Source organism: Apus apus, chromosome 1 (assembly GCF_020740795.1).
Source record: "Apus apus isolate bApuApu2 chromosome 1, bApuApu2.pri.cur, whole genome shotgun sequence".
NCBI lineage: Eukaryota > Metazoa > Chordata > Aves > Apodiformes > Apodidae > Apus > Apus apus.
The window spans coordinates 199250201-199319780 of NC_067282.1; the positions used below are offsets into that span (position 1 = coordinate 199250201).

General features: G+C 44.8%; 3 protein-coding genes and 1 long non-coding RNA gene across 9 annotated transcripts in view; 2 read left to right on the forward strand and 2 right to left on the reverse strand.

The window, feature by feature from the left end:
- Positions 1-1301: 1301 nt before the first annotated feature.
- On the reverse strand, positions 1302-4352 carry LOC127388983 (uncharacterized). Its single transcript, XR_007890533.1, has 3 exons — positions 4147-4352; positions 2678-2756; positions 1302-1901 (listed from the first exon to the last, which is right to left on the reverse strand). It is a non-coding gene; the product is annotated as an uncharacterized LOC127388983 (long non-coding RNA).
- SEPHS1 (selenophosphate synthetase 1) lies at positions 3501-28442 on the forward strand. Of its 5 annotated transcripts, XR_007890525.1 has the most exons (10): positions 4338-4509; positions 6775-7036; positions 10115-10218; positions 15116-15223; positions 16105-16259; positions 17064-17154; positions 20435-20534; positions 22016-22228; positions 27093-27432; positions 27860-28442. XR_007890525.1 is itself a non-coding variant. In XM_051628993.1 (9 exons), the coding sequence occupies exons 2-9, from the start codon at positions 6844-6846 to the stop codon at positions 27305-27307; spliced, it is 1179 nt and encodes a 392-aa protein (XP_051484953.1). In that variant the 5' UTR covers positions 3501-3578; positions 6775-6843; the 3' UTR covers positions 27308-28442. The 5 variants fall into 5 exon arrangements, 4 of the variants coding, with proteins under 4 accessions (XP_051484953.1, XP_051484963.1, XP_051484986.1 ...); XM_051628993.1 differs by lacking the exon at positions 4338-4509 and adding an exon at positions 3501-3578 and having other exon boundaries at positions 27093-28442; XM_051629003.1 differs by having other exon boundaries at positions 27093-28442.
- An 8065-nt stretch (positions 28443-36507) lies between these two features.
- On the forward strand, positions 36508-48867 carry PHYH (phytanoyl-CoA 2-hydroxylase). Its single transcript, XM_051629041.1, has 9 exons — positions 36508-36640; positions 39137-39192; positions 39740-39850; positions 39970-40135; positions 40762-40843; positions 42680-42861; positions 43625-43774; positions 45190-45321; positions 47830-48867. The coding sequence occupies exons 1-9, from the start codon at positions 36548-36550 to the stop codon at positions 47881-47883; spliced, it is 1026 nt and encodes a 341-aa protein (XP_051485001.1). The 5' UTR covers positions 36508-36547; the 3' UTR covers positions 47884-48867.
- A 10298-nt stretch (positions 48868-59165) lies between these two features.
- The window catches only part of MCM10 (minichromosome maintenance 10 replication initiation factor), a 19288-nt gene continuing 8873 nt past the window's right edge, over positions 59166-69580 (reverse strand). Inside the window, exons 10-19 of one of the 2 annotated variants that reach the window (XM_051628912.1) lie at positions 68756-68856; positions 67628-67729; positions 67387-67504; positions 66374-66602; positions 64816-64975; positions 64040-64158; positions 63066-63179; positions 62197-62342; positions 61943-61985; positions 60785-60945 (exon numbers count right to left, since the gene is read on the reverse strand). In XM_051628912.1, coding sequence (XP_051484872.1) covers positions 60862-60945; positions 61943-61985; positions 62197-62342; positions 63066-63179; positions 64040-64158; positions 64816-64975; positions 66374-66602; positions 67387-67504; positions 67628-67729; positions 68756-68856 — 1216 coding nt within the window. In that variant the 3' untranslated portion in view covers positions 60785-60861. Of the gene's footprint in view, positions 60946-61942; positions 61986-62196; positions 62343-63065; positions 63180-64039; positions 64159-64815; positions 64976-66373; positions 66603-67386; positions 67505-67627; positions 67730-68755; positions 68857-69580 lie in introns of both variants that reach the window. The other variant, XM_051628907.1, reaches the window with a different exon arrangement.

The following is a 69580-nucleotide window of genomic DNA, read 5'->3' on the forward strand; positions in this document are numbered from 1 at the left end:
ATCAGAAACGTTGCTTAGATTACCCTGGGTGTATATGCAACAAAGCACTTTGGCCAAAGAAATCTGAGCTGCTAATAATCCATGCCCTGACTCATCCAAGGAAAAAAGACTGAAGAAATGCAGGCCCTGCACCTGCTAAGGTAAAGGATCTGTCATGTCTTCGTGTCAGCACAGGAGGCAGGTGGCTTTGATGTGACTGAGAGGTGAGGCAGCACCCAGGAGCCACGGCACAGAGGGCTCTCCTTTTCTTTCTCCTTTTTGCACTTCCTAAGGCGTCCAGAACAGACCATTCTCATGGCATCAGATCAAATCACTCCAGATCATGGAATTTCTGCTGGAGATTTGGCACACAGATGGTGAAAAAGCCTGGGGTGGGGGGAGAGTTGGAGAGGGAACCTATTAGGTAATTCTTTAACTCTTGAAAACCATTATTTAACTCTAGGAAAATGTCACATGAAGCAGGTGGTTCCAGCAGTGCGGGCTCTCCTCAGGGCTGCTGGATCTTATCACTACTCTTTTAGGGATTTGCTTACGATCCTGCACTAAAAGGACATTCCTCTGGATCCACAGGATTTGCTTTCCTATCCCACATCCTCCAGCAGCTGTTTCAGGCCTGTGTCCCCAGCAGAATCTGGGGATACGTGAGTGCTGGGTGGAGCAACACCCACCTGAAGCTGCAGCAGAGACGCTGCTCACTGCTCCCTTCTGGCTCGTTTTGCTGGCAAAGCCACTTTTCCTGCCCACTGCTGGCCCACAGAAAGACTCATTCCAGCACAGGCAGGAGGGATTGGATCTGATCCTCAGATCCAGCTGAGGATGCTCCACCATCATCCATGCCAAGAAATGAGCTTAATTATCAGTGCAGTCAATTGCGCGCAGTGCCCACCTCCATACCCTGCTCCTCTTTAGCTCCAGAGAGTCCCACCCATACTGGTACTAATGGGCTGCACGGATACCCTGTGTGTGTTTTCTTTCCTGGAGGCCGTTTCCCACATCACTGTCTTCAGATGTGGCCAGGAAACCACGGGAAGGGACAGGGGCAGCCCCTGGCACGGCACCTTGAGGCAGGTACCTCCCTGCCACTCCTGCATGTAACACAAGGCAGCAGCACCAGGCCACCCTGGCACGAATTTCTATGGGTTTGGGTTTTCTTTTGATCATGTTACCACTTGGAAATCTAAATAGATTTTTTTTTTCCCCCACTGTATTAAAAAAAAACACCCAATTGTCTAGCCCTCACAGATGTAGGAAAAAAAAAGATGAAAATGTGGTTCAGTGCCCCCGTCCATCCAAAGACAAATGGAAAAAAAACCCCTAAGTCAGGGCTAAAAATCAGCAGTGTTCGTTTGTTTTTTTTTCTTTATCTCACAGTTCTCTTTATGTTTCATGATTTTATTGTTATCTTTTTAAACGAGGTGCTGGTAACAGAGGCAATGGCTAAAAAGCTGAAGAAATGTTAGATCTGAGCATCCGGTTATCACCCCTCCAGACACTTAAGGGTTGTTTTTTTTTTTCCTGATTGGAATCCTCTCACGGAGCAGCACACGGGCACGGTACGAAGCCACTGCTCAGCAAACCATCTCAGATCAATGGCAATCAGAAGATCCTGAGATTTTTCCACCCCTCTCTGAAAGAAGGGAGGGAACTGAGTTCAAATTCCAGGTCAGGCCTGCGGGTGCCAAGCCCTCGATTCATCTCTACTGTCAAAACCATCGGTCAAACACGCCTCAGCGGCTCCTGGAGAAACAGCTTCTGTGTCTTGAGCTTGAAATGCTCCAGGAGAGCAACACGGAGGAACCCGAAAATCAATTAATTATACAAATAAATATGAATGACTTCCTAAAGGTGCTTGGTGCTGGGATCTCCTGTGCCCCTCAGGTCACTATGGGGCACTATGTTCTCTTGGAGGAAAAAAAAAGGAGTAATTAAAATCAGGCAAGAAAAGCAACATCTTAATTTCTTCTCTTCCTGCTTGCTTTTTAGGCAGGACTTTTGGTTGCACAGAAGGCAGTCTTCGAATTAACAGGCAATTACTGAAGTACTTAATTGCAAATTGCAAGCAACGATCTGCTTTTTTTATCTATTTGGCAACGTAAAACTGGGGCCCACACTATCCATAACACCAAAGTCCCCTCCATTCTGGGGGGAACTTGTCTCACACGTAAAGCAAGATAACTTTAAAGTCAGAATTATTTGATTTTCAGCTTTTATAGGCTGGGAAAACGCACTGTGGAAGCAAGGAAAGCACCTTCAGGTGGAAAAATTAACTCGGAAGACACTGGAAATCAGGCTGGTTAAAGACACATCAGCTGGCAGTGGTTTATGTCTTAAATGTGTATGATGAAGTGGGATGGAAATCAGGGATGGAAAATGATTGACTTAGGGAAATCCTCTGGGACAAGACATAATGTCCTGGCTGTGCAGGTACTTTAAACAGGGTGCAGCTTTCCAGGGCTGCCCTGAATTCATCACCTCCTGCTTAAAAACCGGACAACGTGTTTTTTGTAGTGTGCCCCAATCCAGATTTTTGGAGGAAAAGGCACCAACTAACGCAGCCAGCCAGGAAGTGCCACTGGAACAGGCTCTCCAGGGGCTGCACAGAGACCCTCGGGGACTGGGGTTGTTTAGCCTGGAGGAAAGGAGGTTGAGGGGAGAGCTTCTTGCTCTCTACAGCTACCTGAAAGGAGGTTGTAGCGAGGGGTTGTCGGTCCCTTCTCCCAGGTAAGAAGTGCTGGAACAGAAGAAACTACCTCGAGCTGTGCCAGGGGATGTTTAGATGGGGAATTAGGAAAAAAAAAATTCTTTATTAAGAGGGTTGCCAGGCAGCGGCACAGGCTGCCCATGGAGTCACCGTCCCTGGAGGTATCTGAAAGTGCCTGTGGTGCTGAGGGGCAGGGTTTGGCAGCGCCGGGGCAATGCTTGGAGCTCACCACCCTAAAGGCCTTTTTAGCAACCGGAACGACCCCGAATTCTAACGTCTCCCCCTTAAAAAAAAAAAAAAAAAACACACCAAAAAACCACCCCAAACCCAACGTTTTGGCTATCCCGAGGAGATCCTGAAGCCTTCCCGCGGAGTTTCCCCACCCCGGGAGCTACCCCCGCCCCACCCAAGCCATCCCCATGGGATGCTCCAGGAAACCATCCCCTCCATCCATCCGCCCCGCGCCTCTTCCCCAGCTCCCAGCGGGGTTTCCCGCAGGGATCCGCGACCCCAGACCCGCTCCCCACCTCCCGCTTTTCGGGGAGGGGGGGGTGGTTCAGCGCGACCCCCCCCCCCCACCCCCCTCCGCGTTCCCGACAGGTCGCGCTGCCGGGAGCGCGCACCGAAATGAAGGGGGGGGGGGGGAGTGCGATGCGCGCTCCCGCTGAAGGGGAGGGGGCGGAGAGCGCGGGAGGCGGGAATTTTGGGGGGGGGGGGGGGGGTGTGTGTGAGGGAAGGGAAGGTTTAACCCCCCCGTGCCCGGCGGCACCATTTCTGTTCAGGCGGCGCGGAGGGAGCCCGGCGCGCCCGGTGCATTGTGGGCCTGGGCCGGGAGTCCCGTCCGCGGGAGGAGGCGGAGGGCGAGGAGGAGAAGCCGGTGAGAGGGAGACCTGGGGAGGGAGGAGGAGGAGGAGGAGGAGGAGAGGGAGGAGGAGGAGGAGGGGGGGTGGGGGTGCAAGGCGGGGAGATTTAAAGGGGAATTCGCCGTTGACGCCGGGCCCGGCGAGTGGGGGGGGGGGTGGAAAGGCGCGGTGCCGCCGGGACGCGGGGCTGGGCTGGGCTGCCCGCCGGGCCCCGGGGGGAAGGGAGGGAGGGAGGGAGGCGTGAGTGGGTGTGGGGGGGTGTGTGTGAGTGGGGGGTGGGGGGGAAGGAAGGGGGGCTTCGAGCTGCTGCGGCCGCTTTAAAAAAAAAAAACAAACAACACACAACAAAAAAAAAATCCCAAAAAAACCACCGCCGGCAACGGACGGGTTAAATTTTTCGCCCGCCGACATTTTTATTCCCCCCCTCCCCAACACCCTCCCCCCCCCCCCCCCGGCCGCCCCTTTCTCCTCACCCCCCCCCCCGTGAGGGGGAGGGAATTGGGGGGGGGGGGTGTCGCGCGCGCCTCGGGGCCCGGCCAGCAAGGGGTTAAACCCCCCCCCCACACACACCCCCCCCCTCACCTGCGCGCACGTGCGCCCCGGACCCGCCTTTTTTTTTGGGGGAGGGGGGAGGAGGGGGTGTCACTTGTCCCCCCATCCCCCTTCTCGGGGCCCGTCCCCTCCGCCGTGCGGGGCGGGGGTCGCTGCCGGATCCTGCCAGCCCGGCTGCTCTTCCTCTCTCTCCTGTGTCTCTTCCCCCACCTCCTGCTCCTCTGCGGCCGCACAAAGAGCAGCGCTGAAGGCCCTGGCTCGCCTTCCCAGGCAGCGGCTGCCGATTTAAGGTGTCCCGGAGCCATGTCCCCCCGCCCGGCGGGGGTGGCCGCTCCTCGCCGTGCGGGGCTCGGCCGGCCGGGCTCCCCCTCATTGCCCGGGGGTTGCTCTGGGGTACGTACCTGCCTCTGGTTCTTCCTCCCTCTCCCCTTTTTGCGCCCGTGCTCTCTCCTCTCTTTGCTCTTTAGCGAGTCAGGGGTTAAACTTGGAGTTTTTAATATTTATTATGCCTTTCTTTTTTTTTTTTTTTAAAGTTAAGAAACGTCTGGGGTTGCGAGGTGTTTTCTGGTGTTTTCTGAGCCTGTCGCTCAGATGGCAAACCTGCCTGGACCTCCAGCAGTCACAGCAAACTTAGCCTTGCAGGGAAGGTTCCTCCCCTGGCACTCTGCAAAGCACATAGTTCCATACGGTTTTATGCAGATCCTCGTTTAAAAAGTTGCTGTGTTCTTGCGCTGTGGTTTTGTTGTTGTTTGTTGTGTTTTTTTTTCCCCATGAAATAAAATCATCTTGCTTGTTTCGATACTTGTTTTCGAACCGGGAAACCGTAATTTTACTGTGTCTTTGCAGTTCCCCGAGGCTGCCAAAAGTTCCTAGTAGGCTGTGGCCTCAGAATCCTTTCCTGTGTAAGTAGGTAGGGGGTGCTAAGCATATTGCAATTACTAGTTAGATGAAGGAAAATGTTCCCCTTGTGGGACAAGCTGCTTTTTATAAATTTCTGGAATTAATTAGAGTGTTAAAACAAGAATGAAGGGGGGGGGGGGGAAAATCCCCCCTCCTTGAAAAGCTTTTGTTTTCCGTTTCTGTTGACAGGTTGTTTTCCAGACGTTATCTTTTTCTTTGTTGCTTGTTTGGTTTGGTTTTTCTTATTGGAAGTGCTTAGTGTCTTGCACTGGAACACAGCAGCTACGAACTGAATTCATTGCTCATCCAAGACACGTTCTTGTAGCTAGAGTTTGGATTACTGCCCGAGCAGGGGCTTTGGAAGACTTGTTTTAAATAAAGTGCCACGCCTCCCGGAGAAGGAGGGAAAGCACGGTAAAGGGGAGTTGAGCTCCACATCAGAAGCTGTCAGGGAGCTTAAAACTTAAATTCATACAAAATACATGCAATAAATTAGTAGACTTAAAGGTTTATGGAATGGATGTGCTCGTTGATAAGTGTTGTGTAAGGGAAATGGGTTGCATGGTCTGTAGATTTACAGCTTGCTTATATTTAGCACTGTCAAACTTGGTGAATACCAGGCACTTGCATTCTTTTTTTTTTTTTTTTTTTTTTTGCTTTTCAGCTTAAATTTGTAACGTCGTGACCACCGGTATCAGGTTTTGTCAGCAATGCTGCTGAACTGGGTTCCTCTTGTTGTTAGGCAGGTTCTTTGCTTTCTAAGAAGCCACCGCAGACAGGTCGTTTTTAGTAATCCCTGAAAACTTCTTCTCTGAGAAAGATGAATTGCATTTTGTCACAGCCATCCCTGTTTTGAAGTCAGTGTCTCAGGCCTCTTATTAGTTTTGGAGTCTGGTGTATGTGAGTCAGAGTGGAAAAACGTTCTAAAATTAGACTTGCATTGTTAAGAATTTTATTAAATGAGTTGCATCAGTGTCTTTTTACATTACCATTTTAATGGGCAATTCTCTGTATTCTCAGTATTGTTAGTTGCCTAAAAAAGGGCTGGAGAGGCAAGAAGCTTTTCTTGTCAACATTTTTTACATCTGCGAACACACTAAGAGGTAAACTGGCATGTTTGTGGGTAAACCAGTCTGCTTAAACACAGCCTCTTTGTTCTGCTGTTACCTGAACTAACAGAACATGGGGATTGTGCTTTCCCCCAAGGAGAACAGGTGTATTATGGAGTTTCAGCTTCTTACATCAGAACTGAAGCTGAGCCATTCTTTGAAAGGCATCTCATTTTTGAGATTAATATGTTAATGGCTAAAATTACGACCCCGCTCTGAGCTGAGTACAAACAGATGTCTCCCCTGAGCGTCTTGCAGAATCAGGGCCCAGGTTGCCTTTTGGAAATTGGCCTCCCTGTTCTGGGAACTATTACTGATTTCATTACCTCTGCGTTAAATGAGGTTCGTAAGTGTGTTACGTTCTTTTTTCTTAATGAAAAACTTGTGTAGCATGTCTGGAAAAGAAATTCATTCTCTGATTTGCCTGACATACTTACAGTTTTAAATGTTGGGGCAGTAGGAAGAGGAGTCATTCCTTTGTAGTCTTGGAGAAATGAGTTGTGTGAGATGTGCCTTCCTGTCTTAGCAAGTGAACGATGTTGAGAGCTTCGATCTTTTTAACTTCCTCTACTCAGCAAATCTGTTGTCTTGTAGGTCATAGGAATTTCTAATGTTCCAAATTTATTTTTTTTAATTTTTTTTTAATTAGACTGATCAACAAAGAAGCTGATACTATTGCTCTGGGGTGGGGAAGGACAGCAGTCTGTTTGAGAAAACCATGTCTGTTCGGGAGTCGTTTAACCCGGAAAGTTATGAACTGGACAAGAGCTTCCGCCTGACCCGATTCACTGAACTGAAAGGCACAGGCTGCAAAGTGCCACAGGATGTCTTACAGAAACTGCTCGAATCTCTACAAGAAAACCATTTTCAGGAAGATGAACAGTTCCTGGGGGCAGTTATGCCCAGGCTGGGTAAGTAGTTAACTGCTCCTCTAGACGCGTGTGGTCCCTCTGCTTGGTCTGCTTAGTGATGTGATCTCAGTTGTGGTTTGTGACATCAGTTTGAAAATTGTGTGTTGTATAATGCATGCACAGCATCCAGAAATCTGAAGAATGAATATGTTGTCATTTGTTGGCATCTGGGCTACAAGAATATTATTTTAATTATTTAACATCCTGCAGTGCACTCAACTACAAAGAAAAAAGCAGTCAAGAAATGGCTATTGTGATAGGCACATGCTTAGGCTTTAGTCTCCTCCTCCCTTTCCTCAGAAGATACGTTGCAAACTGAAGCCCTATCTGTTAATTTCTGGACTTTAATATTAATACATTGACTTTGGAAATTCATGCAATTAATGCAATGAATTTTATGCAATCAGATGACTCAGAGGTGAAATTCCTCTCCCGAGTCAGAGATAGTGAACAAGGGAAAACTTTCTTGCTTCAGTGGAGGCTGGGAGCAGATGGTTTCAGTTGTCATTTTTCCTTTCAGTCCTTTCATTGTTCTCCACTCTTAACTTCTTTGCTCACCTGTAGAAACTGCCTGGGAAAGGCTGTCTTTACAAGACCTCTGTACTTGCCAGCTTCACTTTCTCTTTGGTATTTGCACAATGATGCAAGCAGTAAGGAAGAACAACCTGCACAAACCACCTACGTGGGGAACAGGGCAAACACAGGGATTTTGATACCAGCTACTCTGCCTAATACTTATACAGATAAATTAATGCAGATAATGTGTTTAATGACACCTTTAATTCTGTTTGTCTGTTTAGTCAGCCCTGCATATTCCATCCCTACTTTGCGGTGCAGAATTGATTCTTTTCCTCAACTTAGGAATAACAACATTGCATTTATTCTAAAGTAATTTATTTGTCAATTTAGTGTCCAATAACCTTACTTAATTTTTTTTAAACATTGCTAATTGTCTACCAGCAGGCTAACAGGTTGTAATCCATTATTCTGGTAGAAATTGAATTCAGAGAGAGATTAGTAAGGAGCCCATGTTCTTGCTTAAACAATGGTGATCTTTGTATGAAATATCTAAGCAGCAATTGTGTGTGGAGCTGGGGTGGCACTATAATTTAATATTCCCAAATGAAGGACACTTCCAGCTTCTTTTATCCCCAAATTGCTATTTATATGGCATTTTTTCTAGATTAAATAAGTTGTTCTCAACAGTGTTTCAATTTGGCAAACGTCTAAAATCAGTAATAGCTTGTTTTAGATTTAATTATCTAGCTGGTTTTTTCTCTCTTGTAAACTTTCAGGCTCTAAAGAGTAATGGAACTACTAATAGATTTTTCTTCTTCAGCTATATGAAGAGGTAAAAAGTAGACTAATGTCATCAGTATGTAGGTGTGATACTAGGTAACTGGAAATCTGCTAGTAGTAGAAGGTGGACAGTTCAGATCTCTTAAATATATGCTTTTGTGGGGAGTATGCTTTTAACAAATGTGTCTGCAGAGAAGTTTGGTGTTATTTGCCTCTCGTATCTTGTGCTTAAGAAGGAATATATAACTTTTACAGGCTGTGCATGTGCACCATGCTTTTGAGATACAGTCAAGAAGGAAGTTGCCAATAGCAGGATCAAACTCGCTCCTGTTTAGTTCTGCAAGAGCAGTTACCAAGAACAGTCTTAAATTTGGCTGTTGGCATAGCTGTAAGAAACTATTAGTTTAATATTATTTCTCAGAGCTGTTACATACCTTGAAATTGCTGTTTTCAGTCACCTCTTTGAACAGATTTCCTCGTTTAGTGAGTTGTTTGGTGGTGGAACAAAAATGTAGCCTCAGAAGGACTGTCATGGCTGCTTGGCCGGTCTGTCAAGCAGCCCTTCTGCTGAAGTTGTGGAAAACCACACAAGTGAAATCAGTCTGGCAGGCTTACGGCACGAGTAGGTGAACTGAGGGCAAAAGAGCTCCTCTACACAACCCACACCTTTCTGTAGCTGCTAATGAGCATTTCCCTGGAGACACTGGATGTCATGCAGAGTGGCTTGGTAGGTTCTGTGGAGGTTGAGCAACCCTAAACTAGTGCTCTCAAGCTTCTGAGTATCTCATCTCTTTTGTGGCAAGATCTGTCTCCATAGGCAGGAGGGGTGAGATCCTCTCCACCTATATACCTACTGCCTGGTAGACCTGCTGCTGTGTGTCCTCAGTAGGACCTCAGATGCCAGCAGGTCACTTCATCCCTGTGCAGGGCACTACCAAATGCTGAGTTGTAGCTCTCCCTAGGTATTGTGTTTCATTAATACGTGGGGAAAAGTTACTGTGTGACATCTGCTCCCTGAAAACTGGTTGGTTGAAGGCCCCTGCCCTCTGAGGTATGCAGGGTAATTCTAGGCAGTTTGTTGCCAGCTCAGGAAGGAGGTAAGCTCCCTGCCATTGGGACAGGGATATCGACAGGGAGCAAGGCTTAGCTTCCATGTTGTGATTTGTCACCTGCCATATTTTTGTGGGCTCTTGCATCGCAGCAAATGCCTGGAGGTTTAATAGAACTTACTGTGTTTGATGTACCCACTGTTGGGGAAAAGGCTGCACTTGTTGCTGTGGTTTTCTCAAAGGAGTTTCCCTGTCTAGCAGATCATCACGGGTGAATGACCTTTCATCAAGGGCCTAGGCTGTGACTTGAGGCATTATTTTTGGTCCTCTAGAAGTGAGGAAATACCCTTTATGAGAGGCTGTGTCCTTTTAAAACTTTTTGCTGTTGACAGTATCAATTCACATAATTCCTCTTTAAATGTGCCTACATACAAGCACAGATGTTCTTAAAAGCAATGCTCTATTATTATGCTGCAACAGACCATACAACATGGTAGTTTAGTTCTTGCTTTCAGCCATTGACACTTCTGTTCCAGTCAGTTCTCACTCTTTGCTTGTTTTTCCTCTTATTTGTGCTACGTGCTTTCTCTAAGGAAGGAATTTGCCCTGTCTGTGTAGGCAGTATTGTGAGTTGTATTTCACAGACATGTTTTAGAAGTTCTCTTGTTAAGAGCAACATATAATTAAGGGCAAAGTTACTCACCTCACTGATGCATTTCTGTCTTGGCAGGAATTGGGATGGACACTTGTGTTATTCCATTAAGACATGGAGGTTTGTCGTTGGTCCAGACGACAGATTATATTTATCCTATTGTGGATGATCCTTATATGATGGTAAGTTGGCTAAACTAAATTGTTAGCTGTATTGCTGATTTGATTTGTGCTTCTCACCAACCTGATGGCGGTTCTGACCATTTCTTCTAGATGTGCAGTGCTAATTGATTAAATGCATTCAGAGTCTTTCCTAAATACATGAGAAGAGGGAAAGGCATAGTTTAATCTTGTAATCTTTTCTATGTTGGCCAGGAATGCTGCAGTGCTGCTTTTTGTAGGTAAAAGTTGGGAGAACTGCCACTTCTAGTTCAAATTTCCCTCCATCTCTTAGTCTGTGGGATTTGGCTTGAAAAACCCAAATGGGGTGGAAAAAAAGCTGTATGTGAAGCAGCAGAGGGAAACTCCACTTAGGAGCAGAACTGCATTGTAATTGGCCTTTTTTTGAGGTTCTGGAAAAAAACACGTAACATGTTAGAACTGGAAATGCCTAAATGACAGTAGTTGGCAACAAAACCTGGCAACTTCAGATTGCTTTGTGAGCACCAATTTCCCATCCTTCTACCTCCACTTGCAGATGGTTATGTTGAAATGACTGGTTGGAAGTTGTATGCACTTTGACTTCAGTTCCTTCTTTGTATTTCATTTAATCCATCTCAGGTTCCTCTGTGGTGTTATGTGTGGCAGTGATAAGGACTGAATTGAGCAGGGGAAACAAATTAACTTTAAAAAAGAGCTTAGCAAAGCTTTAAGAAGTTCTACAGGAAGTTTCATTAAATTAAAGAAATTATAGAAATCATGTTTCCTGTGATTTGAATGTGCCTGCTTTGCTTTATGGCATGCTTTTACTGCTGTTTATATGATTGCATGCTTGATTTGCTGCTGTTGATTTATTTTTTGTTCTGTGAGACCTGTCAGGTAGGTTTTGGACATGCAGTTTGAGGTTGGGACCAGCTAATTTTTTTTGTATCATGCTTGATGACTAGGTATTGTCCATGTATGCAAGCCTAGCTCCTTTTATTTCTGTTCCAGAAGAGCTCTCTTTCTGTAAACTGAGCAGCCAAGGTGTTGGGCTGGCGTCTGGAGTACAGACTTGTTGAGCTGTCCTGAGAAATTTGAATCAAGTGCCTTGCTTCAGTATCATGTGGAAACTCATCAGGAACCAGAGAAAAGAAAATAAATATATATCTATAGTTGGAGAGCTGTGTTCAAGTTCATCAGCTGAGAAACTTTTCTCACTGTGTAACAGAGACTTACGAGGGACAGTGTGAGAAGGCTGTGGTGAAACGAGAGGGTTGTTTTGTTTGGAGATGCAAAGGGACTGAGATGTTGCAGGAGTGGATAGATGAGCCTGTGCCCTGATGAGGTTTAGACTACTGTGGTAGGAGTGGAATGTAAATGTAGCCTTTGTCCATCATTAGTGGTAGCATCATAGTTACAGTCTACTCTGTAATCCACATGCACCAGTAGCTGTGACTCTGGAGTTTTCTGACTCTCAAGTCCTTCACATTTTATTTTGTCAACATTCATTTTAATGCAGTGGCTCAGCACTTCAAATCTGTTTACAGATGCGTATCTCTTCTTAAAAGGTAATTGAGAACAAGGATTCTGTCACAAGCCTTCTTGCTGATACCTGCAGTTATGATCCAGCAGAGTTGGAGCTGCTGGGTCCTCTACTCAACCCTCTCTCTTGGGGACTAGAGTACCTGGGATGACAGACTGCCATTTTCTTGTGTGGACCAACATCAGTTGGAGGGCAGTCAGATACAATTTGCCACAGGGTTTATGGATGCTTGTTAAGAGAAGAGGAATGGTGAGACTTAGGAATTTTGTGTCTAGGCTGTATGAAGGAGAGTGCTCTGGACTCCTCTCTTCAAGACAGACTGCTGCTGCCCTGTTTTTCCAGCTGTTTTTTCCTGTTTTTAGTCTAGACTTGCCATGACCCAGGCCTGTCATTACCAGTCTCTGTTCTCATGATCAGTTACATGCAGTCCATGATTTCTTGCTTGCTTTTCTGTTCTATCTCCTTGCCTGGTCAATTGGAGCCTGGTTTTGGATGGATATTCCCTGATTCAGAGTCTCTGTTTCTCTGTGCAGTGTCTACCTGCAGCTCCGTATCAGAGCTCTCTTCCTAGTTGGGGATAGGAAGCAAGAAGGGAAAGCCAAAAGTGCAAATGGACTCCAAGCTGGGTGCTGTCACAGAAGAGATTAGGAAACAGCTGAGGAAGGCAGAACTGCATGTGGACTCAGCTGAACTTCAGATTTCTGCTTCAGAAAATAGCTTTCTCCCACTCTGTCACTGCCTATTTTAGAATGAAGTTCTGCAGTTACATACAGAAAACCTCTTCCTTTTTCCCCCCCTTTCCCCTCCTCATTGGCTTTGTTCTTGAAAACACTCAATCCATGTTGTCCAAAGTGTCCCTACGATGGACACCTGTAAAATTTTTATCAACTTAAATTGTTTGATATTGAAAAAGTTACAAACAATTGAAAATACATTTCATAATAAGAATCAAGTTACTGGTAATAAGGAAGACTGGTACTGGGCTCTGTTGTGGCGCTGTGGAGGCACTTTTTTAGTACAGGAGCTTGAAACTGGCTGATTTGAGAGTGGAGTTCCTTCCTGCTCCATTCCAGAGACCTTTTTTTGTGCCCTTTTAAGAAGAGCCTTCACTCAAGACCGGGGACAGAAGTCTGATACTCCATTCCTTGCCTTTATAAATAGTTTGTAATGCTGCACTTAGCAAGCAGTCAGGTAGCACGTGGGACCCAGCTATGCTGACCCCCGTTTGTGAATCCTGTTGTGTTTATCAGTGTTCACAAGCTGTGTGTAGTTCCTCTGCTCCTTCAGGCTTGGGACTTCCACTCCCTGAGTTTCTTTCCATAGTGGTTTTGCCAGTTGGCAGAAGAGATGTTAGACTGACCTCTGATTACTAGAATAGAGAGCTGTTGTCAGTGTGGTTTTAAAAACTTACCTGTCATTCCTAAGAGAGCATAAACCTGAAGTTTGCTTGGTAAATACTGAAGAGAGTGGAAAATGGTTTGATAGTCTCCTTCCAGAAAAGGAAAATGGCAGGTCTTAGTGTTCTTAAACATCTAGAAATTTAACAGCCAATATCCATCAAATTGTGCAGTAAACAGTTTACTTTTAGTAGTTTAAGATTTAAATGATTAAGACATATTCCAGTTTCAAAGATAAGGGATTCCCCTGTTGCCACTGGAAGCTCTTGATTTTATGAAAAACTGGATTATATTTAATTGTCATTTGGAGGTGTATTTCACGTCATGTGAGGTAACTGCTTGAAAGTATTAATTTTTTACAAAACTCCTGGATGTGTGATTAGATGGTGGAAATATGTTTAGGTGACTTTCCCATCCACAGTTTGTCTTCTAGGTAAAGCATCTTTCTGTAGTCCAAATTCAGTCGAATAAGCATGTATTTGTTTTTATCATGGTGGTGTTGTCTGTGAACTTCATGAAAAGCATATATTTAAAATCAAAGCCAGATGTTGGTTACAGTTCTGCAGCTGTAAACGCAATTTTAATAAAATGTGAGGAGTCTTCTAGAGTAACACAAAATAATTTATCCTGTATTTTACAATTGTGTTGCTATCCCTTAGGGCACGTCCTTTATCAGAAAGTGCCACATCTTCATCAGTAAACTCAGTGTGTTGTGTGCTGGGTCCACGTTACCACAAGCCCTGATTGTGATTCAGTAATTTAGCAAAATTAGGGTAGGTAAGCTCGTGTGACCCAAGTGGTCACATAGTGATCACTATGGATTTTTAGTCAATTGATATTCCCCAAAAGGGAGGCAGGAGGTTATGGAAAGACATGTGACTGCTATCTGTTGTGATGTATTTATACACGATAAATCCAAATTACTCTTGTTTGCCTCCCAGGACCAGGAATATCTTTTCTATCTTCTAAATAATTTGTCTGCCATTATTTTTTTCATTCTTCCTCTAGAAAGAGGACAAGTGTCATAGCTGAAGAGCAGACATTGAGTGAAGAGCTTCAAGACTTTGTAATCTTGAACAGAAGACTTAGTCTCTTGGATGAATTTTTGTTAGTGGAGATGTTCACACACACAAAAGTCAATTAAAATGTAGCAAAATTCAGCCTTACCTTGTCACTTGAACAAGTGACAGAGTAGGCACATCTCCCTCACTATATAAATGGCAGGGGACAGACATCTCCCCTCTGTAGCTTTGTGTGCTCCTAACTGGTGACTAGGCCAGCTTCTGGGAGCCCTGAGCTCCTTAATCCCCAGGACATGCTGCCTTCTGCAGACAGCTTCTGATTGACATCATGACAGAAGAAACACCCCAGTGTGGCTGTGTGGTGGTGGCACAGCAGTGTCCTCGGGGAAGAAGAGTACTCTCCTAAAAACTTAGGAGCGTGGATGTGGCCTCTAGGCTAGTGCAGGGGAACAAACAGCTTTCTCATCAAGGTTGCTGTCTCCTACAGATTCCGATGCACAAGAGGTACAGCAATGCACGCTTTCTGGATTAGCTTCCTAGCAGTTGTGAGTTGCATACAGTGGTTGTCTTCATCAGCGTGTGCAGTTTTGTGCTGGAATAAAGTTCACAGGAACATATCAGATTAAGTAAACTGAGTTTGTTACCAAACTAGATTCTGTCAAGCTTAACTTCAGCCTCTGAAATTAGGCATCTAGTCTAAAATCAGTATGAGATTCCTATGTAGTATGTGAGGATGTTGAGCAAGGCAGCTGGGATTCTCTGTAAAGAGAGCAGATCTGCACTTCTGGATAGTCACATTACATGAACTAGATCATCCCACATACCTGGATGACTTTATTCGTGCAGGAGCCTGTGGAATAAGCAACTGTCTCAGAGGGCAGAGTTGTGCTGGAAGTTTTTTTTCATGGCAGGCATTTGTCTGAACATTCACAAAAGGTCCTGCAGATTTATTTTTTTGGTCTTTCTTTCTTTTTCAGGGACGGATAGCATGTGCCAATGTCCTAAGTGACCTTTATGCCATGGGGGTCACAGAATGCGACAACATGTTGATGCTTCTTGGAATCAGCAATAAAATGACAGATAGGGTAAGATTTTTGGTACTTGCCTTTGAAGGAAGACACGAACAGCTAAACATACTTAGAATTTATTTACCTTTAGGGTATTTTCTCCTTAAAGTTGGAACCCTTTTAAAGAAGAGGTGGTTTTATTGAATGTCTCAGTTCATAGCACAGGTCTTGAGATCTTAGTACGGATCCTGAGATCTGAGATCACTTGCTAGAAGTTCAGTTTTCTGTGACATTGTAATCTGCTCCTGCTAATGCCTTCATCTTCACCAAAATGTGGTGACTACTCCTGTCTGTCCAGGATGATGCTGCTCCAAGGCAGCATTTGATTACCAATTCATGTATCAATCTAGAGACTTCTGGTTTGCTTAAGCCAGCTTTGTAACATATCTCTGAAGCAGAAGAAACAAAAATAGCTTGCTTTTTCTTTTTTTCTTTATTTATTTGTGTGTGTGTGTGTGTGAAAGTGACCAGCATGTTTGTTTGTTTGCTCTAGCAAAAGAGGGATGTTTATTCTTAGAAGGAAGGAAGTTGAAACTTTACAGATTAGTGGCAGCCAAATGCAGTTTGATTTAACTTTGCCTTATTGCTGTGCCTGATTACAGCAGCAGGATAGTTGTTCTGAGTTTCCTAAACTCTGATTTCCTTACTTTTATGAGACCTTTTGAAGAACTTTTCTTCAGTGTAAGAATGTCTCTTCACCTCTTTTACAAAGAGCTGTAGAACCACAGCTGTAGGGGATAACATGATTTTCAGGAGGCTGACCTCTTACCAAGGCTGGCTTTTCTGTCATGAACTATTTGCTGTAAGAGCATTTGGCTTGAGTGAGTAAAGCCCTGGACCAGTCTTGAAATGACTAGCACTGCTGTGTATGGAACTCTGACTTCTGTTTTGATCTCTAGGAAAGAGACAAAGTGATGCCTCTAATTATCCAGGGTTTCAAAGATGCAGCAGAAGAGGCAGGAACATCTGTCACTGGTGGCCAAACAGTGTTAAATCCCTGGATTGTTTTAGGAGGAGTGGCCACTACAGTCTGTCAGCCTAATGAATTTATAATGTAAGTTAAACCATTAAACAATCAAAGGCACTGGTCTGAAGGGATACAGTAAAAATCCTTTTAATACTATGTTGTGATCTTGTGATCTGTCTCCTGGTGAATAAAACAGTATTGCTTGCATTTGTCCTTGACATTCAACAGATGCCACTTTTGTACATATTTACTTTTTTAAGCAGGTTGTCATTTACTTCTTCCCACTCCCCAGTATCTTTTAATCCTATTCTCCTTTTGACAGGAGAGTTAAGCTTCTAACCTTACAGACATTGAAGACTGTTTTGGAACACAAATTTCGGTCGTATTTATACATACATTTTAAACCATCTTCCCTTTATCCTTTTGATAGCTGTAGAGAACTACAGAACTGCTTTTTCACAGCATTCTGTCCCTTTAACAGCAGCTTGATTTTTTTTTTAATGTCCTGATGTGGTATGTTACACTATAATAATGAATTTGTTTGTGATCCTAGTGATAGTTATCTTATGCCTTGAGTAACAAAGGTCAATTTTTTTCCCTATCCTACTTTACAGTAAAGTGAAAGAAAACATGTGATGTTATGTGTGTGTGGCTGCAAGCATTGTTCTATTCCAAGAAAGAAGCACTGACACTTTTAAATAAAGTTTGCAGCATTTTGCCCAAAAAATATCCCATGGCATTGAATCCCAAAGGGTAATTCTGCAATTAGTCAGTTTTTTAACTGTGCGACAAGATACATGGGTCTGTGAAAACATAATTATCAACACTTATTCCTAATAACATGTGTGAATCTCACTATGTAATTATAATATATGAATTCTTTCATTTCAGGCCAGACAATGCAGTGCCAGGAGATGTGCTTGTATTAACTAAACCCTTGGGAACACAAGTGGCTGTAGCTGTCCACCAGTGGCTAGATATTGTGAGTACACTGCAAAAAAAGAAATAAGGAAGAGGGGTGTGAGTTAAAGGTGACCTTCCTCATTCCCTCAAAATGGCAAAGTTCAGCAGTGTACTTATTAAGTACACTGTGGGCTCAGCTGGGAATGTTCTACCACCTCTCTCCTCCTCCTTCCTTGCTGTGTCAACCTTATCTGTTTGCCTTCAAAACTCTTGGAATCAAGACAGTTTACTGTTTTGTGCTTAGTGAGCCCATCTTAATTGCATCTAATTCTTAGTTCCCAGCCATTACTGTAATAATTGTTTACTAACAGAATAACAGACTAGCACCCTGGGTAAAAGCTATGCCCTGCTCCACCTGCTGAAGTAACTGGCAAAGGCTTATTGATGGTAATTAGGCCAAGATTGCTGACTGTGTTCATGGGCTTTCTGCTTGTGTACATGGAAATATATCTACGTTTCACATGTATTACCCTGTGCATTCAATAAGAATATTTCTAGCAGCATTATGTATGTAGACCTACTTCCATCTGTTACTTCATGCAAAAATGTAGCTACTGAACTGAAAAGTGACTGCAAAATTGGCATCTGCTTATATTGTCTGGCTCCCAGTAAATGTCTTCAGAATTATAACTGCTCAGTTTACACTTTAAAAAGATGCATCTTTTCTACTTTTTGGACTACTGAGCCAATAGATTGGCAGAGGAGTGAGCTGGAATCTGCTTTGTCTTGGCTGTTGGCCACTACATTGTCAGATGAACTCTAATTACAAAGCTTGTGTTAGCAAAAGTGGGAGAGAACCAGCTTAAATCTTCATTGGAGTCTGAAGTGTGAGCAACAAGAAAAAAACATTTTTCTCCTTCTTCATAGGGTCTGGCCTAGCAATTTTGACCTCTGCAGAATCCTGCATTTTCCAATCAGATATAAGGATCAGGGCCTCAGATAATCTTGGTATGAAAATGAAGTGAAACAACAAGACACCAATTTTATAGTATGTTTTCTGGGCATGTTCTTACTACTTAACGTATCTATTATTGTACTGACAAACAGACTTGCAAGTTAAGGAATTTCCACATATTTCAAGTACTTCTAATTTCCTTGGCTGTCAACCAGAAATACTTTGTGGTCTGAAAAATGAGGACAGCAGGGAAATCAATCCTCCTATTATATGTAAACAGAATATATATTTGATTGTGGTAGGAAATTTTCTGAGTAGCTGTGCTGCCTTTTCTGTAGCTTTGTTTTGTGAAAGAGAAGGGAAAGTGAAACTAGAATTACCCATCTCAAATCCACCCACAAATCAAATTTTGGTACAGAATTTGACTTTTTTTTTATTGAAAAGTGTGTGGGGGAAGGTACATAATACAGCAAGTTTATGCATAGGCAAGAAAGGAAAACTGCAGTATGGAGACATGTGGCTGCAAAACAAATTTGAAACAAAACCCAAAACAACCTAAAAGCTGAGGTATTTAGTGAGTAGTGAAAGGAAAATCCAAGTGGAGGCAAAATTTGTTCTCCTTGCTTGGTTGCTGCCAGCATTGTTGCAAGCAAGCACCAGCTGTGTTGCTGGCAGCAGCTGTCAGAGGGTGAAAAGGAAAAGGCTGCAGGGAACTGGGCCCCTCATGGGATCCCCAGGGGATCAGGTCCAGGATGTGCTGGGGATGGGATGTGAAGCCTTGGCTGCCAGGCTGATGATGAGGATTGATTAGGCTGGTCCACAGCTGGGAACTGGCATCCACGTGCCCTTTCCTCTTTCAGCTGAAAAACATGAAAGAGGTTGCTGTGATGTGCCCCTTCAGAGGGTTTTCTAGCCTTTGCTGTTGTCTACAAATCCTTCTTGTTTTGAAATCTAAGGTTGCTGTTTAAATTGTTTGGGGATTTTTGTGAGCTTTTCTGCCTTTGTTTCCTCTCTACTAACCCCAGTATCTGTTTGCTATATTTGTATCCTACCTGTGTCTGTGGCTCTTAGAACCTCAGCCTTGAGTTCTGCTTCCACCTCATTTATGATTTCCATCCCCATCATCTGACTGGTTTCCATCCCATTATCAGCCTCAGAACTGTGTTTTTGAAAACTAAGGCAGAAAGACTGCTCAGGTTTTCCAGTCATACTGCAGTAAGAATAATCACTGCTCTTTCCCCTCTTCGGTAGCCTCATTTTTAATTTTTTTTTCACTTGCTCTCTCTCTTACTTAATTGGTCAGACTCAGTTTGACCTGATTTCAGAAGCTCTGATCTTGCTGCCATACTCACTTGCTCTTGAACAAATGATTTGTTGTGCCTGACCAGTCTCTTTCCCTCTCTTGCCATTGCTGGATTTTCTCTTACACTCAAAGTCAGCACTCACTTGTGAAGGATAAGAACCTCCTTGACAAGATCCTTCCCCAGTGCAGGATCATATACCAGTTCTTTGTAGTTTTTGCACCTTTGGTTTAGTAAGAAGTTTGTTTTATGCATTTATTCTGTGGGATGGCAGAGTAGGCATGGTGGGATCAAAAACCCTATTTTTGTTTACTTTTAATCCTCTGTGATTTTTATTTCCATTAAAAAAGAAAATCAAACCAGTTTGTAGTGTTGCTCTTAACAGCTAAATGGTTGCTTTGTTTCATTCTGGATCTGGAATTACTTCATCTTTGAATGAAACAATTGCCCTTTATAAAGGTACCATTTCCTAAATTGTTCTGAAAGCCTCTGGGGATGAGCAGCATTGCTTAGTGTGTGATGGAGGCCTGAGTCCACACAGGACACTGGAGAATGAGTGGAAGGAGGTGCTGATATTAAACTGTAAAGGAAGTTTATGCAACTGCCTTAATCTGAACTCACTGGAGTGATGACATCCTGCCCTAGCTTACATTCCTCAGACCTGGACCTGTGGATATCAGTTGCCTTTTTTGTCAGAGTGTCCAGATGTAACATCAAGAATTTTGTCTTATAAAGCCAGGAAGCCAGAGATTACAAATCACAATATCCAGCAACAAAGTTCTTCTAATTTGGCTGCAGGTTTCAAGCCAGAAAGTTGTCTTGAAGGAGTTTTTTGCCCTGGGGTAGGTTATTTCTCTCCACTCTGCTGCTGAAAACAGCACTTGAGATGCTTAGGACCTAGTAGATCTTTAGATGAACTTCACGGGTACAGCAGAGCAAGGTACACACCTCTGACTGTTGAACCTTTTGCCCTTTTTTAACTGAGTTTAAAAAAGAAAAAGTTTAAGTACCTCCTGAATTAAGGACTTTTTTAAAGTGGTATGGGTGTGCTCTATAATACATAACTGAAAATCTAAAATAATCACCTTTGTTTCATCCATTAGCCAGAGAAGTGGAATAAGATCAAACTAGTGGTAACACAAGAAGATGTAGAACTAGCATACCAGGAAGCAATGATGAACATGGCACGACTGAACAGAACAGGTAAGAAAAGATGTGTTGTTTGGGAGGGCAGAGGGGAGGTTGTGGGTCTCTCCAGTTCCATGCTTAATTTCATTTCACTGCCATGGGGAGGTGTGACACAGCCACTTTATCCCATCTTTCTGCTGTTCAGTGTTTGTGAAGCAAGCAAATTAGAATTGCACGCCCTCTTTTAATTACACAGCAAAACCACAAATGCTGCTGGAGATGATTATGACTCATGTGAGTGCTGCAAGTAACATCCCAATGAGTTACAGGATGTTTTTAAAGGGAAATATATTGGATTTGTTCCTTCTGTGCCTAGAGAACTCATGAGGCCCTGACTGTAATAAGGTTAAAAAAGTTTGAAATAGAAGAAAAAAGAAAAAACATCTTTTTTGTCCACTTCTATTGAAATTTTAATTTTTTAATTATGTTATGAGCTTCCCAAAGTGTGGAATACATAGTACATGTTTTCTGGTTTTGGGGGGCTTTTTTCCTGCTTTTGTGGTGGTTTTTAATTTTGTCTTTCAATAGGGGGAAGGTTCTTCTTGGACCCTAGACATTTTAATCCAGGATTTCCCTTCTATGTTCAAAATATCTTTGGAGGAGCAGAGAATTGAATTAGGTGTTTCCTTACATTTCAGTTGATAGAATAGGGATAAAGATCTCTTCTCCTATTTATTTGGTTTTCATTTGCTATTTGATATGTCACCCCACTGGTTTTTCAATCTTTCACAAAGTCTTCCAGGAAAGATAAATGACCAGGATTGTCTTACAGTAAAGAACTGAGCCCCTGCTCACATATTGGGAAGTACCAAAGAAGGGCAAAGCATTCTTGGTTTGGTTTTTCTCCCTCACTCTTGTCAGACACCTTTAACAACACTTGAATATTCTTCACTGGAGCTATTATCCTGTATGCAGGGTGCCCTTCTGCCACCAAGGGCTGTGTAGTTGCAAATGCCTAAGGGTTTAATGAATGCATAGGTGGGGAGTCTGGGGCCCTTCTTCCACAACCTGCAAGCTTTGTTCTGAAGCTTTTAGATTTAAAGTATCCAGAAATTAAGTTCTGGTGTGATGGTTTTATGGAGTGGCAGGGAAAGAGATGTGAGAAAACTGACCCAGGATGATCCTGGTCCTTGCCCTTAATGAAGCAAAGCTGAGCTCAGAATCTCTCTGGCTCTCAATTTTGGGGAGTTTGAATCTGGAGCAGACCCCTCTGTCTTGGACTCGTAATAGAAATTAGTAGCACATGTCTAACAGAACATGCTCATAAATACAACTTTAGTGTTGGATTTTCAGCATGATTTAATAACTTAAATACAAGTAGAATTTTTTAAGGATTACATGCAGTATTGGTGAATTCCAGTTCCTTTCAAGCATGATTTTTCTTAAAGCTATGCAACTTCATTCAAACTGCCCACAATATTATTGATGCATTGCTTTTGCTGATATTTTTTTTTTCTGATTTGTTTTTTTTTTTATTCCCCCTTCTTCTCTTGTAGCTGCAGGACTCATGCACACTTTCAATGCACATGCAGCTACAGACATCACAGGATTTGGAATCCTGGGGCATGCACAAAACCTTGCCAAGCAGCAGCGAAATGAGGTGTCCTTTGTTATTCATAACCTTCCTGTGCTTGCCAAGATGGCTGCTGTCAGTAAGGCTTGTGGCAATATGTTTGGCCTCATGCACGGGACTTGTCCAGAGACATCAGGTAGGTGACAGTTATACCCCCTTTCTTCCTTCCCTACATCTCCATGTTAGAAATGAGTAACATTTCAAATGTACAGATCATGTACTTTGCATTCAAAATCACAGCTGGTTTGCTGTATAGCCAAGCTAATAAGCATTAGCCACACAACTGTGCACAATTAACTACTTCTTCTAGAACACTTTGCAGTTAGAATTCTGAATTCTTCTGTAGCTTGTTTTTCTCTTAGCTGTTAGCTCCAGAACAGAGAATATCTGAAAATCCCAGCACAGCTGAAAGTTTTCTCAAAGGTAAAGCCAGCTGCAGTAAGTAGGTTTGCCAGTTGAATGAGTGGTGTTTTGCTTCTCATTATGAATGTGTGTGAAGTTTGGTGCTGAATGGGCCAGTCTCAGTGACTGGAGCCTTTTCTATCTAGAGCACACAGACATCCAAGAGCATAGGTTTTCTTCCTTACATTATGAAATTTGACTTTAAGGGACTGTGACTAACAGGGGAAAATAATAACTTGCTCTCTGACCCATTCATTACTTGTGTATTTAATAAAGCTGCCACTTGCAGTGACAACTAATAGAACAGACGTGTACTGACAGTTGGGCTGTGGACACCCAAGTTCATTTCAGAAAAGCATTCAAACAGTCATCAGGTGATAAGAACTTCTGATGTTTGAAAGTTGACTTATTATTAAGTGTAGGCCACCCATGACTAGCCTGATCACTGCCTTCTGCTGAATGTCTCTATATTTGTTTTCCCATTGGATCTTCTGTTACATTTTTGTTTTCTTTAGTCTGACTTTTCTTTCTATTTGGGAAATGGAGAAGATGTAGCAACAAATCTGTCTTTTCTCATATCTCATTTCTCCACCCTCTTCCTGCTCTCCAGAAGTATTATCCAAGTTCTCTGCAGTTCACAACAGAGGGGGCCCCTTGAAGCAAAACAGTCCAGAGATCTGGAAAGAAGCATCACGGAGAGAGCCATAAACTTTTCCCCTAGTGAATACACAACTTGCCATGATCTGCTAAATTGTTCCTTAGCCATCTGTGTTTAAACAGACACTCTGTGCTACAGAGACTGTATGGCTTAAATAATGTGTAACAGGATATGGGACATGAACCCCTTCAAGAGTTCAAATCCAGCATCAGACCTGCAGGGACCAGAAATATCTGGTGGCATTTTGGCAAGCTGTGTCAATAAGGTTGGTAGTACCAAACAGATTCCTACTAACCAGGACTCCACATAACTAGACTGTTAATAGCATTTGTTATCAGTTGTATGGAGCCCAAAAAAATAGGGTGGGCACTGAACTTGGAACTGCAGGATGCTCTTCCAGGAGAGTGGCTGTAGGAGAGGCTTGTATAGCAGTTGGCATGGGAATGGTTTAGCTGCAAACTGAGTGCCTGAGAGTTCAGAGCTGCCCCACCCTGGGGATATCCAGTTCTGTCTCTTCACCAAAGGAACGTGAAACGGTGTGGGTAGACACACTGCTGGGAGAGTTCTTGGAAGTGGGAAACAGTCAACTTCAGAACCTTTTTTGGGACTGAAAGGAAGAGATGTCTTTGAAATGCTGAACAGCTTGTGTTTCAGCATAGGTGGACGATGTTGGAAAAGCCGGCATGACATCTCTGTTTCTTTGTGAGCTCTGGGTGCCTCAGAGCACGTGTATTTGATTTCATCACTGCCTTGAATTTCTCACCTTTGAGGTGGCCATAGGGATTTGGTACAGGGCAGCATCTGCCAAATACTAGAAAGATCCATAAGCACATGGACACAGTAGCTGTGGTCTGAAAGCTGTGTAACTGCAGTCCCATGGGCTCTAGGCTTATGCTGGATAACATGATATATTGCAGCAGAGTGTATTAGCTTGGGCATGGTGTGCTGGGACAGCTCATTAGCATTCAGCCCATGCTGTTTGTGCACTTCAGGCCCTGGGATCGATTTAAATGAAGGCAAACGTCTGCATCCAGTGGTGAGGATACTTTTTGTTGGGGCTGCTTGGGACTGTTGATACCATCATATAGATACACTCTTTCTCTATTGGCTTCAGCTTCCAGAGATGCTCTGTCTTTAGCTTATTCCTTTGTGACCAGATGTTTTGCAGCAGAGTGGGCAGGCAGTGAGAAATTTACTGGAAAACTATTTGAATGGATTTTAAGGCTGTTGTGTTTTTTTCCAGTGCACATTTGCTGTGCACCTGTTGACAAAAATCAGCCTTAGCAAGATCTATTATTTCATCTGTTCCACCCTCCAGGCACACTTGCCTATTTCCTTAAAACTGCATTTCTACGTGATTTTATGCTGCCTTTTAGGTAACTCTCTGGTAATGGTGAAAGTTGCAGTCAGGGTGTTAATTTTCAAAGGAATTAATGCTGTTGATTAGGCTGGCTACTTGCAGTCGTAAGTTACAAAACTACTTTGTATGGGATATTTGTGCATGTGTGTATTTTTGCCAGTCCTCTTCTAATAACTTTTGAAACTGTTGACTGGTGTCAGCCAACTGTTTTAGTGTAGTAGAAGTATCTCAACCACTCAGTGTTTGTGCACGCTGTGGAAATGGGAAGATGGGTAGAAGAGAAGGGCTGTGTTAGTCCCTGGCAAGAGGCTCATGATCTCCTCCTTTGGTTAGTCAGCGTGGGAGAAGGATGTTAAGCAGGAGAAGGACACTCAGGTTTGATTCATGAACTGTTTGTATCTCTGCTTGTAATTGCAAAGCTTTTGTCTGGTCTGCTCTAGAAGTTTTGTGTCCACTTCCCTGTTTGCAGTACAACTGTTAAAACCAGCAATGTTCCAAACTCCTGGTGGCTGTGACCTTGCAGAGGTGAAGACTGCTTGTAGTTGCCCCTGGGACGAAAACTGAAGCAGCTGGGAAGGGTAGTAACATAAAATAGGCTAGACTAGGATAGAGCAGTGGAAACCCTTGAAGACCTACCCAAAGGAATAAAGAGAGTGATCAGTCTGGCAGAGAATTATAATCCCTGTATACAGGCATCCTGCTACTGATAGAGAGTGGCCCTTCATTATGGGTTATTGATCAAACTGGGATGCAGCCAGCAAGTGGGAAGTGATTTTTTTTTTTAGCTGGAAACTGATTTTTGTGCATTTTTCTGATCGTGCCAAAGAATGTTAACAGGGTATGCATGCAAGTGATACAAATTTCAGGAAGAGAGTGTGTGGGGTAAATGCATGGAGATCATTTAGGTGTTCTTGCTTATTTCCTTTTTCACCATACTTCTGCTCCTCCCTTCTGGTTAGTTAGCACACTCTCTGCACTACCACTTGTGAACTGCTTCCCTGACTCAGCCCATGGCCTAAGCTTCTCTTAGATTTGATTTAGAGCATTCTGAGTTGGAACTAGATGTTCTTTAAGATCCCTTAAACCAAACCATTCTATGATAACGTCACATAATTCCTTTGCAAGTGATTTGTCTGTGACGTCTGGAGCAGCTGTCTTGCAGGCTTCTGGGTTTTTTTGTTCATGTTGTTTTGGATGGAAATACCTGGATGTTCTTTTTCAAACTGTCTAAGAGTAGGCATCCATTTCTGGATGGCACACTCATTTGCTTCATATAGAACCTAAAAAATAACTTTCACACTTCCACGTAAATGATAAATCATTCCTCATGTTCAGTTGCTGCTTCTTCCTCATGGCCTTAAATTGGTTTTAGTCCCCACTGAGAGGACTGTTTGGTTGGAAAAGTAAACATAAAGGTTCCCCAGATACTAAGAAGCTGTCCAGGAGCCACGGGGAAGGAGGAGGTGGTGGCCAGCTCACCAGGTGGCCCTTTGCCCCCAGGGCTGGCTCAGAACTGGTAACACCAATTGGGCTGCTGGCTGATGCCCTTCACCTAGAAAAGACTGAGTCAAATAACTGTGTAGGAGTAAGGAGCCTCAGCACGTGCCTGAATTCCTGTTTGCTTGAGTATACTCTTGCCTGTGTTCTCCAAACATTTTTCAACGGGAGATGATATTTTAACATCTCTTGAAAGAGGCCACACGGCGCAGGGCACAGACACAGAACGTAAATGTAAAAAAGGCAAAGGACATAGAAAATCTGAATAGTAATAAAGAGTAACAGAAAAACATTTCATTATTTGGTCAGAGGCCCCTGGAAATTTGTGCCAGAACTGACAGTGAAACTCGCTCTAGTGATTCATTTGCCAAGGCACCTTTCTTAGTGCTCCGGGATTCTTACAATGGAAGTGTTCTTAGGTTTAGTAACTGAATGGCAGGCTTGCTAACCAGTTATTGTGCTGCTCCTGAAAAGCATGCGTTAGTAAATAAAATATTTTCCAGTTTTCTCTGAGGGGGGAAAAAAAAAACCTTAAGGGAAAGGCTGAAGAAGTTTAGAAAATTCCCGAACAAAGAGTCAAAAGGACTGTCACAGGGAGCACTGGATCAAGCCTGTGTTTAATCTTCTGCCTCTTGCATTCTCTGATAATAGCCCCTACTTTGGTGAATTATTTCATTGCAGGCAATGGGATTACTTGCACAATCAGCTGCTACCAATATGTGATTATAGGTATCTGAATATGACCTTTATCTGGAATGTTTCTGCAGAGGCACTTTGCAGTCCTCTGTTGGAAGTTCACAATGCTGGTGTTGTTCGAGTATGTCATTTGTTGGCATCGGTGTGGTGTCCTTTTGCCAACATCTTTTATGTGTGTTCAGCTTCATTTGCATACCCACCAAACTCTGAATTCAGACACAAACTTCTCTCTGTAAAGCAAGAGCTCAGACTTCCACCCTGTCTTCGGCAGAATCCACTGAAGTCATCGAGTGCTTGTCTAAAGAGGGATTTGGCAGATCCAGGTGGAAACGCTTTACAATCGGATGTTTTAACGCTCTGCTTTTTTGTGTTTTTTTTCCTGGACAGGAGGCCTTCTCATCTGTTTACCACGAGAACAAGCAGCACGTTTCTGTGCCGAGATCAAGTCTCCAAAATATGGTGAAGGTCACCAAGCCTGGATTATTGGGATTGTAGAGAAGGGCAACCGCACGGCCAGGATTATAGACAAGCCGCGGATCATCGAAGTGGCGCCGCAGGTGGCCACTCAGAACGTGAACCCGACACCCGGTGCCACCTCTTAATAGAGATGAAATAGCTGTTTCTTTTTAAATAGATCTATTCCTTTATCATCCTGCAATTCAAAGAACTGTAAAAAAAAAAAAAAAGAAAAGAAAACTTGTTGTGTCTGCACATCTGGTGGCCTTAGGTCAGTTTATGAGTGGATACAATTAATGAAATAAAATCCATTGCCTTTTTTTCCTGTTACATTAACTGAAGATGCACCTAATCTTGAGGCAGCTTCTGAGTTGAGAATTATATTGTTATCCAATACTGTTGATTCATTTTGAATCTTTAGACACTTATCTCTTGCCGCATAGGCTCTTTTTAAAGGTGCTTTCAGGTAGCACAGACATTACCAGTAGTAGTGTCAAATAGCAGTTTGTGTCCTTTCATTATGTGTATATTTATCATAAGTCTAATTTGGATGCCTTGAGTGATATTCCAGAAAGGCAATAAATTGAGAAGCGACACAGTGGGTATACCCAGTAATAAAAGGGTTGCATGATTACATTCAATCTTTGACATTTTTTTTATTATTATTTTTTAATTTTATTTTTAATTTTTTTTGTAAGGTTTAGTCTTACCAAGAGCATCTACGACCCTGGACATTGCTTGGTACTGCACTCTGTTTGAACAAGCAAGTGCTGACTTTGCATGGAAAGCGCTTCAGAGTCGAAGGAGTCATTTTTAATTTCATTATTTGTAGACCTGACAATATTTACTGTATTATCAATGATTGTTTTCTTTATTGATAGCAAGGAAAAAATAATTCTTTTTTTTTTTTTTGCAATGTGATTGGATGTGCTATAGTGCAACAAAGGTTTTGCAGACCAAAAGGAGGTTACTGTATAATATTCATTTACAATTCACTATATAAATAACTACACAAATAATTTTTAAATATAATCAAACTAAAATAAACCTCTGTTCTGTGGATGGTAGTGTTTAATACATTTTATATTTTGTATAGTGATTACAAGCCTTTTTTGTTTCTTTAAAATCAGCAGCTGTTTAGTATAATTCTTAGTATTATTTTGTTCTTTGCTCAGATACATTTTTGTGCACGCTTTTGTGATCTGTGTTTCAAATCTACATTGCCAACATTGCAGCTTGACCTTAAGCTTGTTATTCAAAATAAATATTTAATTTTTTTTATTGCTCTTGTAGAAGTGCATGAACTTTTCTGATTCCTAACTGAGTTACAGACTGGAATGAGGAGACATCCTTTTTTTTTTTGTTTATTGCAAGTGTAGTTATATTGATAGTTGTTATTACTCCTTTGATCCATTCTACAAGTTGTGATGTGCAGTGGTAATCTAGAATATATCTGCCTACTTGCCAGAGTTGGGGGCAAGTAGGTTATCTCCAGGTCTATTACCCACTTCATTTTGTTTATTTTACTTATCAGCACCAAGTATGCAATGGGTCTGAATCCTTTCCTCTGCAAGTCCACCTGGCTGTGTCTGCTGTGAGGAGAGGGTTTGTGAGCAGCCCTGGAGGTGGAGCTGGATGCTGAAACCCACCTTCCCCCCCCCCCCGGGCACGGGAAGCTGCAGCAGGCTCACTGCAGGGACACAGCATTCACTTCTGCTGACTGGGACTGAGTGTGCCTCACTGAACCAGCTCTTTTTAAGCTTTTCCCAGCTTGTGGAATTCACTCCTAGATACTCAGACCAGGAAGAAGATGTTCTTGGGTAACTGTTACTGTGACCAGCCCAAATTGCAACAGCTTCGGTACGAAGAGATGAACCACTCTTGAGCATCATGCAGAGTTTAAATTTCCAGTCTTGCTCCTAGGGACAACTCTGGCAAAACTTGGCTTATCTTTTTTCCACTCAGTGCTGTTCTCAACAGACATCTTTTTAAAGCTAGAGTTTTATATGTGTGTGTATATATATATATATATATTAATTTTTACCCCTTGGGAGCAGCCTGAACCACCCAGAACCTCACCCTTCTTTTTCTGGAGAAGCCTGCAAGTTGCATGTTCACCACAGAACCTGAAAGCAATAACAGAGTTCTTGACTTTGCTTTGGGGAAAAAAAAAAAAAAAAAGAAGTTGTTAGGTTTTTCACAGCAGTTCTGAAAATAAAGCATTAAAAAAAAAAACAACTCTGAAAAAAAAATTGATTTAATTCCTTTTCCGGCTTTTTTTTCTGTATCCTGATAAAAACCCGTGAAGCTGGCTTGTGTTAATTTTCTTTTTGTTCATGGACAAGAGTGTCACTGGGGTTTTTTCACTTGTTATGTTAATTAATTGATCAGCCAGGTGTGAAACCAACACTTCACCTTCCCTTGATGTGCCTTGGATGGTGGAAGGTTTATGCTGAAGGAGGTGTGGAGGAAGGCTGCTTAGCCAGCCAGGTGAATGGAAATTCTTCATGGCAAGAACCCTTTTCATCTGGGATTTCAGTGGAAAACCTGTGCAGCTGCTGAAGCCACCTAGGAGCAAAAGCCCCCTCAGGTGAACTGATGGTGGAAGATTCTTCCCTTGTTTCCTGGTGGCTGGAATTTACATCCTCCATTAGCATCACCTAATCAGCTGTGAGAGCAGGGATTTGTGTCAGAAGTTTTATGATTTGTTTTGAAAAATAAAAGATTGCAGATCAAGCAGAAGCTGTAGGAGGGTACATGGTACTGGGCTAGCAAGTCCAAAGATACACAGCTTTAAGACAATTCAAGATCTTGAAATGAAGTGTTTTGAGATGCTGAAATCAAAAAGCTGTGAGAAAGCAACAGCAAACAGTTTTATTAGCTATGTCCAGTCACTTACACAAATGTACTTCTGTTTGTGTACACAGGTACCTCCACATGCGCCGGCCTCACTCCTCGGGGTCTAGGAGAAGGCTGCTTAGAACTCCATCAAAGTTGTGAGAAGAGTGAAGATGGAGAAGCAAGAGTTTAATAATTGGAATATTCACTAGCCTGAGCAATACATGTGATAAGTAGCATATATTCTTGGAAAGCTAATACCTGTTCTCTCTCTGTTATGTCGCTTTCCTCAGCCTTTTGCTTTTCCCCCTTCATCAGGGAAAAATAACACTCTTAACTTACCTGTGGCCTTATATAAAGTCAGAATAGTTTTATCCCTTTTTTAGGTACTATTTTGATTCAATTTTGCTAGAAATTCAGGGCTTACCCTTTTCTACTTGGAAGGTAATAAAATTAGTCTGAATGCTGCACTGACAGGGCAGCAAACCTGAGTGCCTGCAGAGTGGAACGAATGGGCACGATGGCCAATACTGCTTTAGTGACTTTTTTTTCACTGAACATCTGGTGAACAGTTGGGAAGAGTCACCTTCTGGGGCTGCATTTCACCACAAGATGTGACAGCAGCCTCTGGCTGGTTCTTGAAGAGGGGGAAGGTAATAAATACCCTGTTATTCAGCCTTTCAATAGGCATTTTTGCCAAGGTGAGTGGTCATGAGGGAGAAGGGGATCCCTCTGGAGAGCTGTAGGATCTCAACAGGAACAACATCTCTGTGAAGGAAACTTCTGCATATCAGCTGAGGTCAGCTGGTGTTGCAAAAGACATCCATGCAGGAAGAGCCTGGGGTGTATTAAGCTCTTAGTGCTCACAGCTGGCTATGATAGGTCCAGCTGTCTCTGATGCTTTTGAAGGCATCTGCGTCTTCAGGAGCGGATGGGCACCCTCAGCTCAGAACTTAGTGACAGCTGCAGTCCTGATACCCTGTTTCTCACGCTGAAGAGAGAGGCTAGGCTGCAGTGCCTCAGTAGGTGGGTAGGGGTTGCCCAAAGCTTAGCATTCAGCAGAGGCCAGGAACTAGACAAGACTCTGCTTATGTGGAAGTCCATGCTGTTCAGCTTGTCTCTTGACAAACTACAGTTGCACCACAACCATGTGTCTTCTGCATGGAGCATTTTCTCCACATACGTCTAGACCAGCTTTGATTTGGCTTGCTCTGCCTTCAGCAGCACTTCAGCAGAGGCTTTCCTGCTGCAGGCTGTGTTCCAGGTACATACCCCAGTGCCTTCCCCATCTCCAGACCACAACATTACATCTTCCCTTCTGTCACCCAAGATGTATTTAAGTTAGTGCTGATATTCCAGCGAGTGCTGTTTTGTGCTTTTGCTTGCAATGTTGGCCTATTTTCTGTTGTTATTTTTTTAAGACATGAAGAAGCTGTTTCCCCACATCTCCTAGCTTCAGAGTGGAGGAAATAGTAACAGAATAATGGTTCTAGTATTTCTAAGGTAAAAATAGATTTGTGTTCAGGTGCACATTCCTTCCTGTACTAAGTTGGGGGATGCTCCCACCACCATAGTTGAACTCACAGAATAATGTGGTTTGGATCAGATGTCTTGCAGTCTCTGGGTCTAAAGCAGGGTCATCTTTGAGGTCACACAATGTTTCTCAGGCCTCTATGCAGTCAGGTTTTGAATATCTCCAAGAACAGAAATTTCACAATCTTGCTGCACCTCCTGTTTCAGTGTTTGGCCATCCCCATTCTGCTGAATTTTCTCCTTACTTCTAAAAGGAATTTGTATAGCTGCAGTTTGTGCCTTTTGTCTCTACATTTTGCTGTAAACCTTCAAGAGTTTGGTTGTCTTCTCTGTCTCTGCCCACTAGGTACTTGCAGACAGCGGTAGGATCTCCTTGGAGCCTTTTCTTCAAGCTGAGCTATTTTCTCAGCCATTCCTTGTGCATCATATACTTCAACCCCCTTTTTTTTCGTGGCTCTCCCCAGAATGTCAATGTCTTTACTGGGAAGCCCAAAAGTAGATGCAGTGTCCAGATGTAGTCTCACAAACTGCCTCACAGAGGGGAAGAATCTTCCTTTGATCCTGTGGCCACACTCTTGTCAGTGCAGCCCAGCAGCCAGCCCCTCTCACTGCAAGGGTGCACTGTGCTCTCATACCCAGCTGGTCTGTTGAGTCCTTCCCTTCACGGCAGCTTTGCAGGCAGGCAGGACCCAGCTTGTCCCACAGCACAGTAGCTCTGTGCCTTTGCTGAACTTCCAGGGGTTCCTGCCAACCTGTCTGCTGACATCCCTCTACACAGCAGCCCTGCCCTCCAGCAGTAGGAGCTGCTTCCCTAGTTCCATGTCACCAGCCCAGCTTCCTGAGGATTCGTTCTTGTCCAGGCCAGTAACACAGAGAAACCAGCATAAGTTCTGCTGCTAAATGCTAAGGGGTGCCACTAGTAGCCAATTCACTTTGTTCTGCTGATCACAGCCCTTTCAGCCCAGCAGATCAGCCCATTTTCTACCCACATTAAGAGTCTGCCTGTCCTAGGAAGGCAAAAGCCTTCCTAAGGTCCAGGTGCAGGCTGCATGTCACCCTACCCTAGTCCACAGAGCCACTGCATCACAGAAGGCAAGGAGTTTGGCCAGACCCAGCTTGCCTTTGGCAAATCTGAGTTGGCTGTTCCCAGTCATCTTGTCCTTAGTGAAGGTGGACACAGCAAATCTTGGAGGATTTACTCCATAATATTTTGGAGACTGAGGTCCCGAGTTCCTTTCTCATGCCCTTTGTGAAGACACGTACAACATTTGCCTTTTTTTTCAGTTATCAGGAGCCTGGCACCAGGAGAGCAGCTTTGCAGTCAGGTTGGCTCCTACAGATAAATCTCACAGGAAAGTGCCCGGTCTGCTTCAGAGGCCTCCAGTTCAGTCTTCTGCAGTGTGGGTGATACTCCATGGCCCCCAACCCCACTGCTCTGCACAGGGAAACTGAGAACAGACCATGCCAGCAAAGCCCAAGGCAGAGAAATAATTTATACCATTGACCTTTTCCTTGTCCTTTGTCACTGTGTTCCCCTATTTTGTTCTCCATTGGGTCCACGTTTTCCTTTGCTTCCCTTTCACTGCTAATGTATCTGTAGAAGCCCTTCTTGAATCTTCTGGTGATGAGAAATGAACCTGTGCGTTGGTGATTGATTTTGTTGTTGTTCTTGTTCTGGTCTCATCTGCATCTGTTTTCCCTGGCATCTAAGTTAAAAAAGCTAATTTTACTGAGTTGGAGCAGCTGCCACTTCCCACCACAGTAAATTAAGCTTTCAGAAGACCTCATCTTTGGAATTACAGTTCTGATCATAATGTGGATTTTAGTAGTCAATTGAGATGCTTATTAAATTATAACACTGTGCATTAGGACTGTTCCTCTGTTGCTGGAGAAATCTCAATCGTTTAGTTTTTATTAGTTTTGTGATTTAATGAACAGAAAACATTAAAACTAAAAGCCAAATGCAAAACAGCTGTATAATAATGTTCTATAAAATTCAGGAAGCTGACAGACATAGCTGTAAAAACACTTAGCAAAGACACAGCCCCTCTTAAATGCCATTAGTGTTAATAAAAAGATCAACGCTGCCATCAGTTTTCTTAACGAAGAAAATCTCTCCCTGGTTTATTTTCCTCTGTTCCTGAGATTCAGTCCATAGTTTAAGGAAGCTTATCAATGGATCTGAATGGTGTTCACTCGGGATTGTTTTGTTTCTTTGGTTGTTTTTTTAAACTAAAAATCAGATAAAGTTGCAAAGGGCAGGGTTCTTCATCTGCATCCACCCACTTGCGTTTTTGGAGTGCGTGGCCACACCAGCTGTCATGCCACTGATGTCACTGCATTGTTCTCAGCCCTGCTGCAGGCCAGAGTGTTGCCAGCAACACCCAAGATAAATCTTCTGTTGTATTAAAGTTTGAGCATGGACTGTATTAGCATGAGGGTACAAAGGGTGGTCACCTCAACCACCTACTCCTCTGCACCGAGGTGGCATCATTTTGCACAAGCTTAGTGCACAAGCCAGTATCACTGGGTATTACAGGTAGTATTATCAAGATTACCAGAGAAGCAGTAAGTAAAAAAGATTAATTGTGTTCAGTGCACAGAAAGATTAGGGTTTTTTAGGCTCTTCTTGTTTAAAAATGCATATATCAATATGTATGCAAGTATGTATTACGTATGTATAAAAGGATCTTGTTCTCCTAAATCAGGACAGCAAAATCACAAACTATTTTTTATTATATTTTTTTCATGTATGAAAGACACCTTTGTGTAAGATACTGTCAAACTTGTATGAGTGGAAGAAATATCTACATTGCAACCAGGTCTGTGTCAGAATTGACAGGTGTAGTATTGTTCCACTTAGGCTTTTCAATAGGACTCTTACCTGAATTTTGAAACAGATGAAGATTCACTGAGGTCCCTGTTTCAGTTTGGGTTTTTGAAGCAATTGCAGTATAAATAGACCTTTCAGTGCAGTTACAACTAGGGCTTCAGTAATAAAACTATTCCTCTAGTTGCTTTTTTTTTTTTTTCCCCCTTCCCCCTCACTTCAATTTGATTTGAGGGCTTTTTTTTTTTTCCACTTTCTGTTTACCTATGACTAAGAGTTTTCCTGGAGTTCAGGAGGCAAAGGTCTGATTTTGTTGGCAATGAAGGGCTGGGTGTTGTCATTGATGTTTCTATTTGTCCCTTCAAATTGCCTGTACACTTACCTCTGTGACTACATACAATTGCTTAGGTGTTTTGTTTTTTTTTCCTGGGTTCCTAATGTTCTTTGTCCCGCTTTTGTGAACGGCCTGTTTTTTTTGTTGTAGGCCCCAAAGGGAGTAACTCCACTGAGCATTTGTGGAACCACTAACCATGAGAGCCATAAACAGGAATGCACCCCAGCCCAGGCAGCTGCCACAAATGGAGGATGTAAACCTGCTCTGGTACATCCTTACTTAAATCATTGGGAGTTTTGCCACTGAGTTTTAAATGGAATCAGCCTTTAGGATACAGCTTAAGTTCAGAAGCAACTCCTTTCCATCCCTAGGCTTCTGTTTATCTGTAGCACTAACATGGAGTTTAGTATATTGACACCTTGGATTCCAGAAAAATCTATTGCAAAATGGGAGTCAAGCTTCCTAAAGTAGGGATGATGCACAGTTTTGGTGCACACCCTATAATCATGAGATTGCCTGGAGCCACAGGGGACTTACTCTTCATGGAGCATATTTGGGAGAGGGATCCAGCCTGGCTGGATTGCTTGTGAGCAAAGTGTTGATGAACAGACTGACGGGTGTGAAGACCTATTTACACACGCTGGGTTGGCAACATAAATGCAAATTCTTAGCATGATTTCCTTCCTGTCCTGATGCTGCTGATCCCCAACTTCTCCATCTACTGGAGAGTATGCAGGAGAGCAGCCTGCAGGGCTGGCCCTGGAGCAGGCAGCACGCTGCCTTCCTCCCACCTTCATCCTCCTCAGAGCTCTTACTTCTCTCCCCTGCTCTCTACAGATCAGAGATGAATTCCCGTGGCCCAGGGAAAGGGGAGAGATGAAGGGCAGCAGCTTCCAGCAGGAGATATCCCACCTTCCAGCAGCATCCACCTGGCAGCATAAGAGCTTGAAGGACAAACTGCCTGACACACCAACAGCTCATCCGACCTGGGCCGGGGGGGTCTGAGGGACACTTGGCAGACGTGATCAGGCTCTGTGGGTGCAGTGGCAACAGGGACATGTGCGAGGATGAAGAAACTAATCTTCTCAGCTGTGCTTCAGTTAAGGGGCTGTCCCTTAATATTCTTCTCCTTGGACGTGCCAGTTTAACACTCGCAGTGCTAGTTAAGGAGGATGGCAGCACACTGAGGAGAGTGTACATGGAGTATGGCACACCTGAGCACATCCCAGCTTCACAGGAAGCTCTACAGCTTTATTATTATTATTATTATTATTATTATTATTATTATTATTATTATTATTATTATTATTATTATTATTTGCACCCTCTATTTGCAGCTGCCTATTTTATACACTTTCCCCCCCCCCCTCTCCCCTCCAGGTTTTCACCTCCGGGCTTTTCCTCCTCCCTCTCCCAGCTCCCCAGGTGTTGCACCTCCTGCTCCATCCCCTCTCTTCCCGCTGGGAAGCACCAGGGCTGTCCCAGGGAGCCCGCCCACCCGGCACAAGGCCAGGCCTCAGGCGCAGGTTCCATGCAGACCCCCCCCCCAAATAAAATACATCTCTTATCCGTGCAAACGAGGCGGGATGAGGCCGCCTCCGGCAGCCGGACGAGGGCTCGAACACCCGCGCTGGCCTCGGCCCGGGAGCGCCGACGTCCCCGACGAAATCCCCGCAGCTCGGGGAGCGGGGACGGGCAGGACAGGGCGGAGGGGCGGGATGCCCCGTTCCCAGCCTCCCGGGGCCGCCCCCGTTCCCACCAACCAACCCGCCCCGCGGGTCCCGCCCGGCTCCGCGGAGCAGGCGCGGCCGCCGGCGCAGGCGCGGGGCTGGGCCGGCCGGGAAATCCAGGATGGAGCAGGTCGGGAAGCGGCGGGCGCGGGCAGCCCGGCTGGACACCATCCTCCGGCACCTCTCCCCGCGGCTGGCGGCAGCGCCCGCCCCCGTATCCTTTCAGACGTGCGGTGGGAAGGAGGGAGCCGCGGGATGCTGGCCGCGGCAGGGGGGGTCGGGGCTCTGTGTCCCCATCCCAGCCTGCCTGCTCCGAGGGGGCCGGGAGCGGGGCTGGGGTGTCCTGCGGGATTTCTACCCCGAAATCCTCCTGCTGCCCGGTGCTTTCTCCCTGAACTTCAGCCCCGCGACCTGCCAGGAGTGGGGCTGAGCCTCCGACAGGCCATCCTGCCTCTTGCCACCCCCCTGGCCCTGAGCAGGGGAGGGGGGGGGGATCACCAGGAATTCTCCTCCTAGAGATCCCAGGGTTTGGGGGAGATGAGCTCTTCGAGGCTTAGCAAGTGCACGGGGGAGTCCGAGGATTTGTCGAGAGGTACAGGCTCGACCAGAAGCAGGACAAAAAAAAACGCCTCACAAGGTTTGGGTTGTGAGTGGGAAATGAGATGCTGGAGGCTGCCGGCTCTTCAGGAGGTCAGGGAGAGGAAACCAGGGCAGAAGGAAGTTTTCACGTTGCTCTGTCCTGTGTTTCTGAAAGTGACGTGAAGGCTGCTTCCTGATGGTGGTTTTAAAGCTGCTGCCACAAACCTTCCTTCAAGAACAAACCAACAAAAGGCTTTTTAAACGCTGCTGGTTCTCAGAGCTGCATGCTGACAGGTTATCTCTGAATTTTGATAAATTAGTTAAGAGGATGTGAGCATGTAGGAGCCTTAAAATATATTAAAAATACTAACATAGACAAACAGACAGTACTTGACTCAGAGTGCCCTGTGACAAAGGTGCAGGTAGGAACACAACATTGGAAATAAGTGTTAGGGAAAGCATCCTGTCTCTAAAGAGAGAGCAAGTAACTAAGGAAAAGCACTGCACGAGCTGTTTTGGTTTTAAATGCAGCTACAATGGTCCTGATGCAAAGAGCTTTGAGCAAAAATATGGTTAAGCTGGGGTGGAACAAGAAAAGTGTGTGGATAAAGTGAATGATAGAATCTACTACAAACAGGTGTATTTGGTTTATGTTAACCTCAGTGCAGCAGTTTTGTTGTAATCTCTGGCTTGGTGAATTGAGTAAGACAGTTTTCCTTCCAGGAACGCCCATCCTTTTATGGGGGGGAGAAATTCTTAATAGAGACCTAAAATGTGAAAACTGCTCCAAGCCCGTGGGGTCTGTGTGCTGCCTTGCTGGGCTGGAGATGTGCACAGCCACCTCTCTGCTCAGTGAGCCCTGAGCTGCCTTCTGCTGCCTTGCCCCAGGCTCCCACCTTCCCAGCCTGGAGAAGAGAGCACCCTGATCCTCTGTTTATTTAAACTTGCCTAGGAGAGAGCTTAATACCATCTTAATACCGTCCTGTACATCCCTAGTTTCCTCCTGTAGTTGCTTTTAGGGATATAGTGTATTAGAGGTTGGTTGTACTGGTTTATTAGAAGATGAGTAATTTTTACATGACAGTGGAAAAACTGCCTTCTCAGCGTCCTAGCACATGGCCTCAGAAAGGGGAGGAAGCAGCAGAAGGTGAAATGTGGCAGGGTTTTCTTGGGAGCTTGGCTTAGGAGCCAGAGAAGAGAACTACATCAGTAACACCAGCACTTAACTCCTTACACGATTTTTTTACAAGGGCATGCAGGGATAGCCCAAGGGGTAATGGCTTTAAACTAGAAGAGGGGAGATTTAGGTTAGACATTAAGGAAGAAATTCTTTAGTATGAGGGTTTTGAGACACTGGAACAGGTTGCCTGGGGAAGCTGTGGATGCCCCATCCCTGGAAGTGTTCAGGGACAGGCTGGACAGGACTTTGGGCAACCTGGTCTAGTGGGAGGTGTCCCTGTCCATGCAGGGGGGTTGGAACTAGATGATCTTTAAGGTCCCTTCAAACCCAAACCATTCTGTGATTCTATAAATGGGGGTGAAGGACAAGCCCATAGCTCTCCTCTCTTCATGCTCTCCCCATCACGTTTGGGAGGCACCTAATCTCTGCAGTAACTGGAGAGGAGGTGAGGGTTTGCACCCCTGAATAGGAATGGGAAGTTCCAGGTTCACCCCATGTGACTTCTGCTCTGGATTTGGCACATTAATATTAGAAGGGGAGAGAAGGCAAAGCACCTCCTAGAGGTAATGAAGGTTTTGGGTGGGTCTGGCTGCTCCCTGAAGCATAGGGAGGAAAACTGCACAAGTAAATTTCTCAGCTGAGCATCTGACTGGGTGTCTTGATATTATGGGAGATTAATTGAGGCCCTGGAGTCTCACGCATTTTGTATTGACTTTTCTACACTCATGGACAAGACTGTACTCTGCTGTTACCTTATATTTCTCTGCTAGTTGTGCTACCCTGAAGGCAGGAAAGATTTTTTTGGAAGCAAAATAAACAAGAATATGAATAAAATGTCTAGCACAGCACTTATGTTTAAGATGAGCTGCGTTGTAGGATTCAGGGCGCCCATGTATAGATGGTCTTCTACTCTATTATGCTTAAGTATATATTCCTTAATTTCAATCCCAGATAAGTGTTCCTACTTCAGCCCAAGTCAGTGTTGTTCCTCAAACAGGGAGGTTTTGGTAAGCTGTATCTTCCTTTGTAGAGATTAAAAAAACAATAACATGCAGGACTCAATTCTTTTTTCCACCCTAGCACACGTGTTGGTCACTAGACGTGGTGTAGCCTTTCCTTGAGCAAAGGTGTATTCTTTGCTTAATTGTAGTTTAATCAAAAAACCATGCATCTTGAAAATATCCAAGTGGATAAACTGACTGCAGAGGCTATTCCAGGGTGCTTCAGTATCTCTGTTGAGAGCAGGGCAGCTGAGGGCTGATCCCAGCTTTCCTGCTCCCTTCTCCGCTTCGGGGAGGTAGAAAGGGATGCTTTTGATTCTGCCACAGCAGCAGTGGGTGGCTGTGGGCAGAGATGCTGGTGCTGGCTCTGCAGGGACCTGGCAAGCACTGCACACCTGCAGAGCTGAGGGGGACGTGCAGGTGGGGAGGGTTTGTCACAACTCCTCCCAGCAGCTGCTGATCCCCCACGTCACCATCCTCCTGCCAGGTCTCCCTGAAGCTTCTGCTGCTGTTCTGCCCAGCTCTACTAATGTGTTTCTCCTCTGTGTCTCAGCTATACCCTGGACAATAACCTCCTCACCACAGAGCAAAGGCAGTTCTATGAGGACAATGGGTATCTGCTCATTAAGAAGCTTGTTTCTGATGAAGACATTGAGCGCTTCAGGTATGGGTCACTTTTCCAAGGTGTTGGGGGGGTCCTGTGTGCATCAACATCCTGAGGGAGCTCTGGGAGCTGGAGGAAGCTGAACTCTTCCCAACATGGATGTGCCCTCTGCTTTGCAGGACCGAGTTCCTGAGGATCTGTAGGAAAGAGGTGAAGCCCCTGGGAGCTATGATTATGAAAGACGAGTCCCTGAGAACCCAGTACAGTCAGTCTGAAAAATCAGTTAATAAAGTGCAGGACTTCCAGGAAGATGAAGAGTTGTTCAGATACTGTACTCTGCCTGAGGTAAAATAAAATAAGAAAAAAAAACAAAAAGGGGTGGTGGTTTGGAAGAGCCTATATGAATGTATCTATGCTTTCATGTCTATGCAAAGGAGCTTTTTTTGGTTCTGCTTAAGCCATATCCTATATCCCTTAGAGCCTCTGTGTGCCGCTCCCCTGAGTGCACATGTGAGGAAGCCACCTTGAGGAAGAGTGTTCTGTAGGAACACAGGATGGATGGTGGTCAGGGCAGAAGACTTAAAGCAGTGCTCCTCTGCTTCTGTGGTGCAGAGCCAGTCAGGAATGAGACTAGCCCAAACCATGCCAGGCTAGTAGGACAGTTCAGCAACATTTTCTGAATGTCTTTTATCCAGACGAAGAATCTGTGCTCTCTGGGCAGGTCCAGCTTGGTAGCCAATATTTGTGTTGTGGCAGACATCCCCACCCAACAGCCTGCTGCACCATCTTCTGTCTTGGCCTCCTACCACTGCCTGTTTGTGCCATATCCTGTCTCCTGTCTTGCATCCCTCCATCCCAACCTTCACTTCCCTAGTCCTCAGCCAAACATCCAGGTCCCAGTGCTTCCTCAGCAATCTTTCCTCTTGTCTTTCATCTTTCTAATATTTTTTTTCCTGTTTTCCTCCCTGTAGATCCTCAAATATGTCGAGTGCTTCACAGGGCCAAACATCATGGCAATGCACACCATGCTGATAAACAAACTTCCAGATTCTGGTAAGCAAAACTTGGATAAGAGTCAAACAGAGAAATTGTTGTGTACATGCTGTCTATCTGGCCAAAATGGAACTTTATGTTTTAGAAAAGCTGTTTGAATTTTTTTTTTTTTTAAAGGGACAAATGAAAACCAAATCACTTTGAAAACGTACAAGGCCACCTTGGTAATAGTTTGGTTTAATGAGAGAATGCTTTTTGTCTTTCAATGTTCAGTGGATATTTGTTTGCTCAAGATGGTGGTTGTCTTGGCTGCACAGCTCCAGTGTTTAAAGTGGGCAGGTGAGCTCCCCAGCCAGCCAGCTGCACCTACATGAACGCCCAGGGTTTAAAAAAATGACAGGTTTTTCAAGCTCGACTTTTCAAATGTAGTAAAAATAAGTGCTCCTGTGGATCTTGGTAAAAGGCAATAAATCCAGAGGTCATCCTTGGCTTGGAGTTGATGTGCTCCTGACCTCACTGACAGTTGTTGCACGCTCAGCGCTTTGATAGGAAGATACTTGAACAGGTGCCAAAAGAAGGATTCTGAAGCCTGGCTTCAGCTCCTGGAAATGAAGATAATAATTTACACAAGGGTGATGGGCAGGGAGAGAGGAAGAGAGCCTGACTAACCATATTGCAGCTTTTCAAAGTAGCTCTGACTCTGCAGGAGGTGGGGCCTGAGCTGTTTCTTATTCTCAGGTGTGTGACTTCTGAGCAGATCCTTAGTACCCTGAGATCTGAAAATCATGAGTTTGTTCAGGTCATCTCCACTTGTCATCTTAGATACTCCACAGAAAGCTGTGTCATTTTGGTTTGGAAACTCAACAGGAGACCATACATTTTTAAAGTAAAAGCAAAAGAATACTGGACAAGGAAAAGGAACCTGCTTTGTATTTGCAAGGTCACCATTCAGTATCTTGAGGAGAACTTCAGGAGAGGTACAGATCTTAGGAAGGTTTTCCAGGCTGCCCAAAGTCTAAATAATATGGCAAATGAGGCAAGAGGAAACATCCTAATTATATCTATCTGAGGAGCAAGATCAATGGTAAAATAAATCTAAATAATATATATTATAATATATATTTTTATATATAATATGTAATTATAATATATTATATATATGTTGTGTGTGTCTATATATAAATATATATAATATATTTTAAAAATCTAAATAATATATAAAAGGCAGTTTTGGTGTGGAGGATATGTTTCCATTTCCACAGTGGGAAAAGAAGTAACAAACAAAACTTCAGAAATACTTATTTCTGTTGAGACTTCATGGAAAAAAAGCCTGCTGTTAGAGTGCTGAGCAGACTGTCTGTTGAGGCTGCAGTCCATAAATCTAGATGTTTATTTTTAAAGAAGGCTAAATAAACATGTGTTGGGTGCTGCACAGAGAGAGCTGATTCTGCTTGCAACACAGTGATAGATCAAGTGGTCACAAACAGCAGAGCTGTTTGGAAGTCTTTGTGCTGGGAGAGGTTTGTGCAATTCTCTGCTGGTTTAAAGTTCACTAAACTGGGGAGCAGCCCAAGTGAATGGTGAAAACTTGGCAGGGGGTTGGTGGTGGTGGTGAAGGACAGCAAAAGGAGTTTTCTGAGGGGTCACACAGGACAGTCACTGTCCCCCCCTACCATTGCTGACCCAAGAGCCACCACTGTGCTCTTGGTCCATCTTGGGGTGGGCTGTAAGTGAACCCATTTGGCTTCCAAGTCTGGAGTGGGCTGGAATACACACAGTTTCTCCAATGGCAAGAAGTAACTTCTTAGGAAATGTAACAACAAGTGCAATGGTTTAATGGAAGGAAAAGGCTCTGTCACATTTGATGAGGTTGAAGGTTTTGAACCTGTGTTGCAGAGAAGCAGACTTTTCTCCACCCCATGCATCAGGACTTGCACTATTTCCCCTTCCGACCTGCGTCCCGCATCGTCTGCTCCTGGACTGCCATGGAGAGGGCTGACCAGGACAATGGCTGCCTGGTCGTGCAGCCAGGGACACACAAGCTGCCCCTGAAGCCTCATGGCTATCCACAGTGGGAGGTAGAGCATCATGGGGGGGGGTTGGGGAGGGCCTGCATGAGGGGATCACGATTTGGATGGGGAGAGCTCACCTGGGAGGGATGGTGTGTGTGCCCAAGCTGAGGCTTTCACTGGTGGCTTTTCTGTTTATGCAAAACCTGATTTGTTCCTTCTGGAGAGAGTTGCTTGGTTGGCTTCACTCCGTGTAACCTGAGGAGATTTGCATCTGTTCCACCTTCACCTAGAAATTGTCTGGCATGTTATGGCATGACAGCAAAAACACATGCAGCCGTTTTCCACTGCCCTTGCCAAGTCTGAGGACTCTTCTTTCCTCCAGTGAATTTGTTCCTGCCTGGTGAGCCTGGGTACTATCCCAAAGAGCAGAAATTGGACAGTAAACAACTGCATGCAACTACATGTCAAGCAGTGTCTTGCTTTAAGAACAGATGGTTGCCAATCTAGCCCTGCTGCTGGTGGTGACACTAGGAGCAGAAAGCTGGACACCAGCAGTGGCATCAGGCCACACTTGTGGGATTCCCCAGTGCTCTTCTCTGTTCTCTCTAGCCAGGAAACATTCTTAATTGTATTAATTCAGCTTCAGAAAATAGGACTCCCATTATTTTACTGGACCTCAGGCTTCAACTAGGAAGTCTTGCAGGCAAATGGGCAGGTTCTCAGCTGGGCACACCAAATGCACTGCCCAGAGGGAAGCAGCTCAGTGGCTGTCCCTGCTGTCCCTCACACTGAGAATCAGCACTTGCTCCAATTCAGCCTTTTTTTCTAGGGTAAAACCAACAGACTTTTCCATGGGCTGCTTGATGAAGATGAGAAGATTCCCAAGGTTCACCTTGTCATGGAGAAGGGAGACACAGTGTTCTTCCATCCCCTGCTCATTCATGGCTCTGGGATAAACAAGACATCAGGTTTCCGAAAGGTGGGAAGCCATCTCTTGATGCAGCTTTTGATATGTTTGATTTTTTAAAAAAATTATTGAGCTATCCCCCCCTTTCCAAGTTAATGAATATGTGGATTAAGTTTTTTATGAGTTTTTAACTTCCTAATATACTTTTACATGCTCTTTATTTTTTTTCCTATTTTTGAACATCTCTGGCTTTTAGGAGAAGATGCTGTGGGGCTGCTTGAGCAAAACAAGAGCAGGAGTAGAAATTAGATACTGAATCTGTTTGAAGCATGGCTGGCTGTACTTGATTTTCCAATAGTTCCCTTCTAGCTGTCCAAAATGTCAGGAGTTTCTCTAACTTTCTTGCCCCTGCCTGTTTGCTATCTCATCACTGGACAGCAGGAGCCTCCATCACCCAGTAAATAGTATTTATTATATGATAACATGACCCATTTTTCTATGAAAGACTTGATTACCCATAATTAGTTTTGCATCATGTTTGTTTAACTGAAACAGGCAAAAGTGCCCTCCTTTGGATACCTGAATCCTTTCTCAGAACTGGATTCACCCAGGCATGTAAGAGAACTGTAGCCTCAAGTATAGCCACTAGGAGCAATACAGATGTATCTCCTCATGCACTGCAACACAGACTGCTCTATTTTTATTTTGCTTTGCGTGTATTGACCACTATAGGGCCCTTTCTTTTAGCCCCAGTATCAGTTTCCTGGTATGGAATTCATTCCTCCTGCAATCCTGAAAGCAGAGAAGACAACAAGTACTGAGAGTCTCATCTGCTGGCTCTTCCCTGGCTAGTGGAGCAATAGTCCTGTTTAGTACCCCCTAGAAACACAGGAGCTTCCTTGTACTGTGCCAGATCCCAACATTCCTTTACCTTAGGGGTAAATCAGTGAAAATCCTGGAGCTCTCTGAGCCAGATTATGGTCTGGCACCCTTTGAGATCTGGCACGGTCTTGCTTGTGGGTGGCATAGCTTTTGCAATGAAACAGCTCTTGGTGTTGGGACATTTTCTTTCCTCTGGAGACTCTGCTTAAGCAAGAACTGATCGGGATGATGCGACTGTCTTGAGTGCAGAGAGTAAGAACCTGTGCTGAGCACACAGGTCTGCTCCAAGCCTGCCTTTCCCTAGTCCCACTCTAGTTGCTGATACTCTCAGATTGAGTAGCACAGTTCATGCTGGAGGACTGTTTGGGAAAGAAGGGGCAGGAAGAAGAGCATGTCATCAAGCAAGAGCATGTCTCCAGCAAGAGGATTTCTCCAAGAGGACACTCTCAGGAGAGCAGGAGTGCTCAGAAAGGAGAAGGGAATTTGTTGATGTGATCTGTGAGGCAGGGGTGGGGTGTCCACAGTCTGGGATGCATGAGATTTTTTTTCTACCAGTCATTTGTAATCAATGTGGTAGTGAGTGATGCCCTGTTTCCTTCATGCAGAGCATAAGCTGTCACTTTGCCAGCTCAGATTGCTACTACATTGATGTGAAGAACACAACCCAAGAGCACCTGGAGAAAGAACTGGTAGACATAGCTCGTGAGAAATTCAACATGACTTCTGTGGAACTCAGGGTAAGGCTTGGCTATGTGTCCTTTGGTGCAGTCCACATCAGTGCCCTTTCTTTCCTGAGCCTCTCTTGTGTGACAGATTTGTGCTTGTTGCTATGCCCAGTTTGGCAGATCAAGCAGAGGTGCTTGGCAGGATAAAAGACCTGATGTCCACAGGGTGACTGGAGGCTTTTTTGGAGCCTTGTTGCTCATAAGGCTGCTTCTTGCTATGCTGGAGAAGTGGCCTTGCTCTCTGGGCAGCCCCTTCACATACCTTGAGCTCTGGAAGTCCCTCCTCCAGCTCTGTTTGCCAAAATGGGTTTTGTGAGCAGGCCTTGATCCCTTCCTTGGTTTGTGGTTTGTTGTGGGGAGTGTGTCTGAACCAGAGCTCTTTGCAGTTGTGTCTGCACTGCACGATGTAGATACGCAGATGTGGTCATCTCTTGCTCTGAATTTCCAAGTATAAGAAGGTGCAATAAATTGAGTGCAATGACCAGTTTCTATGGCCACAGTTCTTGCAGTTTCCCTTGCTAATGGCAGGTGGTTTTTCCTTTTAAAACAAGTAGCCACATCTGTCTGCAATAGCAGACTGGATTTTTTTGGTTAAATAGAATTCCACATCAATTGTTGAGACCTGAGGCTACAGCAGGTATGTCAGCAGAGATACACATCTGGCTGAAAATAAAAAAGGGGTAATGGACTCCTGCTGAATAACTGAAACCACTGTGTAAGTAGAAGGCAAATCTAAATTCATCAGGGATTGAGGCAGTGAAAGAAAAATAAACATTATTAGTGGAGTGGAAATGTTCTTAATTTCTTAATCCACAGCAGTTCCCAAGCTGGGATCAAGCCAGTAAAGTCTAGCTGCAGTGGTTTTCTTTTAAAATGTACATATTTTACAGATATTAAAATATCTGGGGCATTCTGGAGGAGAAGACTTTTTTTTAGCTTTTGGGGAATTTGTTCTGTGTTTTCCCACATGGTGCCTGGGAATGGTGGGGTGTCCAGCTGTGTTTTGCAGGCCTGATCTTAGGTGTTACCTGTAAAGTTAGAGCCTGCTTGAGTTTTGATTCCTGGAGTTATTTAGTACACAGCAAAATCCAAAGTGATGCATAGTGAGGTTTTTCTTCTTCTGAGGGGAAATGAATCAGAGAATTGTTTTGGATGGAAAAGACCTTTAAGATCATCAAGTCCAGTTGCTAACCCAGCACTGCCAAGTCCACCACTAAACCTTGTCCCTCAGCACACCTACACAGCTTTTAAATACCTCCAGGGATGGTGACTCCATCACTGCCCTGGGCAGCCTGTTCCAGTGCCTGACAACCCTTTTGGTGAAGAAATTGCTCATAATACCCCATCTAAACATCTCCTGGCACAACTTGAGGCCGTTTCCTCTTGTCCTATCATTTATTACTTGGGAGAAGAGACCAACCCCCATCTTACTACAGCCTCCTTTCGGGTAGTTGTAGAGTCATCAGGTCTCCTCTGAGCATCCTTTCCCACAGACTGGACATCCCCAGTTCCCTCAGCCACTCCTCATGAGACCTGTGCTCTAGACCCTTCACCAGCTTTACTGCCCTTATTTGAGTGTATGTCCATACCAGTCTCAGATGAGTCTGTGTGTTTCCCTGTACCTCTAAGCATTTTTTTTAGCCAGAGTTGGAGCTTTGTTCCAGAGCAGTGCCCAACTTTTCCATTTCACCTCACAAGACTAATGATAAGAACTAAGTAATCCTCACACCAGGAACTGAGGGAAGAGCTTGTCCAAAATGCACCTCAGTGCAGGAATGTCTGCAGCAATGCCTGCCCAGCACCTGATTTCTAGCTAAGGGCTTGCATTTGTATCCATTATTTCCTGCTGGTTTCTGCTGCACAAGGAACATCACTTGCTCATGGGCAGCAGTGTCCTCAGGTGTCCTCAGCTGATGAGCTTTTTTGATTGCCCAGGGGTGCCCAAGGGAGGCATCATGTGCACAAGCATGGGTGACTTCTGCAAGAGCCACATTCTGTGTACTTCTGGTGTTTCCTCTTCTGCCTCCCAGAACTGGACCACAGGCATCTTGCCATCCATGTCACACCTGCAGACAACCTGTCTCCTGGGGGTGCAGGCTGCACCTCTTCCTCAGTTTGGGCTGTATTTTCATAGAAGCATAGAATGTTGGGGGTTGGAAGGGACCTCTGGAGATCAGAGCAGGATCCTGGCAGAGCAGGATCACCTAAAGCAGGTGACACAGAAACTTGTCCAGGCAGGTCTTGGAAGTCTTCAGAGAAGGAGACACTACAACCTCTCTGTGCAGCCTGTTTCAGTCTTCCATAATCCCTACAGTAAAGAAGTCTTTCCTCCTGTTTTTGGTTTCTTTTGGTTCTTGATATTTAGGATTTGAAGGGATATTCAGTGTTGTGGCAGGTTTTTACGGATAAGTAGCAAAGCTGAGAATGCTGCATCTATTTCCAACTCTGTAAACTGGGACCCTGGTCACTGGTTTTGCTGACCCTTAAGGCTTTTCCTTTGTCTCATTTTTGCTTTTGAAGGATATTTGGAACTTCCGAGCACGCCTTGTGCAAGGGGAGAGAATCAACCTGTAGAACAACCCCTGAGGAGCAGGATGGAAAACACGTGCCTGAGAAGGAGCTGCTCTGATCCAAGAGTGCAGACCCTGCCTGGGCAGGCAGAATGATGTGTGCTTTGTTGACCTCTGTATTGGTAGCTTAGCCAAAGATTTTGCAGCAATTTTATGGTAATACAAAATAATTGCACTGATGTTAAACAGCTGATGTATGTCAACAGAAACCTAGCCTAGAACACCAGGTTTGCTGTGGGTCTCTTAGACAATCAAAGAGCTAAGGTCTTGAAAATAACACCTTGATTTTCTTGATGTTTTAATTCTTCTTTTTTGTCTCACGTGCCACACCTTTGGAATGATGCTATACTATCCTCAGATTTTATGCAAGAATTTAGGAGAGGGTAGGTTTTTAACTTTTCCAACTTCCTTTTATATGCAAAAGAAATAAGATTAATCAGAGTCTCGCACGAACCCTCAGTATGAGCTCACAGGGGAAGTGATGAGTACAGCTGGTGAGGGCAAGGGTATTGGTACCAGCAGAGTCAATGATGTAATGAACTGGAAAAAGGGGAAGCAGCCACCACTCAGATAAAGATAGGATAGATGGGCTGGAACATGGTGGCTAGTAGAGTTCCTCAAACATGACCTGGTGTGGCATGATATCTTACCAGGCAGTGCTGGCACAAGTTGAATATGTGGCTGAGAGGGTTGGGAGCTACTGGGCCATCAAATCAGCCTCTTATCAGCCTTGCACAGCTGATCCAAGGCTGTGTGAAATGAGGGAGTCCTGCTTTGAGACTGGCAGGTCTGAGAAAAGGTACCTTTTGGAGCTGCCAGGTCAGGAAAGTGTTTGAATGCTCCTCAGGAGGCACTGGTAGAGGGGTGGAGCGACGTGCACTGAAGTGATCCTCTTGCCTTTCACAGTGTTTTTCCTCACTTTCTGAAGGATGCTTTTGCTTTCAGAATCTATGTTTTGAAATACAGATTAAATCAGAGCAAAACTGTGTTTGATTGCTATGTTGTATTATTTTTTCACTTTGGAGTTGTGGCAGTGGGTGCATCGTTGAACAAATCAGTGAGCCTCTCCTCCTCTCCTCTTTTTCTTTCCTCCTCCTTTCCTCCTTTCCTCCTTTCCTCCTTTCCTCCTTTCCTCCTTTCCTCCTTTCCTCCTTTCCTCCTTTCCTCCTTTCCTCCTTTCCTCCTTTCCTCCTTTCCTCCTCATCCTCCTTTCCTCCTCATCCTCCTTCATCCCCCTCATCCTCCTTGTCCTCCTCATCCTTCTCCTCCTCATCCTCCTTTCCTCCTCATCCTCCTTTCCTCCTCATCCTCCTCATCCTCCTCATCCTCCTTTCCTCCTCATCCTCCTCCTCTCCTCTTTTCTAACCAAACAAGGTGCCAAAACAGCACCAAAGGCTGCACTGATGGGCTCTTGTGGCTCCTGCTCAGTTACCCTGCAGCTTGGGAAGTCATTCAGGTGAGACAGGAGAGGAGGTGCAAGAGAGGAGTCCTGTCCTCGACCCACAAGGCCCAAAATCTTCTCCCCTGGGGAACTGCCTAGAGAAGCAGCTGCAAGTTGAAGCTGCTGCAGTCATTTCATACATGACACCATAATGTAGAGGAGGGATTTGTGCAGCACCTGTGGGTTTTCTTGCTTCTATGCTTTTTGAACAAAACAAGATTTGAGCACAGGTGTTGTCTTGGTCCTGAACCCTTAGTGGTGGGGTGGGGTCTCTGGGCTGTGGTTCCCCTCTGGAGATCAACATAGCCTCTCAGTATCCTCTGGTTTGACCACAACACCAAGGGGGAGACATTCTGACAGACCCCAGCCCTGCTGGGTGGGTTATTTTGGGTATACTCATTCCTGCATTTCTTCCCATGCCCTCTCTATAACACTGGCACTGATGCCACTCTTGGGGAGATGTGCTATGATGCCTCTCCAGACTTGGACCTTCTCAGCCTGGTCTTTGCTTCCTGCATGGGCAGGACTGAATGATTTCCAGTGAGTTGCAGGCTCCTCTGTTGACCCTACTGAGCTCTAGCTCTCAGCCTTGCCGATGCTCTCCTTGGGATTTTTGTGAGGATTTAGGGCATCCTATGTAGTTCCCAACACAGGATTTGTAGAGAGACTTCACTATCTGGTGTTACTGGTGTAGCTGAGTTTACTGCAGAGGGAGCTGTGGCCACAAAGAAGAGCTACAGGTGCCCATCAGATTCCCAGTATCCAGACTGTGAATTTCCTTACTACAGTTGGGATAGAAAAGGAAGAACTTTGACTTTGTTTTTTAAAAATCGTGCATCTCTGCCTACAGATTTAGGCTTCAGCTTCCCCTTTCAGAACCCATCAGAGACCTCACAGATCTTCTAAACTCAGCAGTTTTCCCACCTGATGAGAGACTCATGTCCTCACTCCTTCCTACAAGAACAGGCTGAGGCTACTCCAGAACCTGGGAAGGACTATGCTAAGACAAGCTCCCCTTGGCTGTGAGCAAGGCCAGCTCAGCTGCATCCCAGCAATGCCAAGGAGTCTGATCCCTGCCCCCTGAACTCACCCTGGGGCAGAGCCAGATCCAGCAGGGCTTCTTGGCTGCTTCTCAGCAAAGCTACATGCTTATGGGTGTAGGACCATGTTCCTGGGAGAGTAAGGATCTACAAACACTTCCTCACAGGATATTTGAGCAAGGGCTGTAGTCCACAGGAGGCTTCCTCTGCTCACGTAAGTGCCACCTCCTATGTGAGGGATCTTTTGATAAGTGACTTCTTGTTCCTATTCTCACCCATTCCAGCTGGCAGAGATTCTGCAGTCACAGGGTTCCAAAGCACATGCCCCATCAGAAGAAATTCACAGCTAGAAATTCATCTTGATCTCCAGAACTTGGCTTTTTGGGTAAAAACCAAAACTATGTATCTCTCAGGGTTTGTTTCCCTGGCAGGACAGTGCAGCTGATTGGGAGCTGCAAGCATTTCTCATCAGGTCCAAACACCCTCTCTCTTCTCCTTTGAATTGCCACCAGGGCAGCAGGAAGGGGAGGAGGAGAGAAAAAGCAGTAATTAACCAAGTCACCTGCTGCCCCAAGCTTAATTTTGTTCCAGAAGGAAAACTGCCCCCTTGTGCTCTGGCACCGTGAAGCACAAGTGCAGGAACCCAAGTGCTGTTCCCAACACACAGCCCATCCCTCCATGATTTTTGGAATCCCAAACTATCAAGCTATTGGCATCAGAACGGGGATTGTTTTCTTCTATTCCATGAAGAGCTCATGTGAAAAAAAAAGAAGAGCCCTGCCAAGAGAAGGACCATGTTCAGCCTGTGGCCTCCAACCTTTCTGGAGTCAGAAGAGGCTGAAAGACAGCTGACCCCACTTTGTAATGAGAACGTGTTGCAGGAGACACTGTGTCCAAAGATGGTGCCTTCTAAGTATTTTTTGTTTGGATTTTTTTTTGTTTGGTGTTTTTTTGGCTTTTTTTTTTAATTAGGAAGAAGCAAGCAAAGGTTATGCAAGGAAGAAGAATTCGTCTTTAGAGTGGTTTCTGAAGAGCAGGATGGAAAACATGTGCCCGAGCATCAGCTTCTGAGTAGCCAGATTTATGATCTTTTGGCCCTCTCTGTAAGAAACTTACCCAAATACTGCATTATAAAATCACTCTATGCTAATACAAAATAGTTGCACTGAAGCTGAACAGCTGATGCACTTCAAAAATAACCTGACCTACAAAAACAGATTTGCTGTGGTTATTTTAGGGAAAAAATATGAAATCAAAGAAAAAATTATCAAAGAAAAATTGTGATGAGAGATGTGCTTTGCTTCTTCATGTTTTATTTTCTAATCTCTCTTTTGATACACTGTTGGGCTGATGCTCTATTAATGTAAGGTTATTAATAATATTAATAGAATTATAATTATTATTTCAGTTAGATGAAATTAATTCATCTAATGTAAGAAGATACTATGCATGATGAGGTCTTTAAGGCTTCTAACATATTTTTCCATGCAAAATAAACACAGTGAATCCGAGTTTCATGCAAGTTTCAGTATGAGCTCACATGGGAGGGAAGTCATTAATACAGCTGATGAAGAAGTGGATTTTTATTTTATTAATAAAAATTAAATGAGAGCACACCCACCTTTGGTGACTGCGTGGTCTTATTTCTCTGGGTCAGAAATCCTGCTGATGGGTGTGTGGCTGCATAACCAACAAAGTGAACCCTGGAAAGGTGGGAGTTTGGTCTGAGAAAAAGGTCAGGCAGCTGAGAGACACCCCAAAACCAAGTAACAACTGCCTGTCTTGCAGGGGCACATGCTTTAAGGGCAAAGCTTCAGTTCTCCACCACAGCAGGGTCATGGCCGTTGCAGCAGGTGCCCTCCTGCCCCACATCTGCAAACCCTGAGGTCTGTGGTCCCCTTCTCCTGGCAGAACCAAGGGCCAGCAGAGGGTGACCAGAGCAGAGCTCAGCACAGTCTTCATTCCTCCAACACACACATGGGTGGGGGCTGGAGAACAGAGGTTTTGCCAGGTCCATACATGTCCACAGGGCTTGGTTGCATTTTTGGCCTTAATGGTTACTCTAATTCCCAAGTGATCCTTGTCTTGACCTCATTGAGCCCTCTTGTGATTTCATGTGTTTGGGAGTGTCAGGGGTATGGCCTTTTTGCTTGTTTGTTTGTTTTCTTAAAGATTCAATTCCAGAAATTCTCTGGTTCACACAAGGATTTAAAGAATTAGAGAAAAATGGGAAGCAGAAATCTTCCCACCCCCAGTGTTTTGAAATACCAAAGTTTGAAAGAAGAAGACACCCCATCCCCCCTCTTCCCAAAAGTGGAAAAATGAGATTCTGAAGCTTCAAAACTACAGGAGGCAAATGAAGAAAAATCCCTTTTCATTGTAGTTTTAGCCCTTGTGATTCCTTGGAAGCTGGTTTCATTGATGTCATAAGGGCCGTTCATAATTTTCAGCACCTGACAAAGCTGGTGCTGGCCCACCTGGCTGCCAGAGAGCAAGTGTCCTCTCACATCTGAGTGTGTGGCTCTTCCCAGATGTTCAGCTTTGGTCTTCAGCAGTTGTTTCTATTGCTGTCTGAAAAAGGTTTTTTTTTCTCAAAGAGTGATTCCATTCTTGATCTCAAAACTAAAGGAAAAAAAAAAAAACACAACAGCTCACCTTTTCAAGAAATCTCCCTTGCAGGTTAAGACCTGGCACAGGAAATTTCACCCCCAAACCTGACTTCTCAAGAACAGAAACAAAAATGTATGAAAAAGCATTTATTGACACAGTTTCCAAGTGATTTCTGGGCTAAGAGACCCCACATTCAACTGCAGCCTTCCCTTGGGAGCAAAGCAGCAATTTCAGGGATGAAAGAGCTCTGAGGGTTTGGGGAGGGATTTACATGACAACCCACCCAGTCTAACCAGGGTGTTCAAGCACTTTATCTCCATTTCCACAGCCCAGAGAAACCAGACTGACATCATCAGGCAGGTTTAACATCCAGGGCATACAAGTTTTGGCATGTGCTAGCAATTAACTGAGGCAGGTAATTAAGCTAATTGAGGAAGGTAATTAAGACCCCATGTAAGTACTTCCTGTGCTGTGTCCTAGTAGAGCTGCAGTGGGGCTGCTACTTGAGCATGATGCCAATATGCTCAAAACCAGGTAACCTTGGTATTTGGGTCAAGCTGCTCTTTTGAAAAGGTGCAGAGCTTGTCTGTGTTTTTCTAGCAGGGATTATTTCTCCTTTCAGGAGGGATAGAGCCCCATAATCTTGCCTGGCTCATCCCCCAGTTAAGATAATGTGCTTTTCATCTGTGGCCTGTAGGAGGCAAGTTCTGTGTGTATTGTAACCAGGGAACTAGGGCTCTTGTTACAGCTGTAGTTGTTCTTTAGTGACAAACTCTTTTCACTTGTGCTGTGATAGGACGAGGGGCAATGGGCTCAAACTCGAGCCCAGGAAGTTCCACCTCAACATGGGGAAGAATTTCTTTACTGTGAGGATCACAGAGCACCGGAACAGGCTCCCCAGAGAGGCTGTGGAGTCTCCTTCTCTGAAGAGTTCCAAGACCTGTTTGGATGCCTTTCTGAGTGATCTGCCCTAGTTTTCGGTCCTGCTCTGGCAGGGGGGTTGGACTTGATGATCTTTGGAGGTTCTTTCCAACCCCTAATATTCTGTGATTAGTGCAGAGGTTTCTGAAAATAACTGCTTGTGAAGTGCAGTGCTACTGGCAAGGGAAGAGGGAAGGCAGACAGGATGCTGCTCCTTCCCCTCTGGTGAACAGGACATGGTTTTAAAATGCACTGCAGGTGGGAAAAGCTGGTTTTCACTGGAGATCCTTTTTGTGTCCCACGTGGTGTTTGCACTCCCTGGAGCAAACGGCAGAGGGGATGATTGCAACCAGCTTTACAGTGACACCAAACTAGGGCCTTTTTGCTCACTGGTGCTGGGTGTGAATACTAGAGGAATAACGAGGTGTACGTGCTGTTTATTTTTGGTAAAGAGGTGGAAACATCAGTCTGGAAAGTCATGGTGTGTCTTCCTACTTTTTTTAATGCTTCTGTGGGTTCACAACCACCTGCAGGACTCAATAATTAGCTCACAGGCAGCCCAGGCAGCTGCAGAGGACCAGCAGCAGGTACGTGACTGGCTCCTGTGAATGGCTGGTTTAGCCCCTGCATTTTTTGTGTGCAGGTGGGAAGATCAGGTGGGCTGTGCAGGCACGTCAGCCCACAAGACAACTTCAAGTTTTAGGGCAAGAAACCAGCTCCGTTCAGCTCAGTGTTGAGGGCACGCCAGCCTCGAGGGGAAAGGCTGGAAACCTCCCCATGGTCCTGCTGCTGAGCTCTGTGCTGGGCTGCGAGACACTTGTGTTGATCAGCAGGACGGGTCTCACCACCACGGGGGACTGAGCAAGTGGTTGTGTGCAGCTCTGCCGGCCTCCAGGAGTGACACCAAGGCAGATGATGGGTAGGACGTTGTCTGTTACAAGAGAAGCTGTGGCAAATAGTACCGTGGCACAGGAAGTTCCCAGCTAAGCCCATAATTAAATTTTATTCAATGGTATTTATGACCCGTTGAAAACAACAAGCTCTGTGATGAGTGCAAAATCCCTCAGACACCTGTTTACAGAGACACCTTTTCCTTCTTCACTGATCTGTATTCTAGCAGTTGCTTTACGAGAGCTTGTTTTAGCACATTAATACCAACAAAGGGATGCTTCAGAACCAGGATGGCATGAAGAGGATTGCTAAATCCTCAGAGGAGGTACCCGTGTCTGCCAAGTTCTCTGAAGACAATGTTTTTTTGTCACTTCACTGTTCACTTCAGTTACGGCTCAGATCTTTCCCAGGAACCTGGTTCCCTTCTACAGAATTTGTCTTGCCTTGAGTTCAAGCTGAGCAGTGCCTTCTGGGCTGGAGATGACCAATGCTCCTGCCACTGAAGCTCATCGTGCCAGGGAGCTGAGGAGCTCAGAGGGCAGCGTGGCTCGGGTGGTCCTCCTGCACCCTTTGCTTTAGCCAGAGCTCCCTGTGCAGGTTTGGTGTTTCTCACAGCAGCTTCCTCAAGGGGAGAAAGGCCCTTTGAAGTTGAGGAGATGCTGCTCCCAAGAGGGGGAAAATGAGCATTTTCTTCTTAAAAATCCCATCAAGAAATGTGTTTCATACAGTATAGCCCCTGCCCCTTCTGAAATATATATGCTACAGAAGTGAATCACCTTGACATGGAAGTTCAAGAGTATCTGGAAAAATGCAAAAAGGTTCATGTTGACACAAGCTCACTGAACAGTACAATCCCAATCACATGCAACTGTCTTTGGGGTTTGGTTTTTTGTTGTTTTTACTTTTATTAGAGCTCCAGTAATCAGGAATAAATTGCAAGTACTTGAAAAATTTGGTGCAAGTACCAAGGTCACAAGAAAAACTTGTGTTTGTTTTTATATTTTTATGTATCTGCCTCGTGGCTTTTGCAGTAACAACTAAGAAAAATCAGCATCAGCTGTAGGATCTTTTTTAATTCTCCTTTTTAAGGTGGAGAAAATAAGAACATTGGCTCATACTTTTGTCTGGACAATGGTGTGTTTCAATCCTGCAGCAGCTGCTGTTGCAGCTCTTCTCTTAGGAAGTACAGAAGCCAACCTTGAGGGAAAGGTTTTAAACTGAGACAGGGCAGATTTAGGTTAGATATTAGGAAGAAATTCTTCACTCTAAGGGTGGTGAAGAACTGGAATGGGTTGCCCAGGGAGGTTGTTGATGCCCCATCCCTGGAGGTTTTTAAGGCCAGGTTGGATGAGGTTTGTGCAACCTGGTCTAGTGGTAGGGTTCCCTGCTCATGGCAGGGGGGTTGGGACTTTGTATTTAAGGTTCCTTCCAACTTTGATGACTCTATGATGCCAATTTGCTTTCTTCCTGTATATTTTTAAATGCCTTTATAATCCAGCTGATGAGTTGCAAATTGTTTGGGGCTACAGTGAATGTTGCTCAGCAGTGAGAATGCTACAGCCTGGCTGACCAAGAGTTCCTCTTCATTAAAAATCCACCCCCAAGCCAAGGTGTCTCCATTTGGGGTGATATTTTTAGTTCTTAGAATATGTGATTCTTTAGAATATATGAGCCAAACACTGTCAACAGTACATGGTCTGCACAGTGCTTTGAAAAACTAATATTAATTCATCCTGCTGTGTGGCCAAGCATGCATGTACTGACAGAAAGGCTCTGTCATCAGTCAGCTCCACGGTGAACACACCAAACAATGAACTTCTCTTTTAAAGATAACAGCTGGAAAAGAACCTGCTATTAATGTTTTCAGTAGAGAATTATGACACAAGCCCACTAAATAAGTTGTATTTTGTAATGCCCCTCAAGCTAGGAGACAGGGACTGGGAGCAGAGTGACCCTGTCACAATCCAGGAGATGGTTGGTGACCTGCTGCACCACACTGATGTGCAGGAGTCCATGGGGCCAGGTGGGATAGCCCAGAGTGCTGAGAGAGCTGGCAGGGGTGCTCACCAAGTCACTTCCCATCATTCACCAACAGTCCTGGCTGGCTGGGGAGGCACCAGCAGATTGGAAACCTGCTGTCAGTTTGATGCTGGGGAAGCTGATGGGGCAGGTCATCCTGAGTACTGCTCGACAGCACATGCAGGACAACCAGCTGATCAGGCCCAGTCAGCACGGGTTTATGAAGGCAGGTTCTGTTTGACAAACCTGATCTCCTTTTACAACAGGGTGACCCACTTATCATTGGATGAGGGCAAGGCTGTGGATATTGACTATCTTGACTTTGTAAGGCATTTGACCCCATTTCCCACAGCCAGAAGCTGGCTGCTCCTGGCTTGGATGTGCACAGGCATTGCTGGGTTGAAAACTGGCTGATGGGCAGGCCCAAAGAGCTGTGGTCAATTGAGTCAAATCCAGTAGTTGGCCAGTCACGAGTAATGTTCCCCAGGGCTGTGCTGGGACCACTCCTGTTTAACATCTTCATCCTTGCTCCAGTCCCTCCCCTTCTCCTTGTCTGTGCAGTGTGGGTGCCCCAAAACCAGAGCTGCTCCCCAAGTCTATGAAGACAGAACAGGAAAAGAATATGAGCAGCCATGCTGGGGAGGAAGACACAGAACAGGTGGATATGGCAGCAAGTCTGGCAGCCAGCAAAGAGCAGGGCAGGTAGGAAAGTCTGCAAGAAATCTAACAGCAAGGTGCAAAGTTAGCAGTGACAGTAGCTGCCTGGAGAAGCCAGGTCCCCAGAGAGGGCTTCCCCCTCCCCTCTGCATTTGCCACTCATTCTAAAAGTCAGGTTCTGAGTTTTTGTCTCAGGGGCCATGGACAAAGGTTACTTTGCCATTTTTGAGTCACTCTTAGTCATATAAATGGAAAAAAAGGCAATGATCACCCAGGCTGTTTTTTCAGCCAGCAGTGGAGGATCCCAGTTGCACCTTGAGGTTCTCCCACGTGGGTATCTCGGGGCTGTTTTCAGGGCAAAACGAAATGGGATCAGCAACACAGGTTGCACAGGAAATTAAAGAATTAAAGAACAGAAGAAAAGTTTAGCCTGCACTCGTCCCACAATTACTTCATTTTGGGAGGAGAAAAAAAAGGGCAGCAAGTGGGTTGGGGAAAACAAAATGATGTGAAATGGCTGGGTGAGACCAGCTGGCCAGGGGAGCTGCAGGTGACTGGCCAAGAGACCATTGGTCAGGCTCTGCAGTGAAAAACTGATGGGCAAAAAGGAAGGTCCTTTTGTACTGTATTTATTGTGACAGGGTATTAAGTTTTCATTAAGCTGATTTTTTGAGAGTTAATAATCCTAACCTGAGAATGCTTAAAGGTTCAATTTTTTCCCCTCAGAGAGCTTGTAAAATCCAAGGAAAGATAAACAGTGGCAGCAGGGTGAGGAGCTCTAAATTAACATCTCAGCAGTAGCTGATGGCTGAGGCAGGATGCTCAATGCATCTAAAAACCAACCCTGACTTTGTAGGAGGTTATTATGAGAGAAGCTGGATTTTCATATGTACACAGGGCACTTTGTAGCTGGAGAAGGAACCTTGCAGCCAGAACTGGCTGGGGAAAGGGCTGATTTATTAGCTTACTGCTCTGCAAATCTTAATCATGGCTCTGAGAATGCATGTTCAGCATTATCTTCCCGCTGCAGTTTTGCTTAACGATTTAGGGGATGTGGCAGCTTCACCAGCACCACTGGCTTGTTTCACCAGCTGTGCTAAGAGCAGTGTCAGAGGGTTCTGAAATTTTAATCCAAGGTAGTGCCTTATACCTACAGGCAGTGTTAGGGCAGACTCACATGCCTTGGCCTGTTGGCTGCTCTCTTGTAACACAGCCTGGCATGTAGTTGGACCTCTTCGTTGTGAGGTTGGAGGTCTTTGTATCATTGGGACAGCTGGGTTTGTCAGGTCATGCCTGAGCTGCTTCTCGTGGGTCTCTGCCTCTGGTCTTGTTCCCAAATATTGGTGCAAATCTGTCAGCTTGGTATGGACTGGAGACCCTGCAGGCTGCTCTGGCATGCGCACTCATGTGGCAGCACACCCCAGAGGGTGGTTCCCCTCCTGCTTGCTTCTGCTGGGCTGGAGCCACCTCTGGGACAAGAAACATTCTTCCCAAAAATAGACCGAGGCACATAAAAACCATTATATCAATCTCCACCACTCCTTGTTTACTGCTGGGATTTAAAACAAAGCAATGGGCCTTGGTTTCTTCATCCTACTTTTGCATACAAGTGTTAATTGAGAATACTACTATAATTTCTTAGCTCTCATGGGCACTTCCATCTTTCCTACAGATCACAGTCCTGGGGGCATTAATGAAGATAAAGCATTACCCAACTCTTGACAGTTTATTTTTTGCAGAAATCTTTTTGTTGGCCAGAGAGGCAGGAACTGGAAAAAGCCTGAAGCTTTCAAGGTGCCAGCTGAAGGCTGCTGTTGATGTGGAATTTCATGCTGGTTTTGTGGACTCTGGAGAACCTCCTGTGGGTCTGACTGAAAAATGTGTGGCAGCTGCAGTTCTGGACCACAAACCAATTCCTTATGGTGATTCAGCACCAAGCTCTCAGGCAAATGAAGAGGTTGAACAAGCAACTCATCCTCTGCCTCAGAGAAATGATTCCATACAAACCCAGGGAGTGTTTTATCATGCACTGTATTCTGAATGAGGAATCAACAGGAGACACTGCCAAGCAATGTCACAGTTACATAGGTACATGACACACCATTCCAGATGGTACCGACGTGAGGCTGAAATCAGCATAACACACTGAGCAAAGTTGCCCAGCAAAAGCAGCAGTAGATGAGGGCTACAGAAAAACTGAGGTAAATCCATCCAGTTGCTTCAAATGAAGTAACTTATTTCTCTTCCAGTCCCTGTGTAAGCAAACTAAAGATGTATCCTCAAGGCCACTGGGACATGTGAGACTGTTAGTGGCAGTTTCACCAAATCACTGAGGTATTAGTGGTTTTAGGCACTTAAAAATAGGCTGTGATCCCACTGGGCATGAGCTAGGGGCAGCACAAGGATCAGCTCCAGGAAAAGCTGCCCAAATGCCTTGGCATCCTTATAGAGATGTGCTTTCAGAAAAACACCTGAATGAAGACAGCCTTTCTGAGAAGCCACCCCTTGGAGATGATCTCCTGCTTGGTCTGAGACAGCAACTGTCCCCCAGACAGCTCTGCCAGCAGCCAAGGTTGACATGGCAAGGGCTGGGTAAGATTTCAGGAAAATGTAAAATGCTAGAAAAAGGGTAAAAGCTATTAAATGTAATCACTCAGCTCTTTAAAACCACTCACAAAACTGTGCCAGATTCATTAGAATGCTTTTCACAGTGGGAGCTGCAGGGTTGCAGCTGCAGAGGTGCTGTAGTGTGGGTGGTGCTGGGAACCCGGCATGGCAGGGAAAGGTCTCTCAGAAGAGCTCCCTCTAGGCTGCAGTGTGAGCACCGCTGCTTTGCGATGCCAAAGCCACCGGGGAGTTTTTTTTAATAACATAAGCCAAGGAGACAATTCAGGAACCATCTGACATCTGTTCTTGAGGGTTGGAGGTGAGTAATTTTGGAGCCAATTAAGTCTTCTCTGTGGCTACAGTCCTCCCACACCCCTTTGACAGCTGGAAAACCTCGGCAGGCTGGCACCAACACCCCAGTGTGAACTTCACAAGTGCTTATGGAGCCTACAGTCCACACAGTTCATGATGGGTTGTCACAAAATTCTGGTGAGGTCACCCTGCACCAGCCATTCGACAGAAATTGTGGGATCCTTAGGGATTTCTTGGTACAAACCCCTCCTAGTTTCCTGGTTAAGTCTTGTAAATAATCTGTTAGTAAGAAAGAACAGTCAAGTTTTTAAAAAGATCAAAGCTGTGACCTGGTGGAGACTTTGTGGACGTCCTTCTCATCAGGAATTGATTCCCCTGCTCATTCATCCCTAAAACCGGAATCCTCTTGGCATTCCAGAAAATAAATGTGTGTTTTAGACACAGAAATCCATCCTTAAGTTGGGGAAAAAAAATCAACTCCACATCACTTAAGACTATTGAGAAATTTTGGTTGTTCCTCTCCTCTTGGTAAAAGTGTTTCTCCACCAATCTTCGGACCTTTTTTCTCCTAGAAAGAGGAACCATGGAGAAAAGAAATTAACCATGTGCTAAGATGTCTCAAAAATATTTTTTTTGATAGAAGTTGTTGCAGGGCTAAATTATCTGATTAAATACTGACAGACACTCTAGGAACCTTGACATTGGGAATTCTTACAACTCTGGTCCAAAGCAAATTCCCTGCAGTTAAATAAAACAAAGCTCCAAGAACAGAAAGCAAGAAAAGTCCACTGAAGCACAGCCTGCAGGTACCTCTATGTACCTGACAAAATGCAGAGCTGCTTGGTTTTGTTGCCAGCTGTAAGGGCACTGAAGCAAAGCCTGGAACATAAGTGCCACACCATCCTGGGATGGAATAATAAGTGTGTCCAGCAGGTTGAGGGAGGTTCTCCTACCCCTCTACTCTGCCCTGGTGAGGCCTTCCCTGGAGCACTGTGTGCAGTTCTGGGCTCCCCAGTTCAAGAAGGACAAGGAATTACTGGCGAGTCCAGCACAGGCCACTAAGATGATGAAGGGACTGGAGAATCTGCCCTGTGAGGAAAGGCTGAGAGAGCTAGGGCTGTTTAGCTTGGAGAAAAGGAGGCTGAGGGGGGATCTCATTAGTGCTTATAAGTATCTACAGGGCAGGTATCAGGTGGATGGGCTCAGACTCTTCTCAGTGGTGTCTAGTGACAGAACAAGGGGCAATGGTCACAAACTAGTAAACAGTAGGTCTCATCTAAATACCTAACCTTACTATAAGAAACTACTTCTCTACTCTGAGGGTAACAGAGCACTGGAACAAGCTGCCCAGGGAGGTTGTGGCATCTCCATCCCTGGAGACATTCAAAACCCGCCTGGACAACTTCCTGTGTGATGCGCTCTAGGAGATCCTGCTCTGGCAGGGGGTTGGACTAGATGATCTCTAGAGGTCCCTTCCAAGCCCTAAGGTTCTATGATTCTGCAAAAAGTAACAAAAGAAGCAGACAGAGTGTTGAGGTGCTCAGAAACTGCTGGCTCACACTTACCTTGAGCATCCCGTCTCGCTCCCACTTGAAGAGACCACAGGTGCTGAAAGATGAAGCCAGCAGGTGAGGAGCACTGTGGTGTGTTTGCTACACAGCTTGAGGGGCTTCAAAACTAGCCCCACACCCTGCCCACACTGACTAGCACAAGGGCTAACATTCCCATCTTAGGACATGGTTTTGTGACTCCCAACATGTTACTTGTGAATGGACAGCAGAAAAGCCCCAGACACTATTTCATGAGGCTCTTTTCTTACCTGCAGGGCTTTTTTGGGAGCCTGTGAAGGGAAATAGCTCTGCTTCCACAGGGACATTTGAAAAACCGCTTGATGGCCTCATGCCAGTGGTAGTCGTGGTTATTCTGCACACAGGTCTCCAGAGGCTTGAAATAGGTGTAGTTACACTGTTGGGTAGGACAAAGAGAGCTGTGAGTCCTTCACCAGCACATGAGGCTGGTGGCAGCTGGACCTCTGTCTTCTTCCATCCTGAGGAGAACACCATTCTGAGACTGCCCCGGGCTTTGTCACTGCTCCTTCTAACACCACCCTCCTCTCATTGCCACCACCCTGTGTCCCAGCTCCCAGGACCTCATGGGGCACACAGTGCCCCTCTGTGCAGCTCAAAACAGATAGGAAAGGCAATGAGAGGGAATGTCCAGCAGGGGCTGAAACTCTGGGAATGGGAGATAATTTCTGCTGTCTTCTCAGCACATTTAGGATAGTGACAAAGCTCCACTCCTCTTCCTGATGGCAGATAGAGGAATTCCCCCTGTGTTGTTTTCCAGGCACTTCTATTGCCATGTAATATGGGGAACTGAGGATCCTGGTAGAAGGCACTTCAGGGAAGAATCTGATAAAAGTTTTCAGGACACCAAGACCCAAGGAACCCACTGCCATAAACATCAAGCTGAGATGTTCAGGCCAGCACTAAAGCCTGCCTCGACAGTGTCTTCCTGTCACTCAGTGCTGCTCTCAGCAACAGCCATCAGGAACAAAACTGTCTCTGTTTGATCCCTGCACTGGACTATGGCCAAGTGACTAATGGGAAGTCTGCAGGAGGGTCCAGCATAATTCTGTACAACCCATGCCCCAATACCCTGCTGCCACCCTGGGCCCCCTTCACTCACCGTTTTACAAGTCACAACTCGACATTTTAGTTCTTTAATGCTCCTCATCTTCTCTTCCATTTCTTCCTTTTTCACCAGTGGCTGAAAGTATTGCTCCTGCAGCTCAGCCTCAGCCTGTGGGGCACACAAACAGGGTTGTGGGGAGACAAAGATGGGAGATGCCACTTTACAAATGCCCTCAAGGAAAACGGCTACTGGGCGTGCTTGAAGTAGACTGCAGTCTGGGAACCAGAGAAACACCAAATATCTCTTGTGTAAAAAAATTTCAGCAAGTGCTGTGCTAAACTAACACTGAAACGAGCCACTTCTGAGATGTAGGAATGAGAAGGTTTAACAACAGCTTGTTCTAAAGCACATACCTACAAGGACAGGGCAGGGAGGCAGATGTAAGGAATAGAATTGGTTTCTCAGCAAGAATATACTCCTCAGAAGACCTTAAACCAAGTAGAATTTCATACCAATACAATGTGTCCAAGACAAGAGCCCTGTGCCACTAGAGGGGATGTATCCCTTGGGAACATGGTCAGCAAAGACCCTGATGGGAGAAACCCAACCTCTTAGCTTTTCAGGGCAACTGCTGGCATTTCACAGGCTGCACAACTTCAGTGAGCCCCAGAAAAAGGTGGCAGCAGTCTTTATGTGGCCAGGATTGTCAAAAAATGAGGGACAAAATAAGAACATGGTTAGTTTGGTTTTAAGGCAAGAGGATTTCTTTGATCATTCACTAGGCAGGAAACTTCAGTGATTCTTCCAAACACAGGAAAAACAGGTGATGGCAGCTTGACCTTACCATGGCTATGGCAATAAAGCTGACCTGTAGGCACTGTGCCCTGTGTGCTCAGAGACCCCTGACCCTACTCATCAGGTCAGTCTGGTGCCTATGACATGTTTGGGTGTCTGCTTATAGCTGAAATGAGGAGTCCAGACAGTTCCTCAGTTCTGAGCCCTCAGTCATGGCTGGATAGAGGCTGTACCTCTTTCAGGACATCTGTGTACTTGGACTTGGCATTCAGGATTTCCTGGAACTCTTCTGACTTCAGATAGGCCAGCTGCTCATGCCGCTTCTTTTGAGCAGGTTCCAGTTCATCCATATCTAGGGAGACAAAAAAGGCTCAGTCCTAGAGACCAAGTTCAAAACAAGGTTGTGATTTCTAAGGAATGATTCCTGCAGGAGATTTTTCTTCAGGTCAAACAGCAGCCTCTCATAGCTCAGGAGGAAACAAAGCCAAGTTCAAACACAGCTTCATAAAAACTAAAAAAAAAATAAATAAAAAAATAAAAAAAAATATTGCATCTTCTCTTAAAGTACCATAGTAGGAATTTTCACATCAGTCCCAAGTAAGAAAGCAGTGTTGCCTCTCTGACTGATGGAGAAGCTCTAAAGGGAATGAAGCAATCCATCCAAGATCACGCATTAAATCATAAGCAGGCGAGCTGAAGTTGCCACAGAAACTTCAGATACTTCACAGGTGGGACTAATTATTTGTTTCCCTTGGCTAAGTCAGCTACACATCCTAGATGCTCAAGTCCAAAGGAAAGGGAACAGAGTTTAGGACAGGGAGATATTGGAGATTACATCTCCCACTCTCTCCACAAGGTTAGAGATCGTTTAGCCTTGCAACAAACACTTTAACAGACTTAAACCTGGACTGTTTTTGGCACAGCAATTAAATCCTTAACCCAGTAACTACTGCTCCATTTAGCAGGACATAACCATATTTTTTCTATTCTAGAAGCTAATATTACATACCATTCTTTGCTTCTGTACCTTGTGGCCGAGCAACATTTTTCTCAACTCTTTCCACAATTTCTAGCACATCATCAACATCAGTCCTTTTCCTCTTGACACTGTTTGGGTCAGTTTTAGCAAGAACCTGACCTTTTACTCGCAGTCGGTGTATGGCAGCCAGCTAGAAAACAGGAAAGAGCAGGGAATGTGTTGGTGAGCAGTCTGGCTCCCATGTTCCTGCTTCCAGAAGCAGCAGAGGGAGCCTGTCAAATGGAGGAGACGAGATCCACTGGCCTAAGCACAGAGCTGACTGAAGAAAAGTCAAAGGAAATTTCCAGCTCTGCTGTACATCCAATTCACCACCTCAACCAAATTCTCAGGGCTTCTCAAACCACAAAATCACCCCTCCAGGGGTGTTACCAGGCTTGATGTCTCTGCAGCTGTGCTTTAACTGCTTCACAAATCAGCAGGTTTCCCAGAAGAATCAAGTCACTTGAGAATTCCCCATAAACTGGTCATAATTTGTAACAGAAAATGCCATACCACTCTTCCTTTCCATACTCCCAAAATGCTAAGACTTTTTCTTTCTTCCTGGAAAATTCTCTTTGACAAATATATGAACAGACTGATGCCAAGCAAAGATGCTGCCTGTTCTGGCTAGACACTAACCTTGTCCAAACTCATGGCACAACACAGCTAAACCAGCTGAGCTCCCTGTTGCTTACCTGGCAGGTGGGAAACACTCACAGTTCTCAGCACTAGCAAAGCTAAAGAACAAACATACATAGTTTAACACTGCAGATGTCCTAAACCCCCAAAACACAGGCTCCAAAGAGCAATCACTGGTGGAGAGAGAAGCTCTGTCCCACCTTCATGAAGAACAAGAGGACCAGGACAGCCACACAGATACTACAAACAGCTCTCCAAAGGCAGTTTGCCCAGGGCATGACAGACTATGTCAGATCATGAAGAATGGAGTCAGTTCTACTCAGAGAGGCTGGCAGCAGGCATGAAGAAATGCTTCTTCAATTAAAAGTTTAACTTCAGGTTCATGACTTAAAGATGCTCTATCTCCCCATCTCCTTCTCTGCAGTCCCATCCCAAGAGGCTGCTCTGTACCCTGTCCATGCCCAACTGGCATTTGCTGGAATTGCCAGTTTTTCAGTGGCTTCACTGATGGTTGCTTTCAGAGAAGATCAAGAGCAAGCTCATAAGCATCACACATCAAACAGATTGTAACAACTCACTTCTGACCAATTCAGGTGGATTTTTAATAAGCAAGAGACATTGACTCCTGTGGCCAAACATCACACACAGGCTCCTCTTTAGCAGCTGTTCATCTGCTCTGGAAGTTGACTACAGGCAAGATGATAGCATGGACCTTGGCACTAACAGCTGTCAGGAACTGCAGGTTTCTTGTCTCCTGAAATACAGGCCAGACTGATCCCAGGAATCAGGAACTTGACTAACATCAGTACTGAGCTGGCCTAATCTGATCAAAGACTCCTCTACTAACCCCCCAAAACAAAAACCCTTAACCTCCCCTTCTTAATAGTTAAAATATTCAAATTGCTGTTACCTTTTTGGCTTCTGCCAAGCTGTCAAGCTTTGGTGCTGGAGGTGGAGACCCATCGAAGAAAAGGATATCTTCTCCTTCTGAAAAGCCTGTGCCCAGCCTGGGCCTTTGAGGATTTGATATTTTTGCAGCTTTGGGAAACTCAGCCCCAGGCAACGGGGAATGGAGAGCAGACTGTCTGGAGGAGGATAGGAGAGCAGGGCTTCCAGCTTTACTTGTGTTTTGGAGAAACCTTGTGAGACAAGAATAATCCATTGAAACAGGGACCCACAGCAAAGAGACAGGTTTGAGAAACAGATAGGAAGGGATGCAGACTGTGATTTCTAACTACTTGGCTTTTTGTTGCTAGAAAAACTTGCAGCAATTTAGGCATTCAGGAGACTAAAACAAGACTAGTAAGGAACTCATTGGGTCGCTGAAATCCAGAGTGACTTGAAAAAGTCATGAGGAGTGAACCACCAATTGCTGTCAGAAGTAAAATCAGACAGAAGTATCAAATGAAGCTGGGAAGTGGGAACTCAAAGCACTTGGTTTGTTTGAAGAAGAGGTAATTATGCAGGGGGACTCCTCGTCACAGGAATCACATAAATGTTCAGGTTAAAAATCCCAACCTTTAGCTTGGAAAGTCCCTGAAACACACTGGTGTAAACTGAAAGAGTATATAGGGGAAACAGCATCATGATTGTGCCAAGTTTTACTCTACTTCAGGTTCTGCTTTGGCTCTTGTTGAGCTTTTTGAGGCTACTTGGCTACACCAATCTGTCTCACTCAAGGTGGCCCTTAGGATGTTCTTCTTAGGTTGGTTAAGGAGATATACACAAAACACTTGGCAAATCTTAAGGTTCAGAACAACCCTGCAAGCTGGCAATGAACAGAACCAGGAATTTGGTTCTCCACTGAATACTGAGGTACTTCTATTTAAATGATGTTTTTATCCAAACAGCAAAGCACCTCCCACAGTCATACTTGGGGCCACAGTGATGGAACCTTTCCAGTGCAAGTCAGTTTGTATTTACCGCCTCTGAATCTCCTCAGATCGCTTTTTTCTGGCCTCCAGCAACTTCTGTTTCTGTTGCTTGAGCAGAGCTGAAGCAGAGACAGACTGGAAATTGGCCCCGTGTTTTTTTTCAGCATCTGGGGGGAAAAAACCAAACAAACAACACAAAAATAAACCAAAATAAAAAGTCACTAATATTTGTTCAGAAGGAACATGAGTGTTTTCAGCAGTGGGTTTTCCTTCAGGCAGAAGGACAATACCTGCTTTGGTCCAGTGCTTGCAGAGGTTTCGTGCTCCAAACGTTGGCTGTGCCAGCAGTTCCTTGAATTCCTCAGAACATGGCATGGGTCTCTTTGCTGCACCTGGAGCAGAAGAGGCAGAAATCCAAGTTTTGGTACCAGGAAGGGATGCAGGCCTGGCTTTAGAGATGTAGAGTAGTCTAGGTTGGAAGAAACCCCTGCTGGTCACCTGAGTGAGCACCCTCCCAAAGCAAGGCCAACATCTGTGTTATATTTGGTTGCCCCAGGCCTTGCCCTCACAGAATACATCACAAAGACATTTCTACCCCTTCAGCAATTCTGTCAGTCAGTCAGTTCCCTGCCAGACTGGGCTGTCTGTGATGCTCCCACAGTTCCCATTTTTAGAATGGTCCAAAGCCCTGCAGCCACATCATCTTATCCGTGGGGAATCAGGAACAGCTAAAAGCCAGAGACAGGACACACACAATGCTGTCTGAAATGGAGGCAACTAGGGGAACTGAAAGATGTGAATAAGACATCTAAGTGGCATCTAGAGCAGATAGTTCAAAAAATCCATCATCTGCTCTCTACCAAGCATAAAGAGGGCATAATATTAAGTGCTTTGCAAAAACAAAAGGGAGGCAGAGATCAGTGACATCCTAAAGGCTATAGAAGGAATATGATTTGAAGACCACAAAAGAAAAGCACTAGAAACAGGCTGGATACACTCAGGAGGTCCCCTGCATCTCAGACCTGACTGATTTGTCTTTAGTGTTCTTTGGAAGATTTCAAGACTGAAAGAAGTAATCTATTTTAATCAAATAAAATAAATTATCTGGTTCCAAGTTCTAAAAACTTCCAATTCCCATTAATCTGGCAAAGATCTTCTGTCATGGTCTGAAGACAGGAGACTTAATTCAGGGGCACTGTTGAAAAAAGATGCAACAGTTGCTTAGCTACATTTGCCTTGCAGCTGGGATCTCAAGAGGGAAGAAGAGTTTTGATCAATTGAGAAACCAGCCTGCAAAGGGCTATCTCTGTAGCAAATCAATGGCCAGATTAATTCCACAAGTACCAGGGTCCTGGGACACAGCTACTTATCAAGCTGGCAATCTAGGTGGTGAAGAGACTACATGGATAGTCAAGTACCAATTTTCTGCCTGGTTTCCTGGACAATTGCATCAACTCCTCTCACGACCAGATTGGAGAGAGTGGTTTGAATCTTCTTTTTTGGTACTGCAGCTGCTGCACTAGAAAGAGGAAACAAAACCAGAATGTCAGAGTTTTCCCATGCTTAGAGCAAGGACAGGAGCTCAAATGCTAGCTCAGTGCTTCAACAAAACTCCAGCCACCCTTTATTTAATCCAAATTGGTGGCTCTCTGCTGTCATCTACCTGCCTTTGGGAAGGACGTGGATCCAAATCTGAATTCTAGCACAATGTTCAGGATATGCCATTTTCCCTTGGGTTGAGATATGTATTTCCTCTGTATCAAGAGAACACTAAACATAGGTCATGGCTCACTGTTACTTTCAGGGATGCAGAAGAGGCTGGAATTGCTTCATTATTGTGCAGTCATACCAGTTACCAGTGGGTAAGGGAATGAAAGCTGTGTGCAAGGACAAGGCTTAATCAAGCTGTGACTCCAGTGTTTCCATAGGTGTCTCCAGGGGAATTTGTATGAAGGATCTGGCCCCTCCACCCTAGTTATGAGATGCACACCAACCTACTGACCTGGGTCACTTAATAACAGTCAGGGTGCAGTGATGCCCTTTTATTAACACACATACTATGACTCGAGTGCTTGGGATCTCATGATAAAATTCCTTTCATCTACTGAAACACAGTGGTGCCTGGCTTCACAGCATGGTATTAATTGAGAGGTAAAAACATCTCTTACCAACAGCTTGGTGCTAATTGTTAAAATTTTCCTATTAAAAAGCAGATACCCCATGGGGCCAGGAGGATTACATCA

Coding starts and splice junctions, on each gene's coding strand:
- PHYH (XM_051629041.1), top strand. CDS start 36,548: ATGGAGCAGGTCGGGAAGCGGCGGGCGCGGGCAGCCCGGCTGGACACC. Junction 40,844..42,679: donor AAACAAACTTCCAGATTCTG/GTAAGCAAAACT, acceptor CCTGTGTTGCAG/AGAAGCAGACTTTTCTCCAC. Junction 42,862..43,624: donor ATGGCTATCCACAGTGGGAG/GTAGAGCATCAT, acceptor CTTTTTTTCTAG/GGTAAAACCAACAGACTTTT.
- SEPHS1 (XM_051628993.1), top strand. CDS start 6,844: ATGTCTGTTCGGGAGTCGTTTAACCCGGAAAGTTATGAACTGGACAAG. Junction 16,260..17,063: donor CAGCCTAATGAATTTATAAT/GTAAGTTAAACC, acceptor CTTTCATTTCAG/GCCAGACAATGCAGTGCCAG. Junction 22,229..27,092: donor GACTTGTCCAGAGACATCAG/GTAGGTGACAGT, acceptor TTTCCTGGACAG/GAGGCCTTCTCATCTGTTTA.